The following is a 72,089-nucleotide window of genomic DNA, read 5'->3' as shown; positions in this document are numbered from 1 at the left end:
CAAGGGTTGTGAGTGCAACGCTTGAATCAATATGCTATTGATCCCCAGACGATACCAGTGAGCCAATTTCAGATGACAAGATTAGCATTCTTGTAGTCTCTGAAATTTTAAAAGGGCTGAATGTGTTTGTATTGAATTCTGCTCTGCTCTGTCAGCAGAAAGAGTTTGGTAATTCTTGCATGGGAATCATTTTTTGTGCCTGAAGCTTGAAAGACGGCAGATGGATGGATGGATGGATGGATGGATGGATGGATGGATGGATGGATGGATGGATGGATGGATGGATGGATGGATGGATGGATGGATGGATGGATGGATGGAAGGATAGATGGATGACTAGCCTTGTATACATAAGTGTACGTTGTGTCCTTTCTGCTGACCAGCCGTTGTCTCTTCCTGCCCAGATTCCTCTAGCGGAGATGGAAGCTTTGTCTCTGGCCTCTGAGACATCCTGGTCTCTAGCTCTGACAGAAGATTCGGGCCCTGACGATTTTAACTCCCTCTTTCTATCCAGTCTGGAATGCAATGTATTGGCAGTTTCTCTATTTCTTCATGCCGACGCCCCGTTTTCCTTGCTGCAGTTTTTCGTCGTGTTTACTTCTCATGGTCTTTCCAAGCCACTTGCCCTTCCTCTAGTCGCTACTTCTTTGTGACAGTAAATTGACAATGAGTTCAGTGTCATGTGAATGACAGCATCTAACTAAAACTGTCTCAGACGATCACGTTGGTCATCTGAATAATCCAGGATGATCAATGTCCTTATTGTTAGTCTCATGTTGCGTTAAAGCTCCAGACCGTACGTGTCACCGGATCAATTGGTGACAAGAGACGTGCGGTGAGGATGCGGAGGAAGACAAGTGGAACTTAAAGACCCTGTGAATCTAACCGTGTGTCTTTTTTCTCATTCCACCTTTCCAGTCTGGTAGAGTAGTACGACTCCTCGCCTGCCAGTCGAAGTCGTCTTTCCTTTGACTTTATTTTCCGACGTATTTCTCCACAACTTTCCTTCTCTTAATGTCCTGTCCTAATACAATGTGCTTTAACCGCCTTTAGGACGTGTCCTCGACCTGTGTTTGTGAGTTCCTCTGTCTCCTAACGTTGTGGATCACTCCCGTCTGCCATTTGATTTTGACACAATCACGGAACATGTTGACCCAAACTAACCAGGGACACCAACAAAAAAAAAGAAACTTGTTTCAGTGATCTGTGACTGCCGTGTGCTCGTCTGTCCCCTGTGTAGATTGAAGACACCTGCCTCTGTGTCCATTGTCAGTGTTAAGGATAAGGGGTTTTGAGTGCTTGATGTAGCTGAAGTTGAAGTTCTCACTGTGCTAGACGGTCGCTAACTTCCTTCTCTCTCCACAGCCAGAGCAGCTCGGCTCACGGGAGCCGCTGGAGGAAAACCTGCTGACCGTCAGGAAGCCTGCAGTGGGACGCACGCACTCCCTTCCCAATGACAGCTACATGTTCTTACCTGTAGAGCCTCGTGGACTACCAGCATCTGGCTCAGCACAGCTCCAAGCACAGACACAGGGATCCCACGGTATGCATGGGTCCAACAGAGTCCCATCAGGTAAAGCTATTGTACGGAAGATTGATTCCTGTAATTACACTGTCACCTCCTTTGGAGCAATGACAGTGAAGTTGCCTGCCTACGGGTTTTCTTTGGGCGATACATCATCATGCCTGACAAGTCAGCACACACGAACCCCATCCACATTCACTCGTGGACATGTGATTAAAACAACAACCATAAATAAACGGGAAAATTAGCATTGATTTCTTCAAGTATCTCCCACTGAACAAGTCAGTTTGGTGGCGCGACTTACTCCATACAGTAACAGGGGCCAGGAACCTTTTTGACTGAGAGGGACGAAAGAAACTACTTTTAAAATGTGAATCCATGAGAGCCATATCCTTTTTTTTAATATTGAATACAACTACAGTGGAACCTCGGTTCTCGACCACAATCCGTATCAGAAGGCCGTTCAGGAAGCGATTTGTTCGAAATCGGAATCGATTTTTCCCATTACAATGAATGGAAAAAGAAATAATGCGTTCCAAGCCTTAAAATAGTCTTTTGTAGGAGTGAATGTAGAGTGTCTGCTGCAGGTGCGCTGTTCCTCTATGTGTGTGGCCGCTGCATGTGGGAGGGGTTGCCGAGTGAGTGACGTCTCTCCAGAAGTGAAGAGGTGCCCGGTGCGTGTCCAGCTCTGAATGTGCGCTTCTGTGCAGTTTGGCTGTGACAAAGTCGTAAACCAAGTAACGCTCTGTCCCAGACTCCAGTGCGGAGACAGGAAAGGTTTTACACCACAATATGAAGAAAAAACAGTCAGTAGATGTAGGGACACCTCTGCATACAGAGGCTGCGTTATACACATTAACAAAGCACGTGGTGGGTCAGCTGATTGGTCTGCGTAAGTTATGTTTTTTCCAGCTTTTTTCGGGGGCGTTCGAGTTCTGGATTTTCGTTCGAAATCAGAAGCAAAAAAATCTCAAAAAAAAACAAAAAACTCTGATTTGTTCGAAGTCTGGGACATTCAAAAACCGAGGTTCCGCTGTAAATGGGAAAGGAAGGCCATCCATTTTAGGGTATGATAACACTAATTTATTTTTAATAATTATTCGATTTTAGAACACAGGGGTGGAACACGATCTCCAAGCACCATCTAATGATTACTGTGGACAATAGTACAACTTGTACAAACCGACGATCAACCCAATTATGATGACCTAAACAGTTCCCATGATGCTTTTCTAGTCCAGCTGCCAACCAATCACAGTGGCTAATAGCTAACTGCTTAAATGCCACCAGTTACGTGTTTGGTTTTGAAACCCTGCCTTCACGCTCTTTGCGAAACATGATCAATAATAAGTTTGATTTCTCCAGTACGTGTGTGTCCATGGACTCCTGACCATAGTTGTGTGACTGTGCCAGGTTGTCCATCTGTATGTCCTCTGCTTCTCACCTTGCTTCTCATCTTCTGTCAGCAAGTTGACAGTTGTAAACAGGGATGCCTTTTGTTTCAATACTAGTAACCACAATGAACCCTGCAAAGAGGCAACTTTATGTTCCCTGTAAAATCGACCATTACAAGGTTGTCCTCAGGACGCAGCCTTGATGTCATGAGCACAGGTGATGAAAAAGGCTTTTAAAACAAAAGTCACAAAGACAGACACTCTCTGGAATACTAAGCCATTTGGAATTGCTGTACGGAACAGACAGCCGTAAAAACCCTTTATACCATGACCGCCTCTCGATGGCCCTCCTTCATCATTACTGAGGGAGAATTGTATTTCTGCACAAGATCACCATCTCTCCAACTGTAAGTCGAAACTGAAAGACAAAACTAAAGACGTTTCTCCGTGGCTTGGTATTTCAAGGTGTTCGGTCTGGGGCTAGAGTGAATCATTTTAGCAAGTAACGCTAGCCACGTTTCTCCAGATGACTTAAGTCTTTTTGGTCTGTAGGCTCCAGTGGCTCGGTGCGATCACAGCCAGAGGATATGTCTCACCAGCTGATGGTCCCCTCAGACCTCTTCCGTCCCATCAGCCCGCACAGTCATTCGGACTCAGAGTGTATCCCCCGACTCCCCCCTCCGAGGCGCATCCATAATCTGAGTCGCACGCTACGCAGACAGGTAACCACCCTTTCAGCTCAAAAGTTTAAATGTATTTATTTTTTTATATATAAAGCTACTTCATATCTCATTTTGTATGTGCCTTGATATTAATGCCCAAGAATATATATTTCCATGTATCCTTATTTTCTTTAACAACTACCATTACCTGCTTTCATCCTGCAATATATTAATTTTGATAGTTCTTTATTCAGTCATTATATACATCATGGTTTTCTACTGTTGTTAGATCAGATCAGATGTCCTTTATTAGTCCCACTGTGGATTCAATGTATTCAAGGTCATTCAGTTTCTATTGAATTGTGATTTGTTGTATTACATATTCAATTTCATGACTGAACTTTTACAGATTGACAGAGACATATCAAGAAAATAATTCAGCAAATGCATTGATAAAGTTCATCTATGCATGGGGTTTTCCTGTTGAATCCACATCATATGAAAGAATTCTTCAACACAAGTCACATAACTTATGAGTCCGTCACAGTATTCCACATTTTACTGCGTTCCTCACGCTCGGACTGGCTGCATGCTTTAATATTTTCCTTTCTTCTCTTTTCTCCTTTTTCTCACTCAAACTAATCTTCTCATATATCACTTTGTTCCTTGCCCTTTCTCCACCAATCCCAGCGAAGCGGGCCTCAAATGCCGCCTCAGTCACAACTGCTGCTCAGACACAGACACTCCTGTTTCTGAGATGACTTTACAAGTTCAGCCTCGTGGACTTACTGTGCTTCATAGTTAAGCCTCAGAGTTTAAGGCGGCATACCTGTACACGTCACTCTTCATGCTCCAATTATTTATTATTGCATCTTTTTTTTCTGCTTTTTTTTTCTATTTTTTTTTCCCTTTTTCACTCCAAGAGAATATAGCTCTTTTGACTCAGGGAATGTGTATTTATACAAATACATCTCTAGTGATCAAACCATTTTATATTGCCCCGACATATACGATGAACGATGAATATTTTGCACTTGTGACTGTAGTACTGCTCTACGCCGCATGGGATCACTGTTATCCCACAAAAAAAAAAAAAAAAAAAAAAAGCAGAAACGAAGCCCCCTTTGTATTTATCAAGCTATATTTTATAGGGCTAGTTGAGGGTTGGTTTATCATCTTTTGAGTTATGGATTTAACATATTCTTTCCGTCCACCCTCTGACTCTTGGCTGATAGTCTGATGTTAATATGTACGAAAAGCTGCCAGTACATTTGGGGCCAAAAGTCAGAGGGTTTGGTGTGGATCAAAGTTCACAGTGGTTTTTAATCTTGATGATAAGAAAAAAGCAAAAAGTTCACCAGCACAGCATTTGAGTTATACGGTTGTTATACTCTGCTAATACTTAAACCATCTTGTCACAATTGAACAATTAAGAATAATCCACAGAATGTGCCTTCTTTGAAACGTTTGAACGTGTCTTTATGATTTTATATATATATTTATTTATTTTATTTTTTTCCAAAATGCAGATTTAGTTCTCATATTTTCTAAACCCCCAACATTCAATTTTATTCAATTAACGCGATAAGTCTATGTAGATATTCTAACATTTTTTGTTGAGTTTTTGTTTTTAGTAATGGTGATAAACAAAATGTAAAACAGTAAATCATTTTTTACACACATGAGTACACTGCTTCTTTCACTAGGGAAGGGAGGGAAACTCAGTTCATCATTTCTTCAGGATTTAAGTGATTTGCCAAATAAAAGAAAGACAGACTGGAAGTGAAAGCTTAAGTAATCATCTAAAAACTAACTAAATTCGGAAAATCTATTGTTTTAAAGAATGACCTTCACTTCTATGTCTCCCTCAAGATTCCATCTCATATATTTCTCAACTCAGAAACAACACAAAACAAATCTCTCAAACAGATGCCTGCTGCATAAATGTCTTTATGAACACACTCCAGGTCTGCTTTATGCCGCGCAAGTTTTGCTCCTTGATGTAAACAAATACAATTTTGCTGCACAAGAAAATAAATCTCGACTTTACTATGAAAATAAAGCTACATCCCAAGGCATGTGGTGTAAATGCTTAGCATCCTACCAGATGTCACTGGGACCTCAGCGGCTCTGTGGACTCTCACAATGGTTGTAAATACTTCAGTAAGAGGCATCAAACGCATTGGTGCGTTGTGGGCTACTAACTAGACCTGGGCAATGTGGTGAGTCAAGCAGATGTGGAAGAAGACAGTATCATTATAAAAATATATAGATAAGTTTAATATATATATTGATACGTTCTTAAAACTGTATTTTCACATCTCCAATGCTCCACTGCTTCAAGTAAATTGGCATCCACAACCATAACAACCATTTCTCCCTCCTTATGTTTATTGAACGTATTCAAACGACAAACCTCAGTCATAGCTGAAAGTTTGCTGAATAAAAACGATGACAAAATATACTGCCAAAAGTTTCTCCAGTGATGCTCCAGACTCATCCAGCTCTGTCATCAGGCCAGGAATTGTGAATTCTGCTGACCAGACTGTGAACTCTGACCCAAACGTCTCGTCTTCATTGCCTCACACTAACAATTGTTCCGCTCTCATTTTTTCCCCCTTCCCTATCCATCCAACCGTTCCCTCCACTCTCATTGCACATTTACCTCCTTCCCTTCCTGAATATTTTATCACTTCCCTCCATGACCTCATCTTGCAGGTTGCAGTGTCTACTGACTCTCAGGAGGCCCTGTGTTCAGATGGAGGAGAGGGCAGTGAAGGACTTGTGAATGTGGCCTCTCTGGGACCCTCACTCCCCTCCTCATCTTCGTCCTCCTCTACCTCCACCCCTTCCCCCTCCTCCCATCATCATCTACATCAGCCTGTTCTCGGCGTGATCCCCACCATGCCGGGTGTCTCTCCGAAACCTTCACCTGTCAGCAGCGTGCACTCTCAGCATCAGGGCCAGCCACCCCACTGCCCCCCGTCGCCTGTCCCGCTCCCACCAGCTCGACCACAACAGGATGAGGCCTTGGTGGATCAGGAGGTGTCCCTCATTACTTGTGCGGCTTTGGCAGGCAGTGACGCCGAAAGCTCTGAGGTGGACAGCTGCGACATTGTCAACGAGGATTACAGTTTCACAGACACTCAGCAGAGCCGGAGTCCGTGTCTGAGGCAGCTGAAGCGGTACCACAGCGCTGACACGCAGGGGCGCAGCAGCCTCCTGCCCCGCCCTCGCCCTCACTCGTGGTTGGACGACCCACGGCGACATTCTGTGGAGTTGTGCTCCTCAGTGGAGTCCAGTCCGCAACGCAGCACGGCTTCCACCTCCTCAGGCTTTGTGTCACAAGCTGACAGTTTACAAATCCACACCTCCCTTCTTTCACCACGTCGCAAGAAGAAAATGAGCCCTCCATGCATCTCTGTGGACCCCCCTGAAGGACTGGAGGCCCAGGCTGGCCTTTATCCCAACCTGGGGTTCGGTGGGTTGGCGGCCTTAGTGATGCCGTCTCCTCTGCCGACACAGGAGACTTGCTTAAGAAGGAGGGTGCCGTCGAGTGACTCCAAGGACTCTTTTGACATGGGTGTTGGAGAGGGGTCAGGACAGGACAGCGGCTCCCCGAACCCTAACACCAAACTACTGACTCTCCCCAGTTTCTCATTCGAGAAGTCCACGTCTGACCACTGATCACACACAGTGTTGACACACACACACACGATGCACCAGCGTATCGTGATATCCTAGTAATGCTGTAGAGCGTAAAAACGCCAACAAACAGTTTAAAAAATGTCCTCGGTTTTAATTAAGGAGTGCAGTACTGTAGTCATGTGACCATCCCTTGTCTTTGTATCGTTACTGCCAATACAAACAGAGGAGGTAACACCACCGCAGCCACCTGACTGTCTCTCCTTTGTGATGCCTGCATGCCTCTGGCAGCAGCTGGAACCCCCTGACCTCTGGAGTGACACCCGTGAGTCCTGGTGTTGGCGCCAGCTCGCTCTGTGGCCGGTCAGCGGAAGTACAAAGCAATATGAACGTTTTAGAGACACTATTTTCTTAAATTATTGGGCCATAGTGTTTGTACAGGATGATGGTTTCTTTGTCGTTCTGTTCTTTTCATGTGGTTCTGTTTTATTGTCAAAAAAAAATGGTTTGTCTTTGTCTTTTTTTCACTGTAGGATATTTCTAGCTTTCTTGGATAACAAAGGAAAGTGTTTTCAAAGTGCTGAAAATCATGTATTTGTAGGACTAATATATATATATATATACATATATATATATATATTGAACAAAAAAGAAGTCAAGTCATTAAACTGAGCTTGGATTTTTAAGCACACAAATTCAACTTGTGGTTTGATTGTTGCGGCTGTGGCAGGCGGCGCCCCCCGCTGTTCTGTTTTCTGTTTGAATTCTCAGGAGTGCCAGCACTTTGTTTTCAAGCAATTTTTGATTATAGTTTCCTCGTGGCTTTCTTTGTGACTTTGTGCGTCTGTGTACGCTGCGCTCAGAGTGGAGTCACATTATCATCAAGTGCTCAGTGTGCATATCATGATGGATGGAAATAAGGGGTCACCGGGGCTTAAACCGAGTTAGCGGAACAACAAGACACCCTCGACGTCTCAACAGGCAGCTCAAACTGAAACACTGTCATTTGATTTATTTTGCTTTACTTATGACTAATTATTGTTTATGAGTTACGTCGCTTTCATTCCAGTGGAATTCCTAAAATCCTGTCATCACGCTCCTTTTTGACAATCGTCAATAATAATCTCTGCTTTTCTTAGTCGGCAAAATGAGGATGTTTTTCATTTGTCACGTCCACCGTCAAAAGGTCACAAACAGCACTGAAGATGAGTTGTGAATATAAAATGGATGAAAACACAGTGTATTTTTATATTTTGGAATCTGGTCTGTCTCCCAAGCCAAGCACTAGTGGGACACACCGATATGTCTTCAGGATTTCACCATCGATCTTGCAATGATATAATAGATCAGGGGTGTCGAGCTCAATCTCACACGGGGCCGAAATGTCTCACGTCGTCCAAGTCATGGGCCAAACCCAATTGACTGAAGTGTCCACAGTTGGCTTTTAGCAGAAAATAACATTCTTTAAGATTTCTTTTTGAGCCTCTCTCATCTGCTTGCATCCTGTCGAGTTGAAGAATTTGCATCACCGCGGCTCATGTCATCGACATCCATCGAAAATGCCTTATGTTTTGATGTATTTATTCAATCTGAATTAGAGCCCATTATACATATTTAGACTTCTTCAGATGTGGCCCCTGGACCAATGTTATGATACACGCCATTATGCTCCCTTTTACCAATGAAATTGTACCTGTAAGCTTCAAACAATGTTCCAGTCACTTATCACATGCTGCCATGCGTTCTTTGCCTTGGTATTGCTGTTCACCAAAATATCCACCAGGGGGAGCAGCCCAGAGTTAAACGTTTATGACTATGACAAACTCCAAAACAAACATGGCAACTGTGGAAGAAGTATTGACAATGTACCTCTTGCACAAAAGACGTAACAGAGGCAGCATTGTAGGACGTGGTGGTTGGTGAGCTTGTTAAATATATCGCGACTGGAGGACAGAGAATTTCCACCATTGTTATGTCTTCTTTGTGTACCATTAGAGCTACGTATCGGGTACCAACAGCAACCTCTGGATCCGTACGTGACATTGAGCATATGGAACTTGCTTGGGTTTCCCTACTTGCATGCATTTGTCTGTGAGATGGACTGCTATCATGTCAGGCTGTAGCCCACCCGTCATGAGTTAGTGCTCGTACCCAACAATGTCGCCTGGAAAGGCGTCGATGTGCTTTCACCCTTAATATTAAATCCATCTCTTGATGTAGGTTATTGCACTCACATAAAATATGTATCTCCACAAGAAGACTCCAATTGTGGGAAATTTCCCGATTAAAACTTTATAGACTGAAATGAAGATGTCAACGTTGAGAATCCTTCTGCAGCTGATGAAAGCCAAAGTGCCCAGAGGAAACCCACATAGCCAGAGGCAAACACAAGTACACACTCCCTTAATTTTGCTGGTAGGCTGCATATTGATGCCGGCGGGTTTCAATAGTGCCAAAAACATTATATTTGCCTCATGCCTTTTTATTTCAATATACATCGCCTCGAATTCAGACTGACTTTGTGTACTTCACAAGGAAGCGGCCAAACATTTGAAGGAAAGCTGCCTGAAAAGAAGCTATCAAATCATCAACATCCTCAACAACATAGAGACAAACTATTGTATAAAATCCCACCAAGAAGCAGAGAAGAGAAGCTCAAACCGTCCTGCAGCCGAGGGTGAGGCATGATGCTGCGACACTCCCAAGAGAAGTGTTGCCAGCTGCAGATGAGAAATTCATATGAGTGACTGATGTGCATGTCTGGGTTTTGGCTGCACACAGAGGACAAGGAACACATTTTAAACACATTAAGAAAGATGTGGCACGTCTACTGTCTGCACCCACCCGTGTTAATGACTGCCAAGCACACTGCCATCTTATTGTGGAGTTTGCAATAATCTGATCTGCAATTGTTTCTTCAGTTCCACAGTTATAGTGTTCAATTGTCCTACAGAATTACACAGTAGTTATGGCTTCATAATGGAAAAAATAAAGAAACCACAAAGGTATGTAATTGCTCAGGGGAAAAAAAGCCTCAACTAAAAAAAAAAAGAGTATGAAAAGAAAAACAAACAAGAATACAAAGTTTGAATATAGAGATGTTATTTTAATTTTAATAAAAAGTTTATATCTAAGTTAATATACAGTATATAATGGACTATGTTAGTAAATCAACCTATAGAAAAAGTCTGTGGAATCATGTAGATGAAGTTACAGAATTGCCATTGAGCTGCATCCTACTGTGTATGCGCTGTATGAGCCCACAGTGGATTCTGGATGTACAATAACAACGGCAGCAGAGTATCATTTTAATGTAGACATCTGCAACTGTACCTGGTCTATGTTAACAAGTGTTGAGCTGTGTTACATTACGAGGCCATGTTAAGCATCAGTCTTTCTTCTATTAAAAGGGCATTTGCGTCAGTTCATTGTTCTATGATGGATGACATCACACACCTGCTCTGTCTTATTGCAGCAGCAGTGTTATTGTCTGGAGAGAAACATGGAGACCATGGTAACAGCGGACATCCATGTTAGGCTTTCTCAGGTCATCCAGCAACTTGGAACAAAGTCAAGCCATATGCTTTGTTTCACTTTCCATTGAGTGGCCGTAAAATATATGAGGCTTCCAAAGTGCAATATAAATATCAAATAAAATGTGGTTCATTATCAAAAAAAAAAAGTCTATAAATGTAGAAAAAATACATTAAACATAATAGTCAGATAGCAGTTGTATGTCTTTGATTAAGTTTTTTTTTTACTTTAATTCTCCATCCCAGCTAAAATAAGAAATATTATCAGGATGTTAATTATGATGTACATTTGAATTAGCTTTAATTGTATTCATCTATTTAATGATTTATTTACCGGGCTATTTGATCATACAAGAGGAAAATTAAGTATATTTATTAAGACAAATAGTTCACACCAAGTTTCTAAGGTTGACAAATACATTTAAAGTATTGCATATATTCTGTTAATAAATGCAATTTACTTTTTTGTGTGTAACATTTTTCAGTGTTTAAGATGTTTAGAGGTCCAAACTTCTCTCTCCCCAGAAATGTCCTTCTGGTCTTCTGTGTAATATCGAGGCCTTCCCAGACCAGACGGGAGACATAGACCTCAGTTACATGGCAGCCCAGCAAACCAAATTATTCTGTTAGTATGGCATGGACCAGACTTTTAAATTGCATAGAAACCTAGTCATCTGACTGTGGTGGAGAAATTAAAATTTCTCTTAGGTGAACTACAGTACCTGTATAATGCGGTAATAGCTTGACTACCTCATGAACTTGTTCAGCGTGACTAGAATGGGACTGGGTTATCTTTACCTGCCTGAGCTTCTGCAGCACAACAGCAGTGAACGACTACAGTACTCCGGAAACTGTTTTATTTTATTTTTGCATGATGTACCAAAGCACTTTCCTAGTTGGTGGGATCTTCACTGACATTGGCGATAAAGCTTTTTTCTGTTAAAGCGTTTTGCTAAAGCCCGACTCTAGGATGTGAACGCTAAATGGTGGTTTTAAAACCAACAACCGGACTGTGGGTGTGACTTTGTCCCAGAAGTCCTGTTTGAGGGTCTCACTCAGTCTAAGTACATCATGCACTTTTCTACCTAACACAGACAGCACAAGTTCTGCGGCCAGGTGATATTTATATATTCTACACAAAACAGCTATCATTCTTACAATACAAAGACAACTAAGAGTGATCTGATCATCTATTTTTTTGATCAGAAATTTGTGAGTTTAGTCCAGAAATGATATGATAATGGTATGATGATGGCTCCAGGAGGGTGTCAGTCCTGTGCACTGACTCTGGACCTCTGGAGTTACGCGAGTCGATCGGCCTGGCACGATCACTGCCTGAAAATGACTCCTTACTACCAGTCAACTCCGTCTTCTTCCTCTACTAACAGTTGAACTGGAAGGACTAAAGCGCTCACAGCTCCAGCCCTTGCCACAGAGTTGACAGCAGGACAGAGCTGTAAATGACAGATAATATGTTTGTTTGTTTTTTTTCCATTGCAAACATAGTCTTAGAAATATCTGCATGTTGATGTAACTCCCTGACAAATCAAAGAAAGTGTTGTGGTTGGATCGCCTGTCATGCGTTTGCTCCCGGTACTGGGACGGCAACATGTTCTGGAACTCTGCATCACCACACTGAAGGAACATTGGCATCATTTCAGCGCTAGCACTTATGTTTACGCAAACCTTTTGAAGCCATAATAAGAAATTACAGCAGCACCTTTCACTTATTTTTAAGGACAAAATGCAGGGCTGTGTTTTTACACTTGGAGCGAAATGAAAATAGTTGTGCTGACATGTAGTGCTTTTGTTCCGACAGCACCACAGGGAATTGGACCTCTCGCCTCTGGATATGCTTTTTCTACAGCATGTTAATGTCTAAGCCAAACCCCTAAGAATGAAGGGAGGAGCTCCATGGCAACACGCTCTCACCTGCTGGCCTGCTGTACTTACAGTATGTAGCTGTGTGCTGTGGTTTGAGTGTCAATTTCCAAGCTCTGCAGGTCTCATTACCACACAGTGTGTGTTCCTCTGATTCCCTGTGGATTTTCTCCCAAATGGGGTTGACATCAACACGCAGATTCAGACGAACAAAGCTCAGTTTCAGTCAATCGTGATGCTAAATGAAGCCAGTTTAGTACAAGAATTGTGTTCTAATGGGTGATTTGCTCGCTAGTCATATAAACGCACTGAATGTACGATTTATGTTCTTCCTCATTTGAATATGATTACATAACAGGAGGATTGCATAATGTCATGAAATATAGGTTAGTGTGTATTTGTTTACCTGCCGATAATAATCTTCCCCCATTATCCATGTGGAGTTGCGAATGCTTTCCTGTAAATCCCACGTCATTGGTGTCTTTACATTTAGAAGTTCTTGCTGAATTGATGAGCAAACCATGTTCAGGAGCGGGAAGATCAAACATCTGTGCTGTAGCACCCAGTTTAAGAGGAGCAGTCCAGAGCCTGGCTTGTTGTTGAGCTACATATGAAGCCTCCGACCCTCTGGAACATATACATATATATATATATTTTTTTATTTTTTTTTTTATTTTTTTGGTTTTCTGTCTCACCGGAATATTTTCCTAAGAAGGAAAATAGATCTTTTTCGTACATAAGCCGCACCAGTCTGTAAGCCGCGGGTGCACTGTTGCTGTCCGTGCCACAGAAAATGCATCAGGATCACTTTGAGCGATCCTCTAGTTCTACTTTTGAAAACGGGGCCCAGCATCGAGACTGACTCCTGAAACAATCTCAGCAATGTTCTGAACTTGAATCATGAACTCCTCACATCTTATTTACATTTAAAGTGTTCAAAATGAGTTGTTTTCACCCTCCAGTAGATCGTCTCTGTTGGCAGAGCTGCAGACACACGGGCGAAAACAGTGCAATTTGAGCGCTTTAAAGGTAATTAAAATGCCCGTGATGTCATCAGTTGGATGGGACGAGGCTCAATATTGTTGCCAGCATGACACTCTCTAGACTGTAAAAACTAGTGATGCTCTGAGAGACAGTGAGAGAGAAGGAGCTGTCTTCAACCTCTTTTATGATAGTTCCCACTCCGGACATTTGCAGAAGTTTCAGATTCTGGTGGCCAAAGAACGCTGCATCTGACTCACACAAAACAGCAGCGGATTCGGTCAATTCCGTCCCGAGAAAGGCTGGTCATCTGACTCTGTGACATGATATTTCTATATCATATTTCTTTAGCATTCCGAATGTCATGCTCAGACTGCTAATGACAGGCAGTGACTGGAATTCACTGATCACACCGAGATCAGCCTTTCATAATCAGTTGCAGATCCATTGGAGCATCACAAGTAAAAAATAAAAAATATATTAGCCGCCTCGTTCTATAAGCCGCTGGGTTCAGACCACAGGAAAAAAAGTAGCGGGTTATAGTCCAGAAAAAAAAAAAAAAAAATAATAATAATAAAAAAAAAATATATATATATATATATATATATATATATATATATATATATATATATATATATATATATATATATATATATATATATATATATATCCTTTCACCTACTCTACGCCATACATCCTGCGTGATGAACCGAAGATTTCAAATTTGGATTCATCAGTCCATAATACCTTTTTCCAGTCTTCAGTAGTCCAATAGCAGTGTTTCTTGGCCCAGGCAAGCCTCTTTGTCTTATTCTGACGTCTTAGCTATGGTTTTCTTGCTGCAACTCGTCCAGTCAAATCTTCCGTTCATCACAATCAAACATGGAGAAGGAAGTGTGATGGTCTGGGGTTGTTTTGCTGGATCCAGGGTTGGTGACTTGTTCAGAGTGAGAGGCACCCTGAACCAAAACGGCTACCTCAGCATCCTGCAGCACCATGCAATACCCTCTGGTATGCGTCCAGTTGGTCAGGGGTTCTTCTTACAGCAAGATCATGACCTAAAACATAAGTTCAAGCTATGCCAGAACTATCTTGCGAAAAAAGAGCAAGCCGGTCAACTTGAAAACATGGAGTGGCCAGCACAGTCTCCAGACCCATTGAGCTGGTTTGGGATGAAATGGACATTAGAGTGAAAGCAAAGCAACCCACAAGTGCCACACATTTATGGGAACTTCTGCAACAGACATGGGAAGAACTTTCTGGAGAATATGTGATTTCTATTGTAGAAAGAATGCCTTGTGTGCGTCCAGCTGTTATATCTGCCAAAGCTGGCTACTTTGATGAGTCAACAGTTTGGTCTATAAATTGATTCCATCATTTCTTTTTTGACTCCAATTGCTTATTTGTACTATGCTTTCACGTCTGAGTGCAATGAGACATTAAACAGCATAATTTTTAATTAAAAACACTGGAAAATTTGGGGTGTTTTAAAACTTTTGACCGGTGATGCCAATGTTCCTTCAGTGTGGTGATGCAGAGTTCCAGAACATGTTGCCATCCCATGTGACACATGTCACATGTTTGCTCCCGGTACGACTAACGTGTGTTTGTAGGCTCCAAAATGGCGTCGGATCCAGTCGCTTCCATCTCCATATAAACAACACCTGAGAAATGCCTGTCATCTATGCTGCTCCTAGGGCTTCGCAATGCACAAACCACAACCCCACCTGGAGTGCTATGCAGAAGTAAAATGCTCTTTCTTTTCCTCTCCTTGCACATTCAGTCAGTATAGGCTGCAAAAGTCCACTTTTCCAAAGTCAATGTATTACACCATGGGAGTGAGGATGCATTAAAAAATAACCTGAAAAACACTAAACAGTAACGAAACAGTCTCTGGGAGGATTTTCATTTCATACATTCTGATATCCAACTTCAATAGGAGCAAAGCAAGAAGAAAAATCAGCTCAGTAACCAGAGTGTTGGATACAAGCAGCATCTATAAATTCATCTCATATGGAACCAGATGCGCGGCATGTCATTCACCACTGAAACAAAAAGGCCCGGGAATCAAAGCCAATGACCTGAAATCACAGATGAGACAGTTCCAGACATTTGACTCGCTTCCAGTTTACATTGCATACGAGGGGCTGCAAAATCTCATGGAAGTCAGTGCAGTCAGACAGTTTGGGCGGGTGAGTGTGAAGGCCATTTGCATTGCAAATAGACCTTCTTTTGCCTGTAGCGCCAGTGCTTGCATGAGTTCACTTGCGATAAATCGGTAGCAGGTCACAGAAGGAAGTTGAGTCTTCATCAGGGTTGAAAAGGGAGTCCAAAGGTTTCCTTCACTTCTATAAATCCTCTCTCTGCTTCAGATGTTTTCCAGATAGACGGTTTAAACGCCATGTTCTCACTTTTCTTATTTTGATGGTTGGAGAACTGAACCATCACAAGGAGAAGGGATGACCTTGTTCTTTGCTAGTCCAAATGATGCCATACTATCCGCAGCATGTTTCGAATACGCTTGCATGCATTTTCCTTGAGTATATATAGGCTGTTCACTGAGTACAGCATAATCTAAACTGAATACTTGCATTCATAGCGAGCCAACTCAATAATGGATTCAGTGTCACTGAGATTTCGCATCTTTCATTTTATTGTCAAATGTTTTATGGAAATTAGAAGAAGATATCAAGCCTTCAAGTCTTTTGAGTTATATATTTCAGAAAATCTCGCCAGTTAGTAAAATATAAAGTAGTTTGGATGGAGTATTTTTTCCTTAATATATTGAATGTGAAATGAAATGTACTTCCACATGCAAACCATCCTCACCTCCACACCACAACCCACTATTATACTATTATAACCCACTGTTCAGCACATACTGTGTGTGAGACTCTTGTTGGGAACATTTCTTACTGCATTTCCAGCTAGTGCAATAACATCTCTCAGTTTAGGGCTGCGAGGCGTCTGAAAAGTTCTCACCTCCTGCATTATGTCTGCTGTCTATTCAACTGATTGTTATTCAATGCGTGCTGACAGCAGCCCATCTCGCTGATCAGCTCTCCCTGCAGCAGCACTTAACTTAAATATGTTGGCTGATCCCACCCGAATAAAACATAAAACCTGTCGCAAGTTAGCAGGAAAGGAGTTGGTGAAACAATCATGTGAAGGTTTTATGGAATCTAACTGTTAAGAGACGCATTAACATGCTTCACCCACGTAATTGTGGCAGTTATTTTGTATTCTGTTCAAGAGACAAGGACACAGACAATTCACTGACTTTCCTATCATCAGCCTGTTCAGAGAGACTTTGTCTCACGCCGGAGTGGAGCTACAGTACATTCTGTTTAAGTAGTTGTGATGCCCTCTAACAAGATCCTCACTCATTCTGACCTAAAAAGATCATTCTCTTCACGTTGCTATTTACTGCCACCGCCATACAGAAAGACATCCTATCACTCCATTATAAAGTGTGATGACTAGTTTTTTACACATTTTCTGGTATGTTTTGTGAAACAACTGGTATTTTCCAATGGTATACAGTATGTAATAATTACAAACATGGCTGAATATAAATGTTATTATTATGACGCATGAAGAGAAGCCCTGCCAGTTCTGTGTTGACCAGTTTAGTTGACAAAGAACCCAGTAGCTTTGTACCAACAGGTTCAATGTTTTGTCTTTTAGTTTCACAGCTTGAGCCGAGCTTTGCGTTGGAAGCTTTTGTACAAACATTTGCAAGAACAGGGATTTATTTCTTTTTTATTTTTTTAGTATTTAGGTTTCCCTACCTGTGTCATGTTAGAAGTGGTTAAAGTTTTTCGCTATTGCTGGAGGTTTAGCAGTTCAAATCCTGCTCTGTAATTGTCATTGTGTCCTTCGGCAAGTAATGTTCTCTTTCTCCCTCATATAGCACTCATTTTTATGTCCTCATTCTAGTTGAGGACAACATAAAGTTGATGGTTTTATTCATTCTGTGAAATGTGCGTATTGGTGGACTTCAGTAACAGTGTTAGGCAAGTAACTTTAAGTTAGTAACTTTGTTACAGTTACTAGTTACCTCATCCAAAAGTAACTTTGTTACTTCAAGTTACTCATTACTTTCAAAGTAACCAGTTACTACCAAAACTGAAACTTGAAACTTTTGATGGGCATATTTATTGTTATCATTCAGATGAGAAACTATACTTTTAGCAGTGCAAAAGAATGAACTCTACACTACACAACACTACAGAACAGATAGTAGTAGGAAGTGGGATGCTGATGATCATCTCAACACAACAACACAACTATAGCAGCTGGAAACATGAACTGCAGTGACAACTCCACAGCTGCGATAGGCAGCATGTCTTCCACAACATACCTCACGCTTCTGAGATAAAGGCTGTGCAACAGGTGCTCCCAAGTCAAGCTTCTGTAGTGTTTGGCTGCAGTGGCTTCTCCTGTGGCGTCAGACCTGCGAACCTTAGCAACGTCTGCTTCGGGCTTTTTCCCACCAGTTTGGTCGACGCGTGCACTTTCAGAAGATGTTTCGCCAGATTGGAATTGCTGGTTTTTGACGTGCATACTGTTTCCACACACCACTACAATATTTCTCTGGTGTTTTACAGCTAAAAAGTAAAAATAATGAGAAAATATCCACAATGGGAATCCAACACCTCGACTGTATTTTTTTTCCCACATGTGCAGCGCTGCGTCACGTGACAAATGGACACTGCTTTTTAAGCTTTTTAAAGAGTTGTGAATGTAATGAGTAACAAGCATGTTTAAATCACAGTAATGATAAACATGTTTATCATTGGCGATGAGCTGATTTTGGCAAAGGAACGCGTGATGGCACTCGTTATTACGAAAGATAACATAGTTCCTGTAACGCTTTACTTAATAATGCGTTAGTCCCAACACTGGTAATAAACCAGTGCCACCAATTCTAAAAAAATAAATAAATCTAGCGGCGAAACAAGACGCGATAAAGGAAGCAGAGAAACAATTAAGCAGAGGGGGGAGTTTCATCATTTCCTCAATTATCTACAATAAAACACAATACAAAATAAAATACAATAAAAACGACTTTTAATCACGAGAAGTAAGTTGCTCTCCAACCAGCAGCCATCCTCACGTGGTCCGCCTCTTCATGTGTCCCCCCGGATGCACGACTTGAGTTCCGTGAGCAACAGACCTGTTCATGTCATTTAGTTCTTGTTGTTTCTTTTAGGATTTTTCCATTAAAACATGTCAAAAACCACCATAATCATGCCCATCTCCACGATGAGAGGTGTGTTCTCCGCTTGTCACCATGTTTCCACTTTGTTATAATACGTATGATTATGTGATTTTCATTATTTTGAGGGCATGGCAACTTTCATTTAAGCCACAATTGAGTTTTTTTTTTGTTTTTTTTTAGGGACCTCGTGCACCCTCACATAGATTGCACACCTGTGTCCTTGCCCATAGGAAAAACATCATGGATTCAAAGATTCTAACGGGGACATACCACATCCAGATCCAGGACCAATCATTGGAAAGGCTCCATGACTGGAGTGGTTTTCATCGAAACCTGCAATAGAGGGGGTCTTGTCAGCTGGCTGCAGCTGCAGTCTTGAAAAACACACTATCCACTGAAACTTTGCAGGGTCTTTAGGGGAGTCTGAACTGGAATGTGTAGGTAGGTTTTTCTTGTATCATTGGGAGCAATCTATGGGACCTGCCTGTGGTCACATTCAACTGTTTCGAGGACTGCTGGAATGAATTTGTAAATTAACATGACTAGAATTGACTCTGAATGCACACAAAGTTTGAGATTATATCTTTCATTTCAAATCAAACAGTGTGTATGAGTGCCAGGTGGACTGGCTGTGTGTAGCCTGATGTGAGAGAAAGCTTGGATCCATCAACCTTGCTCTGATTTCATGCCACGAAAAGCTCTGAGAGGTAAAATCAGTTTTCTCTGCAGGAGTTTTGCACCCAGTGATTGAATTGAAAGTTACTTGCTGGTGAAACACCTCTGGTCACTCGTGTTTCACAGCCAGTCACTTCTAGAAATCAATTGCACTTTTAGCGAAGAATCCCCAGATCCCCAGATAAAAAAAAAAAAAAAACTAAATGTAGCGGTTTGGCACTCATTCTGACATCTGGCATTTGGTTTTTACATGATCAGATTCTGCAGTGTGGCATCTCTACACAAACGCCTCACAGGTCAGCGACTGTTGATACGATTTAACCTTCTTGAGCCAACCCACTCTAAAACTCTCTCTTAGTGTGGAATGGAACCCCATGCGATCCGAAAATGTTTCATCAGAGCTTGAGGGTAAAAATGAATAAGTGGAGGTTGGAAGCAAACCACATAACAATTGAAAAAAAAAAATCATGCTCCTAGCAAAAGTTTTACTGCAATGATAGCAGTGTAGATTTTAACTGTATTTGTGAAATGAAAGACCACATTACTCCACATCACCACATCTGTTTTGTTTCTGTGTGTGTGTCTTATATCATCCGGTGCATTGATTTGTTTCTTGGCAACAAAAGGGCTTTGTGCAACAGCGCTACGTCTCCAGTCTCATATAGCTGTTGGTTTGGATCTCTGTAAGGGATTACAGGATGAGATGATGATAAGAACAACCACAGCAAACATTGACAATCACAGGAGGTACAATGTTATTGTTAGATTATTGCCTCTCAGTGCTGCAAAGTGAGGTGCTTTGCCCTGCAGTTCACAAACACTTAAGCTGGCTGACAACAATGCCTCAATTGAATTTGTTCTTTTCATTCCCACAGGTGAAAGCCAGAGAGATTGTTTTCAACAGCCACTGCTTGTATAAATATTTAAGGTGAAAGTGGCCGCAAAAACTATGGAATCAGGTTTGTGCATCAATAGATTCGTAATGAACGCAAAGCATTTTGGGAATCTGCGGACAAACAGAAGGGACGAGGAGGGAAGACCACTGTGCTCAAGAATCAGAATCAGAAAATCTTTATTAATCCCAAGGGAAATTGTGTTCGTAACATGCTCTGTACAGACCATATTACAAGAAATTAAAAATAAATAATATTACAAAGTGCAAAAAAACAATACAAAAGAGCTTAGAAAACAATGTGCAAGAACATGCAGGTCAAGAACAGAAAAAAGAGCCAAAGAATCCTTCATTGTAATTTTTTCAGGGATCAATTGTACAGTTTTATTGCCACAGGAAGAGAGGATCTCCTGTGGCGCTCGGTCTTTGAGTTGGGTAGTCTCAGTCTATTGGTCCATGTACTTTTGTACTGGACCAGGAGCTGATGGAGGGGGTGGGTGATGTTGTCCAGGAGGCTCCTTAGTTTCAGGAGCATCCTTCTCTCCATAACCATCTACAAGGAGTCCAGTTTCACCCCCACCACATCACCAACTTTGCGGATGAGTCTGTTGAGTCTGTCAGTGTCCGCCACCATTAATTTGCTGCCCCAGCAAACCACAGCCAAGAGAATTGCACTGGACATCACTGAATCATAAAACATCCTCAGCATTGTCCCACAGATGTTGAAGGACCTCAAGAAGAAGAGACGACTCTGACCTTTTTTGTAAAGGGAAGATGCCGTCAACCTGCTGTGTCATCAAGTGTAATAGATGTTCTCATTATACACATTGCATAAAGCCTTCAAACGGAATTTCCAAGAGCACCATCCAAGAATTTAGTAAGAACATTAAACATGAGAGAGTTTGGGAGTGTGGCGCTATAAACATTAGCATACATTAGAATGGACGGCAGTTGTCTGACGAACTTTTACGAGCTCAGGATCCCAGACCCATCCAGTCTCTAAACACATCCTGGGCCTGCTGTGGCGACTTGAAGTTGCTCAGAATTTCGTGCATATGTTTTCAAACGGAGCAGTACCACCGGAGACCGTGGGGGGAGTGTTGCTGTTCCTACCCGATACATAGCTCTAAATCAGACACGATGAAGACATAACGATGGAAGAAATTCCCCGTCCTCCAGTTGCGATATATTTAGTGGCTTCACCGACAAGGCTCTCTCCTGCAATGTTGTCTCCTTTTCTTCTTTTGTGCAAGAGGTACATTCCACACTTCTTCCACAGTTGCCATGTTGGTTTTGGAGTGTGTTGTTGTCATTAACCTTCGACTCTGGTCTGCTCCGCCTGGTGGATATATTGTTGAACAGAGCAAGGCAAAGAACGCATGGAACTTGTTACTTACAGCTTTACTTGGAAATGTCTGAACACACACACTGCTTTCAGTATTTCCTATCCACAGCAACGGCCTTTTACACTTTTACACTAATCACACCCATCATCTTACTCACGTGTCCAAAACCGAGGTCTGAGTCTGCCCAACTTCAGACTCCAAACTTCTTCACAAGACATGAAATATTGGCGTAGCTACTCACCAAAGAGGTGGTGTCTTGAATCGTAAAAAATTCAATAGACACTCATGTATGTCTGAAAAGAACCAGAGGTCCATAGAGTGATTCATAAACAAGTGAGGTTTTGAAGGTTGCAAGAACTGCTGCTCATGTTGCTGACAATAATTCACCAGCAGAAGTATAATGCTACACTGTGTATTTCTAACATATACCTTGTGCAACTACAGATACCAGTTTTGTTGGTTAAACTGACCAGGTGCCTGAAAATATGTGTCTAACCTGCACACTCAACTTGGCAGATGAAATCACTGCTTTAACCTCTCTGACTACAGCTGATGAACCTGACAATGTACGCAGAGTTCTGCCGCACTGTGAGTCTGCTGAGGGTACCAACCCTTATTGAGCACATGAAGGTACAAGAGCGATTCCTCACAGCTGTGGAGACAAGGTAGTGGAGAAAAGGCAAGAACTCCGGTGGGAGTGAAGACGGCTAACAATTCCAGGAGAGTGAAGCTGATGTCACAGACTTGACCCCACTGTCAAGCAGAAGGGTCCACTTCTCCCACTGGACTACTAAATCTAGATTGTGACGTTAGTTATGCTTTGAACTGTGAACCTCTTTCCCTTGTTTTCTGTCTGATGAAAAACATGACGCTGGATGTGACGTAAGTATCAGGTGAGTCCAGATGAAGGAGGAGACGCTGCGCTCACTTGCATGCTATTTTCACTTCTTTGATATACAGGTGATATTCTGTGGTGTGTCACATCACACAGGTTTGACTGACAGCTGTGGTTAGCTGCAACCCGGACTTCCCTTTCTTTCTTGGCTCCCATCGCTGTCTGTGTCTCTTTCCTTTGTCCTTTCTTCACATTTATGTATTTATTTATCTTGCTTTCTGTACAGTAGGTCTACCTGTCCCTTCACCTTCATTTCTATGCCTTTCCTTCTTTCTTCCATTATACCTTCCTGACTGACAGCAACGCCCCAGACTTCTTTGTCTGTCCCAATATTCTCCTTTCTTCGTTTCTCCTTCCTTTGCTTTCTTTCTCCATGTCTGAGTGCTCTTTCTGAGCGAATCATTGAGAGCTGGTTCAGCTATTACAGGTTCTGTCTCACCTATCAGTCCTGATGTGTGTTATTTAAAGTGACTATGTTTCCATTGCATGCTTTAAAATTGAATTTGGGTATTCAAGCAATTTGCTGTTTTCCTTGTTGCCAGCGTGTTTGTAATGTAACTCGATGAATGATGAGCAAATCGCTACAAAACTGAAGTTGGTGTTTACAAAGTGGACTGAGGTTTCTGTCAATTGTTGCTTGTGTTCCTCAATGCGTCACGTAATTGAGGAGGATTCAGACAGGACCCAAGTCGATCTGTATCGAGCTTAAGATTCCATTATTTGTCAGTGATTAATCTGTCATCATCCAGCTACCATTACATGCTGCATTTTTCTTTTTCCCCACCATGAGACCCAGTGGATACCCGAAGTACTTCACGCACTGCTAGTGCCATGGGGATTTTGCACACTAAGTGCCTCAGTGTGAAGAGCACCAAAATGCCTGGTATGACTTTTTTTGTTTTTTAGCATCACAACATTCATTTATTCATCTCCTTATTCCCATGTTAAGCCCGTGGCGGATGGAGCTTGTCCCAGCTACTTGGGACAAGAGTCGAAGGACACCCAGAACTGGTCACCAGTCTATAACAGGGCACACAGAGACAATCAGCCATTCACACACACTCACTCATTCAGAGTACTCAAATAAAATCTGTATATTTTTGGACTGGGAGATGCCTGGAATACACCCGTGTAAGCACAGGAATAAAAGCAAGCAAATTCCACCCAGAAAGGGAAGAGGTTGCCCCGGGCTGTGAGGTGGAAGAGCTAACCTTTTGCTCCAATCTACAACACGATAGGGGGGGAAAAAAAATAAAGCAGCTACTTGAACAACTGGATTTGGCGAAAATGTGTTTCATTATTTACATTGCTTGTGACTCTATTCAGGAAAAGCAGAGATGCTATGCATCCTCAATGAAAGACTAAGCTGGAAACCTTGGCTGAGTTGACTCACCAAAAGTTGGTGCAGACACGACACACCCGCACATCCTTGGCGTATTATATTGAAGGTGGGAAATTTGCCTTTTGCATCCTGTACTGGCGACAAAAGCAGCCTTAAGCGCTGCATGTTGATGCATTGGTGGTGCAACATGTAAAAAAAATGACGGAGGTTCCGGTTAGGTAAGACATGGGATGACGTTCCATTTATTCTTTGTGTAACATGTCAATTGCTATTCAAAGTCTGTTAAATGGCTTTAGTGACAGCAACTGTCAGCATCACCAAAAAGGGAGCTTTTGTAAATCTCCCCATCTACACACCCACCCCCACAATCCACCGCCATGTTGTGGGCTTCTTGCACGTGTGGCTTCTTGCACTTTTCGACACGCAATCCACACCCCTGCCTGAAACGCTATACTGTCTTTTTGTCTCTCGCAGTGCTTCCCCCAACTGTGATGTTCCATGCACCCCCACACAACAGGGATGGATACAAGAGGATGAGCAGCAGAGCCGTCTGGTGAAGATCTCCACCCTTGCCGGGACTTTTGGTCATTTCCAAGTCAAAATCATGACTGCATACAGCTATAATGGATCTTATTGTGCTCATCACTGGATTGTCCTGATGATTGGAATATTCAGGTATTCTGCATCCGTCATGTTTGATCCTCTTCTACTGCTGGGAAGTCATGCTTGCTGGAATAGTGCAGACCAGGAACTTATAAGGTGCCTCCTCTGGCATGGGAGCATTTCATTCCTCTGTCTATTGTTCTAGAAGTAGGGACAAGGTATCTTTATAGCAAAGCACTTGCCAAGGTTGCTACCATGTATTAATGTGGGTAGAATGAAACAAAATCATTTAAAAATCATCAATATTAAGAGAAGACGACAGCACAGGGGCCCACTCAGGACATTACAACGCCCTGAGTGAGAGAAGAGTGTCTCCCTTTCTACATAAGTCGTAGGAAATGCCAGGATTTGCCAGAGCGGATGCCAACACCAGTAGTCGATCCTCCTGAGATTTCGACAGATTTGAAAGCAGATGAACTCTCTCATGGTCCTCTCTCTGAGTTTTGCCCCTTCCTGCAGCAACGTTTTCTCAACCTGACTCCAACTATGTGTGTTCCCTCTGTGGCAAGCCGTACTGCATAAGAGGAACAAAACTAAATGCATTCTCTATGAAGTACTGCCCAGCAGTTTGGGGAAATGTTGTAATTATCCTTGGGCTGCTTGAGAAGCCTGCCTTCATCCAACATCAATTCTCTCATGACTTTCATTACATTCTCTCAATTCTTCCAACAGCTTCAAATTAATTTGCGGCAAATCCAGGGGGTAGGATTTGTGCTGAGGTGATAGGTAAAGCGAGAGTTAAAAAATAAAGTCAGCCGAGGCTGCGAGCAGTAGCTCTGACTGACACATCCATTGTTCATCTATTTTATTTACTATATCATTTAGATAGATATAAAAAATCTCAATGGTGTCCATAATCCAGCGTGAGCTATTGTAGAATAGACAGATATCTGTGTATTTTCAGTCCAAATATACACACCAACAATTAACCATGTTTTAACAATATCATTATGATTATTATTATGATTTCATTCAACATTATAGTTTAACACAATTAATTTTTACTTTTTTACCATTTGGAATATATTGGTTTATTCTTTATTTTCCTCTAATGTTGCATTATATTTACCGTACAATAGTGACGTATTTACGCAGAATTTATGTCCATCCATCCATCCATTAAGTCATAGCAAAGAGGCCTTCCTACAGAAACCTGCAGCAGCTCTTGTGGCGTAATGTAGCTCATGTCCCGTGTGAATTGTGACACAATTTTTTCAGCATGCCCTGGCCTGCCCCTCCTCAGGACCAGCTTAAACATAAGATGAACATCATACCACGGCAGCGCTCTCGACTCATCCTGACAAGATAGCCAACCCTCCCTCAATGGTCATCTCTACAGAGGAACTGCCAAGATAAGGCTCCAATAAAACTCACCGCTTGACTCGTTTGCAAAGTCTGTCGTGCATCACCAAATCAGGAAAAGGTCAAAACAAGGTGAATGAACAAGAATTTTACAGACCAAATTAATGCCACAGCAATTTGAAGACTTTTTTTTTCCATCTAGGATTATCCCTAATATTTCATAACAATTTATAAATGACATTAATATATAGGTCTGGAAGTTCTGCATTCCTTTACAAATCAACATTGAATCCTTGTGAGTCTGTTTGGAAGTTTTGAAACTGAAATAAATCAAGAATGATACTAAGAGAGCGATTTTTTACAATGAGTTCCCACATTGTTTTTATCATAAAGATGTTCCAGTGTGCTCCAAATGATCAGCTTATCAGTAACATTCATGAAATCTCCAGTTGTTGTTGTTTGTCGTTTTCAGGCGTCTTTTTACAGTATGCTTATGAGTACTACAGACACTGTAGACAAGACAATCTAAAGAAAACAAAACAATGTAATATTACATCTTTTGAACCGTATAATTATTTTAAAGACATTACTCAAATGTTTCTTACAAATTTCATGCCTTTCAACCTTCAGGACTGTAATGAAATAACTTCTGTTGACCTCAGTGATTTATGATCATCAGCAAGATAAACCTCACCTCAGAAATCTCATTCACCTGGGGTCATTTGTTTAGCTCGCGTGGCCTCTGAGTCAGGTTCGATAATTGCAGTTTGAAGGATGTTGTGAGAGTGGACGCTAACCTTGCATGGGGGAGTGAGACTCCCAGATACCAGATTGTGAAATCCTCACGGATTGAAAGATAAATAAGATGATTTCTAATGGTTCAATAAGTTGAGTTCTTAAACTGCTCCTAACTTTCACATTTCTCCTCGGTGTCAGCTTTTACTTTTTTATTTATTGTATTTGTCTGGGTGCGGTATTGCTTCCATGCCAGAACAGACAACATTGGCCCAGAAGTGCAAAGCACAAATGTCCAGTCAATTGTCATCGTATTTTACATGTCTGACCCATTGTGAAGGCCATTTGTGATAAAGTGTGCCAAAAAAAGCGGATCATACTTTGACTTCTATACAGTGCGCCTTTTTTTTTTTATTTCTAAGCGTAACCAAATCTGTCAGAGAGAATGTGCTATTAAATATATTGAGATATCTTGAGATATATTGAAATATTGTGTTTGATTTTGTTTGTTAATTCATTTTCCGTTCAGGTGCCAGACTTTAAAATATCTGCAGACCGTGCCTCAGTTAAGATGAGAATTCATGATTCATTCGCAGCTTAAACCACCAGGCAGCAGAGAGGAATAACTGAAAACTTCTCCAGATTTATTCGAGCAGTAAATTATTTCCTCATCGTTCAGCTGTTTTCACTAAAAGTCGCAATCCTCACGTCTTCTTGATTCATGAGATAATAGCTCAACTGGGCCTTGTTCGGTCAAGTCAGCCAAGAAGTGAGTTCTTTCAAGGCCGTCTTTGTTGAGTGATGAGACATTAAAGTTATTATTTTTATTGTTGTTGTTATTATTATTATTATTATTATTATTATTGGACATAGAGGCCAGCAGACTCCAAAATAAGTCCAAACGACATATAATTTATTGTATTCTTCCTCATATTGACTGTGCTATTCTTTAGCTATTTTTTTTATTTTTAAATATATATGGTTTCTACAGGTGCAACTATTGCCTCTCAATAATCTGCTCAACCATGTCAACAAAAAAAAAATGTTGATAATGATGTGCTGTACAGGATCCACAGAGGCAGTCAAAAGTTGTTGGGAAATACCGGCCAAGTATTTCCTCTTACTGTATGTTATAATGTATGTTGGAGCTGACTGTCCCATGGGAAGACCGGCTACAGGAGGCCTTCGAGAGGAAAAGGGCCAAGTATGAGGAGCTGGTAGACAAATGCCGGAATGCGGGATGGATGACCCGGCTCAACCCGATCGAGGTTTTGTCGGCCCGTCTCTTATCAGGGCACTTAAGATGTTAGAACTGAAATCAGAAACATATCTGACGCAGCAGAGAAGGCGTCAAGATGGCTGTGGATAAAGCGGGGGGATCCGTGGACAGCGCAGGCTACTTAGGCACAAGTTGGGGACTGATCAACCCCGACTGGGTCGCCTGGGGGAGAACGTCTGTTGTAAGACCCGAAACTCCCGATGATGCCAGGATACAACACTGATCATGTGCCCAAGTTGCACCTAGAGTGCTTGCAGGAACTATGTATTAGAGTAACATATAGGTATGCCATATATATATTGCTCTCTTGTGCAGTCCATGAGTGTGAACCTTAATGTAACAATGAATCATTTGAGCCAGGGAATCAAGAAGAATGGCAGTCTCTTCAAGGTGACCATGTTCTGTCTTTGGATGCACACCAACAGCTTTAGTTGGTTTCTAACTAAATTGAAGTGCTTTTCCTTTTTCTGCTGTCAATTATTCCTCCTGGTCCAAGTTAAAAGAATCACAACTATCAAAACTTGGGCAACACATCTAGTGACATGAAAGACGCTGTTTTGCCAAGTAATTACTTCTTCTGTTTTGTGCCTCCACTGATTCAGCAGGCCAATGAAAAGAAATCGAAATAAATGGGCGCCTCACTCTTTCCATTCAGTATCTGCACATATAGCCGGTTTCTTTTTAGCAAACCATGTTTTACTGTCTATTTGACTGCGATGCAGAATCAGTGTTTCATCAATCATGAATCATGTGTTTTTTGTTATGTTTAGGTGGCTTGTGCTCCTCCAATTCAAGTCCAAAACTAAACCAACAATACGTGGGGAAATAGAAAAAGACATGTTGCTTTTATTTGGAGATTTCAGACAGTGTTTTAAATTGTGCTAAAACTTTTACTCGGGGGTTGTACAAGACAAAATGTGATCTTCACTTGCAAAAGTAGCTTCATTCCAAATATATATATATATATATATATATATATATATATATATATATATATATATATATATATATATATATATATATATAAAACCAACGTTCCTGAATGGTGCGGGTGATGGGAAAAAACCATCTGCATTGTTGGTAGAGATAAGTTTGTGATGAAAAAAATCGGATCCTGCAAATATACATTTATAAACTTATTCTGAATCAGAATCAGAATCAAATTTATTGCCATGGTCAGTGGGAATCCCACCAACTAGGAAAGAGAGAATGGGACACATTCTTCATACATTCCACACTGAAAAAGGAACAGTTCCATATTTCCATGGACAGAGAAACTCTTGGACCATCTCTGTGTTACTACACATCATACCTGGTTGCCTCCTCATCTGTTAAAACTGTCTCGACCAGTTTACTGATTCCTGTTTGTGTCAAGTCGAAATATGTCATGAGGTTATTTTGATGAGCAACAACTGTTGGAGGAGAAGGGAACACAGTCTGATGCAAAATGATATAATGGTTTGACAGAAGAGAATTCTCCAGAATCTACTTTTCAAAAATTGTTGATTCATTTTCTTTCTTGTGCAGAAGGATCTTCCATACCTAATGTGCACAAGGTTGCTGGTTCAGCATATTCTTTACACATTTTTAATTGAAATGAGTGCATTTACTGTGAGCCAGTTGGAAATATCAAAGTAAATAACAATCAACTATGTAAAAAGATCCATCCAAATAAAACCCAGCTCTGGGCTCCATCAGCTCAGGTGGAGCTGCAAGATACCACATTTCAAGGTATGGAGGGGGGATATGGGTGTAAGGAAAGATAATACACATAGAAATTGATTGTGTTGTTATGATATATATATATATATATATATATATATATATATATATATATATATATATATATATATATATATATATATATATATATATATATATATATATATATATATATATATATATATATATATTATGAATGAACTTGTAGTCAATTTGGAAGTATTGAAAAATAGAATCATCAAAACAAAGTGATACCGAGTCCAATGAACATTTGCATTTTCCCCTGGAGCCACGATGTGGTGACTGCCATACCCAAGCGACACCCCTGGTGTGGACCAACATTTAGGCAATTGTGACAGCAGTGACTGTTAGTGGTTTAACATTGTTTGTGTGGCTGCACACTCATTTAACACGCTCTCTTGCTCACATCGACACACACACAGCCAGTTACATCAGCATGTAATCTTGGAGAAAGTTAAGGCTCATAAAAATCAATAGCACTGCTTTCCCAGACACAAACATATAGACACCCTGAGCACGAGTTTAACTCAGTGGCTGGGCTCCACGTTGATATTCTCCCCATTAGCTGTGGAAGCCAGTTTTCAGCAATGGATCCGTGCCAGGCCAGCAAATAAATCTGCTTACTGTTTCTCAGTGACCTCAAACCACCTGGAAAAGTTTTATCTCCAAGATTAAACTCATCAGGGCTGATTCACTGTGGTGCTCACATGTGTGTAGTAAATGGTGCGCGCAGCTCTCTTCAGCCCCGAGTGTTGGTTGAGTTTTGCTTTTTGCAATGTGGGATAGGAGCCACCTACAAGGAGAGAAAACTAAACTTTCATTTGTTAGAAAAGTTTACAAACCAGTGTCCTTTTTTTTCTTTTTTTTAAATTAACATATCTCAGATGGTCGAGCCTGTGACTGAGAGATGGCCGGTTTTATCCCCACTCCTGTCGTGTTTGTGTCATGTCCGTGAGCAACTGAACCACGGTTTGCTCCGGACGGTTCAGATGGCGCACTGCGTTGCAGCTGTCAATGTGTGTATAAATGGGTGACTTAGTGTAAAGCGCTTTTGGTTGCTGGATAAGCATGGAAAGTACCATTTAACAATTCTGATATTGCAACTATAAGAAAACTATCTCAGATTCCACGTCGTCTGAAGCTGGAGACTTACTGGAGACTATACATGTTGTATGTACACTGGGTTCATTCTCAGGATCTGAATAGACTGGTCCACACTGTTGTTACTTTCAAGAGTTGTTGCATAAGTCTGGTGTGTTTGTAGGGCCTTGCATTTCCTCCATCTATTTTCTCACTGAAGTGGCTGTAATGTGGTTGTGTCACTACAAAATGATGCGAGCAAATGTACTCACAGGAGGAAGGGGGTGGCGAGGAGGTTAAAACGGAGCCGAGCCTTGCTGACGTGTCTATTTAAACCAGATCGATCAGGATAACTTTGCAAGCTCAAGTTATTTGATGAACCTCCCACCTAGCATGTTTAGGACCACGTGACTTTAAGAAAAGAACAATCCTCACTATAAATTTGGAAATGAGGATGGAAAAACAAAAAAAGACAATGACTGTTATGACTGTTTTGCCCGTCACAGACATAATCAGCCCCAATAAACGGACGGTTTTTAGAGAACACATCACCCAAAAAACGTAAACGCAGTCCTCCATCACTATATAGCATTGGTGAGTCGTGTTTTTCAGCACTGTTAAGATTACCTTGTCTTCTCTCTCGGCATAGGTTGCAGTAAAGTCTGGTTATCCACTGCAACTTACACCGGGGTCCAATTTGATGTCACCAGAAACGCATTGTAGCTGATGTTGCCCCGAACGTCCTGCATCTCTCATAGACCCATACAGTCAGTGCTAGTGTGTTGCATTGATTGTGTTTGGTGTGAACATGCCTTAATAATAACTCGTACTCATGCAGTTTCCAGCTCTTGTCACAAGGCTTTTCTCTCACTCTAGTGGCGTTGGGCAGCACCTCAGCAGACTTCCTGGTAACACCCTGGTCAACTCTGACTGAACTCACTGTTCATTGTTGGGCATTTTTGGACATTTCTGCACATTATTGTTGAATAATATAATATAATATAATATAATGTGTTTAATCTTTTCATTTTGATGTTTTTTTTTTGTTTCTACAGTGTTGATTGTGTTGTTGCGTTTGTATGTCTGTAATGTTAATGTTTATCTCTGACATCTCTGATGTTTCTATGCTGCCGTGACAACCAAAATTGCCCCAGTGTGGAAAGAACAACGCAGACTAATGTAATCTATGGAACCCACTTTGATTCTTACACTTCGGTAGAGTACTCCTTGACCTCGACAGATCTCTACTGGGTCTCACAATTGACAGTCTTATTATCATTAGTCAGGGGTCATGACAAATTAGGGGTCATTGGCACAAATAAACAAGTAAACAGCCTTCTACCAAGAAGCCTTCTGTCCCTGTGTGTGGGTGCCTGTGAGAGGGGTTGGTACAGACTACACATCCACTATGTTGATACGGTCATATATATTATTCACCTTATCTGGTTCTATCAAATATAGACTGATATTATTTTCAGGGAGGATAATAACCAGTTGTAATGACCGAAATCCATTCAATGTACTGTAAGCTTTGAAGAAAAAAAAAAAAACGATCCTGTTATCTGCTAGACTGAAATACATGTGCACTCACCCATCAGTGCAGCTGCTGCATTTTTGAATGTCATGTACGAATAAACATGTCAGGATACACACACACACAGACACGCGCTCACACACACTGGTCTCTGTTAATGAGGTGGAGGGTGGATTATCCTGTGTCGCTCTGCATCATTTACGGTGCAAGCAGCAGACACAGACTCTTATCTGGATGAAATACATGGCTATCAATGTCCCTCACTCTTTTTATGGTTAGTGTTACATTTTATGAGTGTAACCTTAGAACCAATGTGTACAGAAGAAATATGACCCGGCAGTGATAAGAACCCACCGATGGTATGCCTGCTACGATGGCTGCGTAGTGGAGTAAACTGGCCAGCCACAATGTTATAGGAAACACATATTTCAGGGAAATTTAAAATCAAAAAGACACTTTGGGTGAAAGATGCTACGCTTGTCTAGTGCCTCTGTAAATCTTGAGCACCACTACTTATACATCAAATAGGTGGTGCAAACCTGAATCATTGTCCTGCTCCACAGACAGACTGAGGAGATCGTTCCTCCCTCACGCCATTCGGCTCTTCAACATCTCTTGGGGAGGACGATAAAATGGACAAATACACTCTGGACTCACTACACACTCACACCATAGACACACATGCACTTTAGTTCGCGACACCCACACGCACACACATTCACATGCTGGACTGTTGTTGTTTATTTATTTTTTCCTTATCTTATTTGTACTATTGTTTGTTTTTTTGTTTCCACCTGTCAGGCTGCTGGAAATGGGAATTTCTCTTCGGAGATTAATAAGGTATTTATCTATCTGTTTGCATATACAGGGATCCCTTGTTTAGCGAGGGGGTTTCGTTCCAGGACCACTATCCGTGGAAGTAGCAGCCCTTGAGTGTAACATGAAGTTAGCGCTGGGTAGCGCAAATCTTCAAATAAAGTAATAATAAAAAAAATAACTAAAGTAAAATTAAATCAGACTCTCTGTAACTACTACTTATTCTTGAATTAAACTATGATCTTGAAGCAAAATCCTCCAGTATCTGGAGGATTTGGAGCGTGGCTGGGCCGGGTCATGAACCAGCTGATCGAAGATGGTGCTTCTCAGTGCTGCTCAGAGCTCCCTAAAAAAAAATCAAACTGTCGCCGCTTTGAGGCAGAGTGGAGGTCCGCCACCACGAGAACCATCGCATTCATTTGCGAGACAGTTGACAGCCCTCTTAAAAATCTGCAATGCTCTGAAATCGGACGGTGCGGTCAGTGGAAAAAAATGTTTATCCTTTGAACTGAGGCATGTTTTTAATGACTTTCTTTATTTTTTAAATTGATGCATCCATTTCTACTGTTGTCGTAAAAAAGATTTGTGTTTCCATCAGAGCTGTGTGTTCCAGTGACCATCTTTCACTTCAACAGCGCGCCTGTTTCAGTTGCCAGTAATAAATGACACGGCGAGAGCTGAGTGTCTGCAGACGGCGATTTTGAGTAGAGTGGCTGTCTGTATTGACCAGAGGGGGAGAGAGGTTGATGATGTTTTGACCCGGGGTCAAAAGGTCATCTCTGTAAATACATGAGCACAAAAGGCTTGTTGCAGTAGCTCTGGTGACGAGATAAGTGGCATTAATACCGGAGGGGTGTTCTGGCATATACTGACAATAATTCTTCCATTTCTGTGCATCCATTGAAGCATGCTCAGAGACCAAATCGATCACTGTAAAATCCATATTTCTCAGGATTCTAATAGCTGCTTGACAAAGGTCTGACTGAGGTTAGTTTCAAGCTGAATGTGGGGGTTACTAAAATGAACTGCTGATATTAAAAACAAAAATTGGATTTGTAAAAACAGTAAACACTAGCAAAATACTTTCATATTTAGATTTTACGTCCATAGAATGGAAAGTAATATTGACTATTTCTGTATCTGAATACATTGTGACAATGTTATTGGGTCACTTCTCCATTTGCCCGTCTGGTCTTTTTTGTTTGCCACATCAGCACTTGTATCTGCACATGTATGTGCAGAACATTCAGCACATTTCTATTTCGCTCTTGTTTTAACCTCCATCATGTGCACCATTACGAGTGTTACATGAGTCCATAGATATTGCAATATAGCAATACATCTTTATACATACACACACAGGGTTAAATTCCAGTCTGGCTCCACTGTGTTTTATGTGATATTAGGGATCCAATTTTTCTAAATTTTTTAACCCATAAATATTAAATACTGAAACATACAGGGGTTAAATGTAGACATACAGGGGTTGGACAAAATAATGGAAACACCTTAAAGCTTTTTTTTAGCTTTAAGGTGTTTTCATTATTTTCTCCAACCCCTGTAAGTAAAACACAACTTTTATTAATATTACAAAAAAATAATGGTACAGTCGCTGGGAACAACACTTAACACTGACATGACTGAAGTAACTCATGTGAAATAATGTCTTAAGACAAACACTTTCTATTTTTGCTCGAAAGAAAACGTTTTCTTTCTAAGTTAGTGATAAAAAAGAACAAAAGTAAAACATTATACTTAAAATGCATGTACTTTAATAAAAAAGAACAGAAAAGCTTTTGTTATAATGAGAAAAAGAGGATTCGCCCCTTTTCAGTCTTATTTTGGTCTACAAAACACCTGTGCTGTCACCTTATAGTTCGCTGAGCTCAGAGCGTTTTCAAACTTCTGAATTTAAGAAAAGAAAGTGAATTTAATGACTGTGATGGTGGGAATCACCAGCTAGTTTTAAGTGCCATCATGCCTCCCTTAGCCTCTTTAAATTATGCATCCTGAAGTAGTCACTCCTGTGGAAGCGTTGGCTCTTCTGTCTTAGCACTTTGTTCACACCCTTGCAGTCTGAGGTTGTGTGTAAAGATCACAGTGTGCACCCAGCGTGCACGGAAATAAACTGCATGGGGGTTACAGAGGGAGAGCTGAACACATTTCCAGAATACCTCTCCGTTCTCCTACGTCTTCTCCCTCCCACTTTTGGCTTCCATGAGAGAGAGCGTCTCACTCTCCACTGTCGCTCTCACTCGCCCCTCTGCTGCTCCGGCTCACATGCTTTCTCCCTTTCGCTCCTGTCAGTGACGGGAATCTATGGGGCTGAATCCTCTCATCCAGTCATCGATTCATCGCTGCGCTCATTCATGAAATATCTGCAGTGTGTTGACTGATGTCACTGGAAGACAGGAGAAAGAAATTGGAACTTTTGAATCTTTTCTCAGCGGACACAATGGACCTCTGCATGAACAGCCAAGCAATGATTCAACAGTGATGGGGTTTTTGCTTCCTTGAGGTTAACTGGTCTTGCAGGACGCTTTCATCTTCTCGCTCGCCTGAACGCTCACATCTGCAGGGAGTGTCAAAGCTTTCAGCAAAGTTTTGAATTGACAGTTCAAGCAGAGGCATGGATAACAGAAGCTTTCACTGAGCATTGAATCCAGGTAAGACCATGCAGATATCATGGCATGACAACATCTGCTACTAAAATGATCTATATCTGTGACTTGGTCAATGAGCAAACTGCAACAATGCTTTCAGCAAATCAATGTTTGACTCTTGGATCTGTCTGCCACTTCCACAAACATCAGCTAATAAGCAGAAGCTGCCTAGTATGTATATGTATATGAGGCATTCATCATGGAGCGTGTGAGCTCATATTCATTCAGCCAGTCAGTCATCGTAATATGCTTGTCCCTGTTGTCATACAATTGCAAGTCAGTAAGTTTTCAGAAGTTATGTATGGGATTGCTATGGCGCTCATTTTAGTTTTCTAGGATGCAGATTTTAAGGAGCGACTCCTCAACTTGTCAACAAAACGACTTTCAATGCACGTCACAATTTAGGGTCATCTCATTCATGACCTGATGACACCACTGTCATTTTTGTTTATCGTTTCAGTTGTCTTTTCGCAATACCAAAAGCCACAGTTAGTCACCTGACACTAATAGCTGGCATTGCAAGGAAAATGATTTAAGGTGTGTTGTGACAGTGGATCTGGCCAAAATCCGCCAATAATCATTAGGAAACGTGACCGTTTTGTTTCTGTGATAATAATTCACTTATAAAAGCATGTTAAGAAGACATTAATAGATGGGCCAGCACCATTAATATTTGTCTCATTTCAGCACAGGTCATCGAATTGTCAAGCAAAATGTAATTGGTCATCTAAATAGGGTGCACTGCGACACTAAAAAGTTGAGAAGCCGTGTTGTGGCTCGCAAACTTCAGTGAGTTAAACAATAGAACTTCATTTTTCTAGCAGCAGTGAGTCACAAATCAGAAAAATCTCTTTGACAAAAAATGAATCAGACCAGAGTACTCATGAACTGATTACATCTTTAACACGTACAAGTTACTTGCAGTGAGGATTCCTGGTGAGAAGTTTCAAGGATGTGCAAACCTACCTTCTTCATAGATTCTGGCAACAGTGATCAGAGCATCACTGGATGAGTGCATTAGTCTGAAAGCCATGATTCAGACAGTCCCTCGATGCTTGTGTTCTTTTGACCTTGTCGCCATTGCCAAGACTTTCTCTGGATTATATCAAGACTTATCAGTTTTACATTCTAAATTTGTTCCTTGCATGTACTAGTGCTATTAAAAGTAGTAATACATCATTTCACTGCCTTTAGTAGTCCAGAATTTAGTAGTAATTCAAGTTACTCACTGTATGTCTTATTCGTACCCATTCAAATATGTCTTTACTAATTCACACTGTCTTTATTTACCGAGGTGCCGTTGCTCTGTTGCAGTTCCCCCACAGTGAAAAGATGACCACAGTGTCCATGGAGCCAGTGGCAGGACTGGGTGAAAGGGAGCCCAATGCCACCACCCCTCCTCTTAACTCCCATGAGGACACAGCAGCCACCTACACCATTGGCACCATCCTATCCATCATGTGCCTCGTGGGTGTGTCCGGAAACATCTACACCCTTGTGGTCATGTGCCACTCCATGAGGACTGCTGCGTCGATGTACATTTACATCATAAACTTGGCCCTCGCCGATTTACTATATTTACTCACCATCCCCTTCGTGGTGTGCACCCACTTTCTTCAGGGATGGTTCTTCGGAGACGCTGGCTGCCGGATTCTCATCAGCATGGACTTCCTGACCATGCATGCCAGCATCTTCACACTAACCATCATGAGCACAGAACGGTACTTTGCCGTTCTGAAGCCACTGGACACCGTCAAGAGGTCAAAAAGTTACAGGAAAGCCATTGCTTTGGTGGTCTGGGCGGCGTCGCTCGTATTGACTCTACCCATGATAGTGAGCATTCATTTAATGAAGGTGGGCAACAAGGCTATGTGTCAGCCCACCTTATCGCCACTGTCCTACAAGATATACATCTCCTGTCTGTTTTGCACAAGCATTGTTGCCCCAGGCCTGATCATCGGCTTCCTCTACAGCCAACTTGCTCGGACCTACTGGGTTTCACAGACGGAGACTTTCAAACAGACAAAGAAACTTCCAAATCAAAAGGTCAGTGTTTTTATGCGAATGAATTGATTGAATATCTATCCATAAGCATGGGTGAGGCACTGTCTCCAAGTGCTTCAACCCTTATCAGTCAGTAATGAATCCTGGAATCGAAGGTCATATGTCATGCTGTAACACAAAGTGACGGATTCAAATGCAAATCATTCTCAGGTCAACAAGAGACACGGACAACAACATTAAGTTAACAGTAAAAGTTTTAATACACAGATAATGCATACAAAATAGTCACAAACAAGGACGCAAACCCAGGACGTCGCAGCAAACACGGAGCGAGGAGACAATACTCAGGGACAGGGAAGAGTCTGAAACAGAAAACAGGCGAGAGTCAAACACAATGGGGAGAACACAAAGCACATACGCACTCAGAAGTAATCTACGCAAGGCCTAAACAACAAAAAGTGTTCAATAGCAAAAAAAAAAAAAACACGCAGTCTAAACGAAAAAAAAAAAAAAAAGAAGAGAGATAAAGTGTTACGTAGATTGTTGGATTTGCTCCATCTTCATTGGAAAAATGGGCGACAGGAAAAAGAAACAGAAAACACATGGAACTGAGTGACAAAATAAAAGCACGGACAGAAAGTACACTCAACTAATGGCCAGACTACTAAATATAAATGTTCAGTTTTAAACATGTTACCTGATGACTTTGAAGCCGACAATGTTGAGAACTGAAATATTAGAACTGTCAAGAATTTAGCTTTGTCAAAAAACGAATGTGTATTTGTTTGTATCTGTATAATGCAGCCACACCTTTTGAAACACATAAAAATATTTGTCAAGATTTTTCCATTTTTTTTTCTAATATCCTTGCACCAGTCAACCCTCCCCAAACAAGTTGTGCTCTATCGTGGTCTATCTATTGAATGACAATGTTGATTTGATAGACCATTATTTCAATTTTCAGAATTGGACAGGGGTAGTAATAAATAATAAGTAGCCTGATTAACTGTGTTCAAGAAAATGTTTTGGGGGATTAAATTGGGGATAAACTGTTGGCAATTTTTTGGGGGGGGACTATGGATATTGACCACCTTAGTTGACCACTGCCTTGGTCCAGCTCATCAGTTTTAGTGTTTTAAAATGGGTCAATATAATTTCCATCCAGAAAGGTCGTCCAAAAAAACTGGCCTGTGAAGGTTAGAGGCAACTTGACAAAGAATAATTCTGGTGGCCTGGCTGTGGATAAAACTTCAATAGAGGATAAATTCCCCAAGTTACTCTGCCTTACGAAAAGAACAGTTCCACATACATCACCGCCTTTGTAGGCAATTGTGATGCTTAAACTGTGGTTTGATGATTTTGAATTGAGAGTCATTCGCCACAAGAAACCAAACTTCAAAAAAACCCAGCAGAAATTGTTGGCTTCAAACTGGAATGGGACTTGGTCAACTCCAAAACATATTTCACTGACCAAGAGAGACATGTTTTGTGCATTCCTTTGACATTCCTTGACATTGATTGTCATCCAAGTTTGGGTCATAAGTGTTTTGTGTTAAGGGAAACAGTTGTTGTTAGAACAAGGGCTTGACACTGGCTATCAGGGTTGAAATACTCTCCTTTGGCCCAAGTTGGTCACCTTTGCACTAGATCTGTGTAAGAACGTCTTCATGAAACTGCAGCTTTCATGGAAAGCGTCACTTGTTGAAACCTATCTAGTAGTGGACTTCTGAGCCCCGCCATAAGTCTGGCCTTTCCGTGTTGTATATGGACGCACAATGATTTCAACTCATGTTAATGTGGATATATTTACCGTCAATGAAGTACTGAGTCACATTAGGTGCAATATTTGCTTAGTGACAACTAAATACAGTAGAAATACTGACTTGACATTGTATTTCATTTTACTTTATTGAAACATCAATGCATCCACATGCAGAAAAACAACCACGAAACACAGGGAACTGTGTGACAAAATTGCACATGCAATGTGGAAAGTTGACATCTGCATTGACATTTAACTTGTATGTGGCCGCACGCTTTTTTTTTTTTTTTTTGTTTTGAACACACGCCATGGTCATCTTGTGCGGGAGCATAGAAATACCTGAAATACCTAGAAAGGCCTGACGCTGTTGCTTTCAATGGCCGGCTCAGACATTTCTTTGACTTTTAAACTTTTCTAATTGTCTGCAATTTGCTAAAAGAGAGACATACATACATGGGTTTGATATAAAAGTGAATATCATAATCGAGGCAAGTATCACAGAAAAGTAAACCTTTGCTGAGGGGTGCATTGGTTAGTAATTAATTTGACATTTTTGAACATTTTGCTACAGTTGGTCTTTTTTGAATCACGTGTGCATTTGCTTTTCAGCAGGACTGACTTGGGGGTCGCAACAGCATTTAATATTATTATACCTTTTTATTACATTTTATTGACGTTTTATTTCTTTATTTTTTGACGGGGGTGGCATACAGGTCTTGTATAGATGGATATGTTGTTGTTGTTTTTTTGTCTCATTTTCACGCTTAATTTCTCTTGTCTTTTCCAAAGGTGCTGTACCTGATATTCACAATTGTGCTCCTGTTTTGGGCATGCTTCCTGCCCTTCTGGATCTGGCAATTGCTGGGCCAGTTCCATCCAAACCTACCGCTCTCCACCAAAGCCAAGCGCATTATAAACTACCTGACCACCTGTCTGACGTACTCCAACAGCTGCATAAACCCTTTCCTCTACACACTGCTCACCAAGAACTACAAGGAGTACCTGCGGAAGCACAAGCGGTCCTGGTCAGCTGGCAGCTACTTTAATAGAAGTCGTCGATTTCAGCGGTCTCCGCGAAGGTCGCCTTCAGCCAGCAGTCAGCAGTGCACTGAGAGTTTCATGCTGACGCACACAGCCTCACTACGAGCCCATAACAGCAGTTTGTGAGGTACGTGCCAATTCACTGCATCGAATTTCATTGACATTTTCATTGTGCAAATAAGGACAGATCTGACTCAAGTATGCAATGGGTCTGTCTTATCTAAATGAAGCCTTGCAGCAAATGTATTCTCTTATTGTTTGGTTTATTGAAGACACAGCAGACTGGAGGAGCCAGTTAATGCTACTGTACAGCTCATGTCTAATGACCAACAAATAAAATACATGATCCTACGCCCATGAACAACAAAGAATGTTTGTACTGAGGATGTTTCAGTACATCAACAAGGTAGTGGTTTTATAAGAAGCTCTGTTTTTATTTTCTATGCCCTGTGTTGTGCCTGAGATTTAAAAAAATAATAATAATAATGCAAAGTAACTTATTCATATTCAGAAACACAGTTAAGATCACAACCACATTAAGCACAATAAGTACCATATAGAGAATTTTAAAAAAGTAAAAATTCACTTTTAGTCTGAGAAACTTCTCTTTACGCTACTCATGCTCATTTATGAGTACATTACCTTGGTTCCAGAACAAAAGGGTCAATTAAAAATGAGTGTATATACCACCTGAAATCAAGGCACGAATGAAGGAAAGTGACAGAACGAAACGTCACGCTGGTCCTTTCCGTAGCTCAGGTCATTATGTATGTGCAGGTGCTTAAGCTATGGACTAAAACCAAAACAATAAAGAAAAAAAAAAACTCTTCAGTCCAGCCATGTTGACCGCCATTTCGCCATCGTTCCAAATGGTTGAACTTTTGTATGACAAATGTGTCCTGTGACTCCATATATCTGTCTGCACACCACTATGACAGTCATACATTATGTAAGTTGTGTCACTAATGGACCATGCAGAAGAAACTGGAGGAATACATTTCAGAAGGTGAGTGAAGGGTAAAGGGAGTCTCAGGAAAAAAAATGGTCATATATCACTCATGCTGGAGAAAAGAAGCTATTTTTTGGCAAGCACATATCCTTAGCTATGGCATAATGAATTCCCAGTGGATGTTCAAATATGATGGACGTTTTACTCAGCTTATACTGCAAAGATCCTTCTTTGATGACTCCTGTTATGCGTTCTAGACTCCTGCTGAGAAAGAATAGCTTTGAGTCATAAATAAATCCTCCGCCGCTGAGTGACACCGACTATAAATTCACACTAAGTGAGGAAACCACTCTATATTTGTCCCCGCTAAAATGCAAACACTGTGACAACCCAGTGTTGTCAAATACTCCATATACTACTCTACTTTTAGCAAGAGGAAATGTTATTGTAGTCAGAGAAAACTACCCCCCTCCTTCGTGTCCACGGGATGAACCCTTCTGGCTCTCTTAATCTGAACGCATTCATCCATATCCACTAGTAGATAATCCTGTTTGTGTGCTGTTAAAATGTCAAAGTCCAAATTGACAGTGCAGCCTACACTCAAGGGATCAGCATCAGTTTCAACTAAATGTTGTGCTATGGAGTGTAAATATTCATGGATGCAAATAATAACAGCAGATGCCGATTTGGAGAGATACTGTATCAGTCCCCTAAAGGCACATCAGTGTTAGTCAGAAGAAGGAGGAAAATGATCTCAACAAGCATCTCCATATGCAAGGTACACGATGGAGTCCTCCACATACAGTTAGCACCATTTCCTTTACTTGTCTTCTCTTCTTATTCCCCAGTGACTCCCTATTGAATCATGGTACTGGAGATGCTTACACCCGTCACATTAGAATACTGCAGAATCTCCTTTGCACGGCCAAAACACTTCAACCTGCCCAAAACTTGAAAACTTGTTGATGTTTCTGAAAAGATCGTAACTAAAGCCTGCCACCGTTGAGTTGATGAGATGGCGCCCTGGTCATCTGAATAACTCGGCGAGCAGGTAATATGGCCTGAACTCAAAAGCTGTAGTCCACACTCACCGTACTCACTTCACATAACATGAGATGGTTCCTCACTATTTGAAAACCCTTTCCTTCTCCTTTGATGCCATCAATAAAGGGGTTTCCTTCCACCTATTCTTACAAAATGAACAGTAATAGAAAAATACCAGAAAAAAAAATGCCCAAAACACCAAAAAAAAAAAAAAGAAAAAAAAAGTTTTCAAGCTTGGTTCAGGTGGATTTGTCTGTTGACGAAGTAAATTAAAAGAAGTAAATTAAAAAGAAATTTTGTTTAGTGGATAAATGCTGTCCCTGTCTGCCTCGCCTGTGTCGATGGAGCAGCTCACAACCTTCACATGCGCCAGGGTGCGTTCTTATTTGTTGCCAGAGCATTAAACAGCGCCTCTACAATTGTGACTTAGGATCTACATTTCCAGAGGATCCGTGTGGACGGCAGAAACAGCTTCCTTTTTGTGCTATACTTTGTTGAAATCAGCATGGAAAATGATCAATAGGAAAATGTGCAGCGCCGTCTGGGTGGAGCCTAATGCTATTGTGGATGGAAAACAGCCAAGAAATGTGTGCTGCTTGTTTAGTGCAAAAAATGGCAAAGTAACATGAAATATAAACAGCCAAAAATTCAAAAATGTAAGCAAATTTTGTAAAAAAAAAAAAAAAAAATCCAAAAACTCAGATGGAGACCTGACTAGTGACTTGTCTGGTCCCCCGTCATTTCTGCATTGTTCTGTCGAGCATCTTCAATGTCATTTGAGCAAAATAATGTATCAGAGAATACTTTATTTCTTAACTACTATCATTGTCATTACTATCTTGTTTTGCGTTTCTGTACACCTATGAGTATTTTTTTTTGATGCACTTAATTTATTGATTTGAGTTATCGTAAATAAAACATTTTTCATGAATTCTTCTCTGTGTGCTTGCCTCACTCTCCTCTTCTACTGAAATCCTCCCACTGCCAATGAACACAGATTTAATGGACTGTACTGTAAATTGTGCTCTGCGATCCAATGGCACCAGTCTCAGATGATGCCATTTAGAAAATGGAGAGGAAAAAATAAAATCATGCCTGAATATTTAACAACGTACTGTATGGAAGGACACCTCCTCTGGTATTCAAAATGATAAAGGCTGTAATTTCCTAAAGATAGGCAAAGTTCAAATGTCACTGCATGCACTAAAAAAATAGGAGAAGGGTGGATAATGAGACACAGTCGACTGGGTTCAGGCATTGACGAAAGACGGAGGAATAAGACCAGCAAATTGTGAAATCTAAATTACTGTATTTTTGAGTTAGTGGCTGCCATTTGAATGATTCTTTTGTTTTGGCCCAATATGATCAACAAATCCTCCACTGAAGACAACTCAGAGAGCACAGACCAAGCTGCTCAGGACCATATGTGCAGTGATTATCATTCAGCATTGTTGTTTTATCCAAATAATCACATGGTATTTTTGGCATTTGAAATGTCATTGATAACACTGTCAAACTCATGCGATGTCAGTGGGATTTAAGCAGTCAATTGACATGGGTTTACTTTGCAGCTTTAAACCTCCATTTAGAACAAGATTACATTGGTGACTGCCGCTAAAGAAACTAATGTAATGAAGTGTATTGTCATTGGAACCATTGAATGGTCTGCATTTTATTTAGATTCATAGAAAAAAAATCACTTCACAGAAACACCTGTCAGTTTTATTGAACAAGATGCAATTTTTCTTACTGCTTTATAATGCACGAGTGTGTACAGTTCGTTACATTGCATATACTGTTGCAGTTGTCCCTTTTCACATGAAGTGACACTTCCTGTCGGCCCAGCATTGGGCATTAGCAGCTCATAATGTGTTGAGCCATGCATCCCAGTCTGAGCATCTCATGTACTGGATGGGTGGAGTCATTTCCGAATCGAAATCATCGCCTCCAGGTGTGGAAGTGGGATTAACAATCCACTTAGCCGTCTTGACTATCCACAGCCGTGGTTACGTCTCGGATGCTGCTCAGCTGTCAACCCACTCTGCACATCCATAAGTCAGGACACTCCCGATTGTGCAAAGGCAGACGTTTCTCAGCAGAGGTGGTGGGAGTTTGTCATGCTGCAGAAGTGTCTGACAAAAAGGCGGTACTGAGTCTGTGTGATAACATGGGTGGTGCTTCACTGCTTCACTAAAAGAAAAAAAAGAAAGAGACTTGTGAATATCCAAACAGCTGTTAAGGAGTGTACATCGAAATGAGAGGACAGCTGTTGCTCAGAAGGCTTTAGTCATTGTTTCCAGGCACCCTTTCCTTTGAAGTGCAAAACAGGACTTTAGTCTTTCTCATCACACGTTGTTTAAAGCAGTGCTTTTCAACATTGCCCAAAGGAACCTCGGCCAAAACGCACCTGTGCTTAAAGTCCGATAGAAAATCCCCATTCGTTTGTGAAAAAAGTGTAGCTACTGATACTCGGTTGTCATTTTGCCATGCTATTTGCACAAACTAACTACAGAAAATGCATTTGTTTCAAATGTGTCCAGAAATGAGTGGGCTATATGGCAAAATATATCATGATTTATTTATTTGCTTTAAATAACTGTTTCGATTTTATCACTTCTCTTCGTCATGATTTTATTGTAGTTGTGAGTTTCGAAACGAATCCTTAGCATTCTTCGCCTGATCCTGCTTCATAAAAACAATTTTTTTTGCATTGATTTTGTTGTGCATTTAGTTTTAACTATTAACTTTTAAACGACAAAGCAACAGTCCATGAGTATCAACTCTCTTTGGTGCGGGCAGTCTTTGGCTTCGCGGGTCCGACAAGCATCACTTCCTCCATCGTTCTGTTGTGAAGGTGTGTGGTCAAGTTAGAGGCTCATCAGGTTTAACAAACAGCTGGAAGTTGTGCATTTGACCGGCTTCTTCGCTGTGAGTATGTGGGAAGTGTGGGAAGAGGAGCGCCGCACACCACAGCAGCGCTGCTTTGACTGCTCTACAGTATAGTGTATAGAAAGAATGTCAGCAAATGCATGTGATCTCCTCACGTTGGTTGCTCTTCAACACGTTCTAATTGTCACGATTTAATGTCACCATATCGCCCACCTCTGTCACCAGACAAATGAGGTGAAATTGGATCATTTTTCCCACTCTCTCAGTGTGCCGCGGCACCCCGATTGAAAAACTTTAAAGAACTATGTATAGCCAAGTTATATTTTAAATGCTTTGATACTGTGTGTTGAGGGAATTGCAAAAACATCAACGATAAACCTTCATTTATTTATACTATATAGATTAATAGGAAAATCCTATATAATCCATAATAATAATAATAATACAGTCATTTATTTCAGAAAATGTGTTCCCAATTGGTGGTATTGATGGTAGCCCTTCGAGTCAGACAGTGCCTTGGAGTAGCTTGCAATTGCAAAAGGTAGCCCCTTGGTTATGACACGACATTGCACATGGCATTGGTGCACAGAGAATTGTTCTCTGCAACAGAAGGGTTCATACAAAAGTAATCTGTTGTTTGGATCAATTCTTATTTTGTCTGTATTTAATTGATCAAAGGGCATCTGTAAGTCCCTACAATTCATATATTATGAATATTTGTAACCTTACACATTGTGTGGTCCTGTAATGTCTACTTATTCCTCAACTGTATTGCCTGCAGTTACACATCGCTTGTCTCAATGTGGCCCACAAATGAGAATAAATTGCCGAAAGCTCAGGCTGCAGCAAAAATAATCCATTTTAGTTTCCTTTCTTTTCACTTATTGGCAACCTGTATGCTTGTAATGAAGCTATGTATGACATGATCTGCATTTTAATGAAGCAGCAGTAAACAATTGGAAGCAAAAAATGAAAATGGACAATCCCCAACACACACCTCACAAGACATCACATCTTGCTTCTACAATTGAAAGTGGTCATTTAGCAATAAATATATATATATATATATATATATATACACACACAAGTATACAGGTATATATATATGAGAATGACACATGAAGAAGAGGGAAAGAGTGACAATGTCCAACCATCCAGCAGCTCTTCTAAATATAATATATATATATAATTTCCTCCATTCCCGTTTAAAGCCATGCTGAAAGCTCCCGAACGGACGTGGGCATGTCAAAGACATATTGATAAGGGACTCATTACCGCACTTATCTTCTTTCCAGACAAAGCTTCCATCGGAGCTGCCAAATGAATGGCCGTTGGATGGATTGAATGGTACCAGAGGTCACCTCCACTAAGGTTAACCAACACGCACTTTCCCTTCACTGTTAAGGCCCTATTGATCCCTCAGCTATATAACTGAATGCTGATAACATTGACTGAGTCCATTTTGTGAAATGGAAATGGGAATTGCTGTTCACTTATAATTGGCGAAGAAGCTTTGACACTAAGACCTGCAGTCTGGACTTCAGCGAGATCAGTTGACACCATGACATACTGTAGCTGCGGCTGCTTTTCTAGGGGATTATTTGCGAGCTGGAGTTAAGTGATCGCCCTTATATTCACAAAGGTCATGTTAATGCAGCAACCCTCATTCAGAAACATCTTACACATCATAGCCTTCCGCGAAGACTTGACGTGTGTGAATTACGACACTGGTGACTGTCAACATGAATCAGATCATAGTATGTCGATTCCGGAGTTTAACACTGGCAAAGGTCATGTTTTTATGTCCCTGCTGCATGGCTTCCAGTCCTATATTTCAATCAATCTGAGAATGAGTGACAGTTTAAATAGCGAAGCATCAGGTAGAGGTGATAAGAGCTTATGAGAGGAGAAAGTCATTGACGGATGTCTGCTTTCTGAAATAGAAATTTAGCCATTGTTTCAAGTTTATTCAAATAAAAGAATATACTTCAAAAAGTCTGGTAATTCCTGCTACTTTTTAAATACATGGACTTGTACGTGGAACCAACCAGACAAAGATATTGAGCCTCATCACACACTTATAACATTGAACAAAACATTTTGCAATATACTCAAGACGACAGGAGGATCTGGGTATCAGCCACAGCCGCTGAATTTAAGAAGAAAATAGGTTTTGTACGATAAGCCGCACTGGTTTACAAGTGCAGGGACGTCAATGAGTTGCGTTATTTACATGCCTTGGTGAATAATATTACCTTTAAATTGTTGTTAGAATGAACTCTTCTGACGCAGAGGCTGAAGTTTACTTTCCTTCCAACTGTTTGTATTTTCTGGGTGACTGAATATTGTGATTTGAGGACAGTGGAGTTTGAGATCCAGCCTTGTTACGCTCCTCTGGTGCCAGAAAAGTTACATGCATAGTGGTTTCTTGAGATAAGGATGAGTGGCACATGGGGTGGCATCAAAAGTGAAGTTTCGCTCACAGTTGGAAATGAGATAGGTGCGCCACATTTTCTGAGTGGCAACTGTACTAGCATCATGTTATATCACTGAATGGTAATTGCGTGAAAAATAAATAAGAATAATCATTGTATTTCATTAGATTGAAATGATTTAGGTTGACATTTCCTTTTATTCTTTCATTTAAGCTGCATTCCCAACTGCTTCCATCTCTGCCTGTTCAACAGAGTGAGGAGAATGTGGACATCCTATTGCTTGCAATTTGTTTGGAAATTTCAGACGTGATCATTATTGCCACTGACAGTCACCTGGCTACAAGAAAACGTTTTCTACGGCTGACATCGAGTGCAGGAACAAGTCAGTGAACCAAAACAAAGGGGCAACAACTTAGTTTAGAGTGTCTTGAACAAAATTGTTTGTAGCGTCTTGAATAAAAGTTGTTTTAAGATGTCGGACCGTTTTGTCTGAGGACCACTAACATTGTGCACCTTGTAGGATTGAGGTTTGGGAGGAGAGTTCATGGTGTTGCCTGGCCGCAGCAAATGACTCTTCTGAAAAAGAGTCTCCTGGGTACACACACCATCCTGGGCATCCAGGGTAATGGAAAAACTTGATGTGGTGTGACGACACTGCTACAGTATGTCACACCTATGCAGCATCCAAATAGAAGGTCCATGCCGACATTTCTCATGGAAATTAAACAAGGAGCAACCGAAAGGACACATGGCTCTGGTGATAGGAAAGTATTACTGTAGCAGCCCGAGCGCTGCTTCTGGAAGTGATTATAGAATGCTAACTGCCTTTAAGCACTTCAGGAGGTGTTGGAGGCGGCTGTAGATTTTATGCTTCAGGGTTTTGGCTGACGCTTCGTAAAGGTTTCATGAGGGGGAGGAAGGAAGACGAGGAGGGAGGACAGAAGGCAAGATAAGAATGAGGACATGTTTTTTGCCAAAACACCTGTGTCATTAAACAAGTAGGAGGCAAAATAAAGAATGAGTCTCGTAAAATGGCGCTGGAGCATGTAAATGCAGGGATGCTGCATTGAGTTGTGTTTATGAACGAAAGAAAATTACAAGAGCAAATTTGAACAGTGTGGACAGACGGTGGCAGATAAATATTTTTGTTGTGGGTCATTCAAACAATCTCTTTATTTACTCTTTAATCTCATTATGTACTTGTGTTTACATGACCTCACATGAAGCAGCACCTTTTTTTAAATTTTTTTTATTCAAAATATCCTACAGTTTTGACAGTTTTTCTACAGATTATAGCTTCCTAGGTCAGCATTACTAAATTGTGAAGGAGTGGATACATACATTGCTCAGGTTATCCAAATGAAGTGCATTGCGAAAGCAGTTGTGGGTCCTTAGCAAAAATGTTCATTGAAAATAATTCATTAATAATAATATTTTCCCGTACATTGAGGGTGTGTGGTTAAGTAACTTTCACACTTGTTGTGTAAATGTGTGTGTGCTGAGTGCCTTGACTGACCCAGGACAGCTGTATGTGTTTATAGTCGGCTGGTCCTTCACTGGAAACATGCTTGTAAATACTGATCCAATGACCCAAGACAAAAGTGTCTGGCATCTGCGCACAATGCGGACGCGTGTATGTGTGAGTTAGTGTCATTAAAGTCATTAAAAGCTTACATAAACAAGTCTGAGTCATTAAATATCAGTTCTGTTCCCTGTTTAATGTGAGTGCATGTCTACTGTGTCCAGCAGCTCTGCGCTCTGCTGCTGGTTTGGCTTTGTTTTGTACAAAATACGACTTTTGAGGTGCAGTTTGTGGTGGCTGTTCATCTCAACTACTACTCTTCACAATTAGACAGAATAATATTGTTGAGAACAATTGTAATTCTAGGGGACGTTGAATTTAATGCACCGCCTTTGTGTGCAAAAATTGTGCTTGAAAGTAGACTGACAGATCCACCTGCAAACCAAAGCTCATTCTTGATCAGTACGCATTAATGTACAATTATTGATCATCATCTGTGCGACAATGAGTCTCGGGGGTCATGAGATTCACTGGTTTATTGTCTTTACCATACAGTGCTGCAGAACACAGATGCCATGATGGTTTTAGGAGATGACATGACAAGCAAGTGCTAGCTAGCATGGTTGCTAATCTAGTCAGGGCTCACGCCGATGATACAAAGACAACAGAGTCTCCTAAATATTTCATTTAACTCTGAAACTTGCATAAAATATCAGCAGAACAACTCTATAAAGAGAGATGAAGTCATTCATGGATCAGCGCAGAGTCTAATAGTGGTGTGAAAAACTGTAGAAATGTATTCTGCAAGGTCATCAATCACGCGGAATTGTTATTGCTCCCATAACCGTTGATGCCGGCAGTTAAGTTTGTCATGTTCATGGCAGTCGGCCTTGTAAATGAGTGATATATATGCTATGATATGTATCTACAAAACAAACAACTTGCATTGTTAGTGATGTGTTTTCCTATGATGGTATTAATATATCTTGTTTATTCTGACCGACTGCGAAGGAGATAGTTATTTCTCATACATTGGTACAGAAAAGCCAGTGTTTCCATAATGTACTTTCCGTAAACTCTGATGGCGCACCACAAGATGAGGAAACTCCCTGTGTGCTTGTGTACAAACACTTTAGAAGGTCATGAATGAAAGTCAGAAGCCTGCTTGAGTGTAGTACAAATACAAGTTAAAATAGATATCAGGCAAAAAATGTGTTACAGAAGTCACGTATTTCAATGAGATCTATACAATGTTGATGACTTCTGGATGACTGAACGTGTCATTACTGAGATATGCCACATGACACCCTTTGCCTCCCAGCCAGCCACCAAAATTTCAAAAGAGAAATTCCACAAACAGAAACATTCACAATTTGAAGACTATGCATTTTAAGTGAATAGTGTGTGGGGGTTAAGGGAGAGTAGCTTGTAACTTATAACTGCTTTAATAACAGTTATAAGTTACAGAATCTGGCTGTTTGTGAGCTCTGTGGAGCTGGAAGTGTGCACTCATCTTCTGGTCAATTGTCAAATGTGTTCCACACTGACAAAGTACAAGACTTGAGATCATATATTTTCTCTAATTTTGGATATTCGGTACTTTCAATGATTGCTTTACCGCACTGCTGTATGTCTTAAAAAAGCATAATGTCTATTACTATCCATTTGGTTTGCATTTAAATATGTTTTTCCACAAGTGAAGTGCCATCTTTATTTCAGCCCCATAAAGTGCAACTTCTCCACACACAGAAAGAACTGAATTTGGAGTCAAGTACAGAGTACAATTTCACATTGGAATGGGAGGGTAAATGTTCTCACATTCCAGTGTCAATTGAAGTGGATTCTCTTATAAATACTTGGTTGTAATAGACAAAATAACAAGCCTGTTGACACTTTGTACCGTCTAAAAAAACTCCATTAGCGTCCCTGCTCGGCGAAACATATTCCCCTGGTCTGTCGGTTATGGAAGGCACTGTCAGTGAGGAAGGGAAACCCATCACCAAGACAAATAAAGCACGGCGTGAAGAGCCTCGATCTTGTCGACGCATCCAGATGTTCAGAAAAGAGGCGGTTTGCTGTGGAAGTCTGAGAGTGTTAATGTAAACTGTCATGATACAAATGTCCACTTTGAGAGCTGAATGTAAACATTTTATCCTGCTGGAAATCATTACTTGTTTTAACATGGCAGATGATATGCAGCTGCTATTTTACTGACCTGTCGATCTGGATCCTCATCATAGAGTGTCTTTATCTTTTGACTTTTCCCAGAAGAGTTTCCAATGAAAATTTGGCTGCCTGTAACTTTATCTATCTTATGCATACATCCTACGCCCTGTTCTCTCCATGTCCTCCTCCATCTCATCCATGAATCTCATTGATTGTCTTCTTCTTCTGTTCCCCTCAGTATTTCCATTTCTTAACATTCTTCTTCCAGCGTCTTCCCTCTCTCTCCTCTCTCCGTGCCCAAACCACTTTGTTTCCAAACCTTTCTACATGAAATGTTCATCTAATAAACTTTTCTCTAAAAGATGCTAAACTTGTCATTCCAAGTCACTTCCATTGAGGACCTGAGCATCATCAATTTTCAGGTGATGTGACCCCATGAGTGAATGAATTACCTGCGAAGATATAATAAAAAAAAATAAAATAAAATAAATGCTATCACAAGCACACAGCTGCAATATTCTGCAATCAAGAGAAAAAGAAAAAAAAAAAATCAGTACATGCATTTTATTTCAAGAGTAAACAGTGGACAGAGTCAGTGACGGGGTTATGATGAAGTTTTATACGTTCTTGCAGGATTCATATTTCCCAGGTCAGCAGCAGGGAGAGCAGATAAACGCTACGCAGGCACAAATGCTCACTGACTCATATCACACGTGGATGGGAATGACAAGTGGTTAATATTGAACGAGTCTTCTGCATCATTTTTTTATGATTTGGGATGAAAACGTCGCAAAATCAAAACAGGTCTGCCTCGCTGCATGATTATTTTCTGCAAGAATAGAATTAGGCATACTGCAGTTGGGTTCCACAGCAGCATAGGAGATGAGCATTTCTTGAAAAAAAAAAAAAAAAAAAGTTTCCCGTTGTGCATCATGCCAGCCTTTTTTTTTTTTTAACATATTGTCACCAGGCTGCATTGCAAACATTTGTGTGGTGTTCCTTCGCAGATGTTGATTCTAGTGGCAGTTTTGCTACATAGCAAACTTGGCAACTCCAAGCTTGAGACCTTCATGGTAAATATACTGTTGTGCCGCAGCTTGTGGTTGGTTGTGTCACTTAGCGTCGAGGTCGCTAGCTGCATAAGGTAAAATTAGAAGATCTAAGGTCTCGGTATATGACAGTAGAGCTGAGGTCTGTGCATGGCAGACCTAGTTGTTTGAAAGTGTTCCCCCAGCACCTGTGCAGGGCCTGAACAGGCCACTGTAGTCACAACAGATGCATTATTTAACAGTGGAAAGTACGTTTAGCGCAAAGCGCATTCAGCTGCAATGGCCTCCCAAAGGCCATGGGATCTAAGATTCAGTAGCACCATCATTCCTAAAGACTAAAGGGAGATTGTGCTTGATGGTGTAGAGGTGCATGAAAGAAGGCTGCATAATTTAAACTAGTTTTTCTACGCATCCAAAACTTTACAAGTGTCACCTTCGATTACAGTAAGTATCAGTTGTGAAGTTTTGTCTGCTATCACCCTTCGGTTTCACACACTGTGGTGGCCACAAGATCGTATTTGTTTATGAGAGGTTACATGTGGGAGATGCAGCCTGAGCAAATCTGAGACAATACATCATCATCAAGTATGTGTATGCCATCAGCTCATTCACATTTGTGATGTAATGTCAACACCTAGTCTGTCAATACATGACTGTGGCAGTGCGTCCTGGGAAAATTCACCTGAAAGAAAGATACAAAGTAGACTTAAACGCACTTGGTAGGATGGGAATGTTTTTAATATCAAAATATTTCAATGTATGGATGCTATATTAAGCGTTGTTGAGGATAAAATGTTTTCGTATGTGAAGCTGGATTCTACATACAAGAAAGTTAAAAAAGTGACAAATAAAAAAACTAAATTGCGCGTCACAAAGTGTGACTGCAGCACGTTTACACGTCACTGGTCATTGTGAAACACCAGTCAGTTGACCTCATCCTTGTCTCCCTGGCCTCTCACCTATATGTAGTGATGTGTTTTATCCTCCCAGACAGAAAGCAAATATGACTGTGACCGTAACCTTGAGTCAGCATGTACAGGAAATTGATTGAGTGATCGATCACATGGACAATAGAATGCTTGTCTGTGCTGAGGTGAACAAGTTTCCAAAACTTTTCGAACACGAGGGGTCCTCCTTAAAATGTTTGCTTGTCGTTCATATTGTTGAATAGGCTCTATTTCTGTCAACATTTGGCTCATGTCATCCCATGCAAGGTTAGACTTCAAGGTCATTTGACGTTCAAATCGCCATTTGATTTTGAAGAGGGCATATAGGTTAATGAGGTTCTGGAAAATCCTTCCAACCCCCACTCCTCTGGTGACGTCAGCATCAGAAGGATGTCCTGCTCCGTGTGACCTTACACATCAACCTGTTCACTTATGTTGAAAGTGAGTGCCAAGTGATGCATGTGTCGTGTGCAAAGACATCCGTTGCGCCACGCTGGAATTTAACCCTTGTGGACTTCTTCCATCCGTGAAAAGCATAAAATCAATTACAAGTGTTGTCAGATGCTGCACAATGAACGAGTTGTGTTTTTGACAAACAGGAAATGTTGCTTGCTTTTATCATGTAGCGATGACACTATTCATGTGCTCTGACAGGTTGGGAAGAAAGGGATTACAGCTTCATATTTATTTAACCGATTGACAGAACCGAGCCACCAGGGAAACAGCCTGGTATAGACCTGTCACAGGAAAGAACAAACATGTTTACATTTACAGCGTCCTCTTCCAATTTGTGAGGAAGATGAGACAGGTGACATCGAGCATGGCACAGTGAATCCTTGTGAGGATCACATATATGATCGTGAAAGAAGGTCAGCAAAGGTTCAAGTGGCAGAATGAGGCGCAGATGGAGCACAGTAGGGTAAAGGGAGGAAAAGAGTATATGTGGGAGGATGCAATTTCTCAGGTCCTCCATGTGTTATGTTTGGCCGCGTCTAACTGTCAAACCAGTTTACCAGAGAAACTGCATGCTGAGAGGAAGTTGAGTCATCTTGTGTGAGTAAAACCTGCAGGTGAAGAGACTGATCTGATCTTCCTCGTAAATGGAACTCTTAAGGTGCCTGGTCAAAAAAAAGCAGTCTGTTTGCTTTTGTTCAGAGATGTTTTTCGCCAGGGTTTCCACTACTCTGAATGTACTTGAAATTCTTATACAAATATTTTCAAGACATTAAAAGAGCTTTAGTTTAAATACGGTGATATAAAAACTTGAATATAATGATGATGCAACAATATTTTGTTGTTTAAATGTATGTATGGCTCCATCATCTGATACAGTAATATACCACATTTATTCAAATTGAAAAATGTGGCTTCTTGTGACAGATATTCTTATACCATCATGGCTCATTGAGCTCATGGCTCCACAAGCTTCCACTCTCCAAGCCACATTTTCCATCTGAATCGTGTGAATATGGCACTGTTTCATCTTTCATCCTTTCATCCCGCGTTTCTCTCTTCTCCGCATGAGCTCATCCACGTGCAGAATCAGTCCATAAACAGCGCAAATCATCACTTCATTTTAGAAGACTAAACAGCACGTTTTCTCTTTCTGAAATTTCATGCTTCCTTTATGCATAAATTAGTGTCTGTGGTGAATAAACAAGCAGTTTCATTTCATTTACTGAGAGTTTCTTTACTGCTTACAAATCATCTTTCCACAAATCCTTAAAATACAGCTGAACATGTTCTGCAGACCAAACCGCCGCCACGAGTTGACTGTCTTGTAAAAATCTACTATCCATTGAATCTGCAGAACATGGTGAGCGAACACTGTAGCAGGTGTTGGATGCTGTCTTGAGGTGTTGGTATCGGCACATCCCGCATCGCTTATGGCACTGTATTTACCATGGAAACGTTAGATTCCATAATAGAAAGGACACTGAACATCACCTTCAATTGCTTCCAGTTACTGTCGGCAACCCTTCAGAGAAGCTACACAGCAGGTTTCATCTCAGCCAGGAACCTACAGATGATACAGTACATCACCACCAAATAGCCTTTTAAAACCAATGAAATGCCTATCATGATGCAGAAGTAAATAGATTAGCGTTTGAAATTAGATTCTTAGGGATGCAACACGTTGCGAGGCCGCATGGTAAAGGGAGAGATTAAAAACCTCCCAGCAGGAGTGGATGAGGTGGATGGAGGCGTGTGGAGGAGAATGGGCGCTTCTTGAAGACAGATGCTGGGCCTCTTTAATTCATGCCACATCAGATGAACGTGCCTTGGACATCAGAAATGGTCAAAGTCATGGTCCTGATTATTTTAACACATACTGGAAACAATCTAATGAAATCACATGTCCTGCTCTTCTTGTGACACTTCTCTTCTGAGCGCAAACCTTTGACTTTGGCTTTTGAATGTAATTTTAATGATTCCGTAACTAAATCGTTTTTTCTTTCAGTTTGCACAAAACACTTGTTTTGGGAGAACAAATTTCTTATCGATCTTAGGGAGAAAACTAAATTGCTTCTGTCAAGCTGTGCAGATCAGAGCAGGGGCAGGTGCCAGATTTCAGCACTTAATCGTAGATCAGATGCTTCATGGTCATGGGGCGAAGACAGGCCGTCCAATCAGAAACATAGTGACTGCAGAGCGACAGTGTCATTGCTCAAATGCATTCTCTCTTCAAGCATTTGATTGTACGTTTTGAAGTTCTCATGAGGCTGACTTCTGCTCCACCCTGTGACAACAAAGTCCACTTGACAACCATCGACATGAGATGCCTTCAGAGTGAGAACATGTGGTCATGGAACCCACAAAGGATCGGAAGATCGATAGCACACAACACTGTACAAATACCCTCCACCACTGTGTCGACGGAATGTACCTTCAGATGCAGCTGGTGACGCAGGACCTACTGAGTGTCGAGCACATCATATTGTCTTCATACAATACATATATTGACAGGTTCTCTATCCGTGTGAGCTTAACACATGTGTATGGGCCCCGGTATTGATTGAGACACCAGCATTGCTGGTGACCAGGTACGGGTGACGATGATGGGATTTTTGCGATCTATGCATCAACGCCACATATCTACAGTGGTAGGCAACAAAGCAAGTCTTCCAGTTATAAGCTTAGATCCGGTATTCAAAAGCTTTGGATACCATATTTCATACATGGATATTACTTGGAATGACTGATACCTTACATTTTAGTGTATTTTAAAGGAGGAAAGGAGGAGGAAGGATTATTATCAGTTCAGTTCGATCTCTAACTGGTCTGGCTTTCAATCAAAAGACAGACAGGTCTTTGGTTTGTCACCTAGATGCCCAGCACACAGCTCCTTATCCAGCGCCACTGACCTGAGAACGCTCAGTGGAAGGGGTGGAAGTTAGCCACAGCATTCGAAGAATTTAAATATGAATTTGTGAGTTCAACAAATGCTGTCTTGCTACTTTAATACTGCAGAAAAAAGTTCAGACGCCAGTTAAGATTCTGTTTAATTGTAAAATGACAGTTTGTCTGGGTTTTTTTTCACAGCTGAAGAATCCCTCAACAATGACCAAAAGCCGTCAGCAAATGCCTTTTTTTCTCTCTGCTACCCTAACAAACCTGTTTTTTTTTTTGTATTCCATGAATTCTTAACAGCAAAGGATTGGTCGCTGGTCACTTTTGACCCTCGTGGAGTTATGGGAAATACATTTCCAAGGACAGGCTGGAAGAAAACAAATCTGTAAATCTTTCAATAGGCTTTGACTTTTCTTTGACGTTAGACATTTTTCTACTGTTCTGAGTGACAATGTTTGGAATGTTGTTTTCTCCGTCTCCTATGTGAATACGCAGCTCTTTCCTTTGCACACTCTACAGGAGTCATGTTTAGTCGATGTCATGTTTAGTGAATATGAGTCTCCAAATGCAAAATGAATCTGACCGAGCTCTTCTGAAGCTTGAATCTTCATACTGTTTGCAAAATGAGCATGGAAACCTCACAGTTATCTGATTACTGCAGTCGGTGAATTCAGTTGACTCTCTAAATCTACAATTGATGCCACTAGCGCATATATTAGCATCTAAATGAACATGACTCCTAATGCAGAACTGTGCCACATAAACAGCATTTTAACTTCTCTGTTGATGTTCAGAAAAATGACTCACAAATCTCTAAAGCCTGGGCTGCTTCAGACCGACAGAAAACCCAGCTATCGTGACAACAAAGCATGAAACTCCGGTCCTCTGCATACAGAACTCAGATTCAGACCACTACATCGTGTGCTGATTCAAGCCCTGCACCACATACTCAACACTTGATCAGTGGCCTGCAGCCAAGGCCTTCAAAGCCTTCTCTGACCTACATTAACAATTGAAAATTCAGATATTGTTATCATGACATTGTATGCATTTTCCCTCAGCCGTTTCTCGTCTAAGTCTTGTCATTCAGCAGCATGTTTCTCCACTGTGCATGTACCATTTGTGGAAATTAGATTTTTGTATAGATTAGGCGTCACTTTCGTTTGAAGAGCAACTAATAATATAAAATCTAGAAGGTTGGGTGTCTTTTAAAATTATATTGGACCCTTATTGAACACATCATGGTCAGTGTCTGAAGTATTTACAGTAGAAAATGTGCATAATCCTCACTGCCACGTCCACTCCACGTAGCGCTGACAAACTGCAGCGTCTCACTGCACTCTTAAACGGCATATTCAGCAACTCCACACTTTTCTGTTAAAATCTCTCAGAAACAAAGTCCTACTTCCTCATCAGTCCAAATGAGATGATGTGCAACATATTGTCCACACGCTTGGTTGTTTAGCTTCTAAAGGCCGGAGGATGGTGGCGTCACCGGAGCCTCTGATAAACTCATAATCATGAGTGTTGAGAAGCGTTGATGATAGAGTCCGTCTCTAAAGTCCATCTAGACCACTATTGAGAGTAATACTGGTTAAATGACTGAGACATGACTTGGTTCTATCTCACTTCCAAATCTACCAGTGATGACAGACACGTTGGAGTGTCAGAAATCGCTTCTCCTACAGTGCGTTCTTCAGGCTCGCACGCACAACAGGCATTAATTAAGATCTCAACAATGTGGTACACCAAACTAACTCACTTCACACACACTGCACTGCTTGCTTGAGTCACTGGCCTTCAATATCAGACCAATGATGTATGCACTGTACCACTGTAATGGCAATCAAACTGCTTTGGAATCAGAGTTCAGACTGGCTCCTCACGTTCATTGTGAGGACCTCTCCATTGCACCAGTGTAGACATGCTGCACTCATCTTTGGTGAGGCAAACACACCAGCTGCAGATGCACATCTGCTGACCTTTTCTTGAAACATCAAATCTCCAACTGTCAAGCCAGTCAACCAATGTTGTGCAATAGCATTTTGCCATATACATTTGATAACTGCATTTTAGCCAATAAGTATTGCGTATGTTATTGTGAATCATGGTCCTATGTGAACTGGTGTCTCTCAGCACTTTCTTAAAAGTTGTGAAAATTTGTCCTGTCGAATAACTCTTTCATTTTGCACGCGTTATGGGAAAGATTGCTGTTTGCTGGAGCACCAGTGGTTGTGACCCAGAGAGAGTATCATCTCCGGATTCTGGAGGCCTATTCACTGATAGAATTTACTAGAGGTATTCATATTTTTCTATATATTTCTAATATATAGTTTAAATTTAGTTGATAAGTACAACACATTCTCACTCCCAAAAGCAACCATTTGCAAGTGGACCTTTGCATCTAATTCTGCGTTGCACGTTGACACATGGTGGTTTCTAAGTGTTTCCCTTCCAGTGAGACGTGCGCATGTGGGCTCAGAGCATGGTGGCAATGGACTGAACTGCATTGCTCTGCATAAGAAGTCACATGGTGTGTATAGGAGCACATGTGCCTCTGCGCTTTACTGACCAGGTGCAATACGTATTGTAAGCAAAGGTCAATGTGACCCCACAACGTATTTTCTGCAAAATGAAAATAAAAAAACAAAACTGTTAGATTACACATATGATGATGACACTGAGACAAGAACTGAGACAGATTCCCTTGGCAACATTGTCTAAATAACATCTCTTTAACAAGAGTTGTATCTGGCATGAACGGAGCGGTGCTTGCTCACAGCTGGACTGTCACCATGGATACCAGTTTCGCTAGCAGATAAGTTACGTCGCCTGCTCACTACAAACATCAGCAGGGGTGGACCATGTTAATTGGAAGTGTCATCTGTTCATGAAGACAAATGTCATTGATTCATATTCATGAGCTTTCAAGTGGTCGCAGGAACTTATTTTATCAGTCATCCTTTTTAACCTTTAATTCTGACGCATCACCCATCTAAATAGCGATGGAAAACCCAGAGTATGCAAAAAATGTGAAGGAGAATAGTCAGTACACATCTACACGGAGAGAAGTGGATGTCACCCAGAAACATTTTGTCCCCACAAAAAAACATCACAATTCCAGGCTATCACCATCCAAGTCAAAGTTTTACTCACAAAAACTTAATTGTGTGAAATTGAATGTCCACTTTAATTTGCTCTTGGTTGTACCATCGTGACGCAGAGACCCAGTGTCATGATGGCGGAGGTATGAACCCAAGTGCAGTCAGCGTTAGTCGACAGATGACACGGGACACATGACTAAATTACATAAATATACTTAAAATAAGTAGACTGACAAGTAACTATAAACTAAAGGCAACAGGAACCAATACGCGGACCGGGATGAACACACAGGGACTTGGGAAGAATCTGGAAAACAAGAGAGGCAGATTAGAATCTCTAGCCTGAAAACTGGGAGAACAGAAAACACACCCGGAGTTACGCTCGACGAGGCGGCGATAAACTGAAAGCGCTCGGTGGTGATGGCTAATCACACACACGAGGGATAAACTCGACGGATATATAACAAAAAAGTGAGACTAAATAAACAGCTCACACACAATGAATGGAAGTTGGGAGGTTAACTTTAGTGGAATGAGGAAGAACAAGGAAACAAAAGTTGCAGCAGAATTGGAATTCAAGCACGGAAGGAATTTAGAAAATGTCAAGGACGAGCGCGAGAACATGGAAGTCTGGGAAGGGAATTTTACCTGAGTGGGAGTTGAAACTACCATCTGGCAAACGTAGCTGGCGTCAGAGGGAATATATCCATGGGACCATGGGAGGATTGATGAGGCGATGAGCGCCAGCTGCATATGCCTGGACAGAGGAAACGGAAACAACTGGGAGTAACAAAATAAAAGCATAGGAAAGAACGTGGAAGGAAAACAACAGTAAAAACAGAACGGGTTGAAGTGCAGACATGACACCCAGGTGTCAAACCAAATGTTTTCTCCTCCGACAGCGGTTCCCGCCACACCACGTCAACAAACTGTTTGACGTGAAAAAAATGGTTGGTGTGGAGGTTATGCAATGGGGTGTGACACTCCTTAAGGTTCTGCTCATAGAATTCAATTGGGCTCCAAAGGCCACTCGCGACATGTTAACAATCAATAGACTTTGTTTATGTTCACTGCCCAGTGCAGTGCAAGAGGAGACTATATCAGTGCAACAACAAAAAAAGAAAAAAGATTGATACTGCTTAGGAAACCAACCCAGCCTCACTTGTCATATATTGAAGTTGTGAAAATTGCCTTTTGCGTACTATTATTTTTGATCACGAGGAAATGTCACAGGAAACATTTGATTAAGTTCAAACAAGAAAATGCAACAAAAGGTATGTATGCAGCCCAGAGGACTTCTGTGTCAACAACTGACGCAAAAGTCCATTGTTACACCTTAGGAGTGACAATCTTTTGATTTGGATGGTTACGTCATCCTACTACTCAATACTGTAGCAGTAATGGACAGAGGCAGAGTCAATGGACTTTTATCACTCAATTCTCTTTCTGTTTCCTAAACTGAATTTTTAAAACACCATGTTGGCTAGGTTAACAGTGAGCTAGACAATTCCTTCAATTAATCTCCATATTATTGTTTTCCTAAAATCTGCCACACCAACGAGGCTGTCAGTCGTATTTAGTCAAAAAGCAACATTTGGTTGGAAACTGGAGGCTCCATTCACTTCCCAGATGCTCGATCAGCTCATTAATCACCATTTGCCACCAGGACTTGGCGGCAAATGAGGAAAGCAGGAGTTGCAGTTTCCAAGACATTTATGATCATAATGCTTCAAAACCAATGTGTGTCGCTTTGAAAACAATTATCCCACAAAAGAGCAAACATGATCTAAGAGTCAAGTGCAGGCTATGTTTCAGATCTGTGCAACAGGATGATGGTGTTTTTAGAAAAAGTCTTCTTCCGCGTGGCAAAGTGCAATGAAGAAGCATTATTATAATTCATCTTGGAGAAAATTACTTCACTGGAGACAATGTGGATAAGCCTCAACATTTTGGATCTTGAAGGAGTGGAGGTCACAGCATCGGCAATGTGGAAAATACTGTGCAAAATACTACTACATCGAAACGACATGCAATATCATGATCAGCGCAAAGATATTTGTCATGAAAAAGTCCATCCAGCAGCAGTGCAAGTCATGTTCATCAGATTTACTAAAGAGAAAAAGGGGAAAAAAATACCCTTGATGCAACCAGTTGAGAAAAAAACTTTATGTCATGAATACAATTCTATAAAATATATATAATAAAACAATGTCCTTCACCTTCACCTTCTTCTGCCGCTTATCCGGGGTCGGGTCACGGAGGCAGCATCCGGAGCAGGGAAGCCCAAACTTCCCGGTCCGCACAAACCTCCTCCAGCTCCACCCGGGGGATCCCGAGGCGTTCCCAGGCCAGACCGGAGACATAATCTCTCCAGCGAGTCCTGGGTCTTCCCCGGGGTCTCCTCCCGGTAGGACATGCCCGGAACACCTCCCCAGGGAGGCGTCCATGGGGCATCCGGATCAGATGCCCGAGCCACCTCAGCTGGTTCCTCTCGATGTGGAGGAGCAGCGGCTCCACCCCGAGCTCCTCCCGGATGACCGAACTCCTCACCCTATCTCTAAGGGTGCGCCCAGCCACCCTGCGAAGGAAACTCATCTCAGCCGCTTGTATCCGCGATCTCATCCTTTCGGTCACTACCCAAAGCTCGTGACCATAGGTGAGGGTGGGAACGTAGATCGATCGGTAAATCGAGAGCTTCGTCTTGTGACTCAGCTCTCTCTTCACCACGACGGTCCGATACAGCGACCGCATCACTGCTGCCGCTGCACCAACCCGTCTATCAATCTCACGCTCCCTTTTTCCCTCACTCGAGAACAAGACCCCGAGATACTTAAACTCCGCCACTTGAGGCAAGAACTCTCCACCAACCTGGAGAGAGCAAACCACCGTGTTCCGGTCGAGAACCATGGCCTCAGACTTGGAGGTGCTGATCCTCATCCTGGCCGCTTCACACTCGGCTGCAAACCGACCCAGCGCATGCTGAAGGTCCCGGTCCGATGAGGCCAGCAGAACAACATCGTCCGCAAATAGCAGAGATGAAATTCTGTGGTTCCCGAACCGGATCCCCTCCGACCCCTGGCTACGCCTAGAAATTCTGTCCATAAAAGTGATCAACAGAACCGGTGACAAAGGGCAGCCCTGGCGGAGACCAACATGCACCGGGAACAGGTCTGATTTACTGCCGGCAATGCGAACCATGCTCCTGCTCCGGTCATACAAGGAGCGGACAGCCCCTAGCAGAGGGTCCCGCACCCCATATTCCCGGAGCACCCCCCACAGGACATCGCGAGGGACACGGTCGAACGCCTTCTCCAAATCCACAAAGCACATGTGGACTGGTTGGGCGAACTCCCATGAACCCTCGAGCACCCGGTGGAGGGTATAGAGCTGGTCCAGTGTTCCACGACCGGGACGAAAACCACACTGTTCCTCCTGGATCTGAGGTTCGACTATTGGCCGAAGTCTCCTCTCTAGTACCCTGGAATAGACCTTTCCAGGGAGGCTGAGGAGTGTGATCCCCCTATAGTTGGAACACACCCTCCGGTCCCCCTTCTTAAACAGGGGGACCACCACCCCGGTCTGCCAATCCAGAGGCACTGTCCTCAACTGCCATGCGATGTTGCAGAGACGTGTCAGCCACGACAGCCCTACAACATCCAGGGACTTCAGATACTAAAACAATGTCTAATTATCATAAAATATTTTCTTTTTCAAAAATTTTAAATTCTGCTCAGGTGAACAGTCCATACTTTTGGGGGCATCATCACTTTATCATTTTTCCTTTATTAGAACTTCTTCATACAGTAGTTGGTAACTATCACAAATTTGCAGCTGTCAAGTCAATTCAGTCACAAACTACTGACACCATATGTGGCAAGTGTATTAAAACATCTCATGGCTCTCACGGCCCGGAGGTGTAAAACACAAAGCATCTCAGCCCTATTTAAGAATCACTGCTGTAGGTGATCCTGTGGCATAATCTTAAGTATTTGCAGTATTTTTTTTATTTTTATTTTTTTACTTTATGTGGTCCTAGTTCTCCATCGTAAAAAAGGGGGACTCTGAAATGACTGAGGAAAAAAGAAGGGACCAGATCTTAAAATATCAAAATTCTTTAGTTGGATATGGAGAGAGAGCAAATTTCCGCATTACATGGAATTCTAAATTATTTGGGTCGAACAAGCAGCAGTGCCCCAAAAAATAGAGCACCATATAACAATATTTTAACCAGCTTCACTTTGACGTGATGAATATTACACACCATATTACATACTATTCAAAATGCAGAAACCAAATGGCACCTGAGGAGAATGAATATCACTGCTGTGGTGTAAAAAGAAGTTTGGTGATGAAATCTATGTCAGTTGTGATAGTAAATTATTCTAAATATCATGGCCTTTGCTCCATATCTCCTCACTACATCTTCATATGATAACTGTTTCTCTTTCTCGTGTCAGAAATGACTGTGGAGACTAAGAAGACCAGAATTTCACTGTGAAACTTGCTGAGCGTGCACGTTGAGTTTAGCTTGCTTTAGGTCAAGTGAAATGTGACACTCAAATATATCCACGCTGTATTCCAGCACCTTGGACACAAATAGCCAAGGAGAATCTGAAATACACACGACTCAAGCAGGCGTCATGACAGGACTAAAAGAGAAAGGGGGTCTCAGTCTGGCCAGTGATTGAACAATAGATATAAAGTGAGCATGACGTTCGCCATGCACTTATTTACTATTCCCTATCTTACAACCCACTTTCTCACTCGTTCCTCCTGCTAACCTCACCAATGCCATTTTGAATTGAAGAAAAAATGAAATGATGAATATCAAATGCATTCGTGTGAAATCACAGCTACGCATCAATGTCCGAGTCATGGCCATTTGAAAAATCAGCTTCAACCAAAGTATTCTCAAGTCAGAGTGAGAAGCATCAGCACAAGTTAACTTTCAGTCCTCACTGAAAGTGACACTGAAGATTTTTTTTTTTCCGCCAAGGACAAGTATCCCACAGTAGCATGGATTCATTTGAATGACTTGAAATTTTTATGACATGTTACACTAAAAACCAAAGCTATTAAGTGGGTTTGGGGTATCCTCATGGTCTGGTGTAAAGGGGTGTCCATCCGCTTTAGCCAACGTTAAGTGCTGCTTCTATCTGCAGTGGCTCCAGTTTCACTCCTCTACTCCATTTCTGACGGCATTCAGGAGTCTTGCAGTAGTAGTTACTTGGTGTACCAGTCCTGTTCTTCAGCTTCACACGCTTGCATGCTGTAGCTTAAAGTTTTCCTTTCTATCACTTCATCACTGACACGGGATTGGACCAGAGCTCCAGGTCGGTGGCTGAAATTTCAGGTCAGAAGGCGAGGTTCTGACTGGGTTTACTGGGTGTGAGTCAGGAGATATTGGTTTGGCCATCTTCTTCGGTCCCTCTTGGGCGAGCGATGTTGGTTTCCACTGAGCAATCCGAGTGTATTTACCTTTGGTAAGGATGGTCTTGCAGCTCACCAGGATGGTAGGCACTAGATGGTTTGGGGGTTTCTGGGGCGCCATGCTGAAGACATCTTCTCACGGCCAGAGATAGAAGCGTAGGCGCGTAGGCAGCTTGTTCCAGTTGATATTCATTCCTCTCCACTCCCACTTCATCCAGCACCCTTCCTTGATTTTGCACCACAGCCCTAGCACAAATTATTTTGCGGGCGCAGGCGCTCTGCTTTAGTAGCCTTCTGCATTGTGAGTGTTGTTGGTTCTGAACCCAGTCTCCCGTTGCCATTTTGTACTATGCCCACAATGTCCTGAAGCAAAGATGGGAGCAGCATGGACCGTGGGACCAGGGAATCCTCTGAGGGTATTTTCAATACTTGCTTTGGTACATTTGTACTTCCACAGTAAGTTTAAGATTTGGGCTCCAGCCCAATGCAACTGAGTCACTTGGGTAGGCCGAGGCACTTCCTCATTCGTGTATACACCAAAACAGGACCAAAGAGGTGAGGAATCAGTCTGAACTGAACTACTGTTAAAAATAAAATAAGACTTTGAAATAAGCTTGTTGTTAAAAAAAAAGTTCCTGTTGACGTTGTTCCAATAGGACCTTCATTTTTTTTTCCTCTTGATGGAAGAAAAAAAACTCTCATCTTTTTTATTTATTTTGAAACAATGTTTCCGCTACAATGAAATACTTTAAGTCACTGCAAAGATGACCCAAAATAAACTCCACAAGGCTCCCTTCTTGTCAAGCACGACTCCTTCTCTCTATCACCAGCAAGTATCGGGAAGTTGCAATTGCTTAAAGACAGTGTTGGCAGGATTTCAAAAGGGTAAGCAGGAGACACACAGGAGTCAAACTGTCCATTTTCTAAAAGTGCACATTCAGTAAAGGCAGATGGGAGCTGCCTTTACTGAGTTCCTGTATATTATTATTATTGTTACTATTTGTAGTTGTGGGCCCAACTGAGCCTAAATGTATTACCATCTGTCAATGTCTGTTACCAGTGTGCTAAGACTACTTCATACCACGCTTTATCTTAATAATAATGCGTCTTTTCTCATTCAAAAAATAAACTAGGAATGTGTTTATTTAAATGAGGTGTCATTTAAATACCTATTATTGTGAATATTACTCTATAGATAATACATAGATATAGATACATGGAAAAAAATAGCATTTTTGTTGAGTTCATCAGCCCTTTTTGCATGAAAAAGTCAACCAAAATCTATATTATGTTTCAGCGCTAAATTGAAAATGTATGCTCAAATTGCAATGCACAAAACTAATAAGATACAAAGGGGTAATCATTATAACTCTGAAAAACATGCGTGTTGTTATATGTAGTTATACAACTTATCTGAAAAAGGTACTTAAGACTTTACCAGGACGATATTGTAATGCAGCCCAGTCATTCGCATCATGTTCAAAATTTCACCGAGAGCTAACCATGTGTTCCCCTTTGGCAGAAGATCGAAGATATGAATTTGATAACACAATGGACATGGAGGGACCTTTTGAAACATGGACAAACAATGGAGCAGATTTTGAGCCAAGAGATTTTATCACCTTCTTCTCTCCAGCTCAGTGACCATCTGTCACTTTGCTGAGCTGAACCCAGAGGAGACATCTGGCTCTTCCTGACAGTCGGCAAATGATCAGCAGAAAATAATGAAGTATATGCCAAAACATCATCACATTATTTGCATGGACTGGTATATTGCACAGGCAGCATTAACTAGGGACCCTATTAGCACCCTGTGCGTTACTGATATGGACACAACTGTTGGATGCCATACGGACGGATGGATTTTTATGGTAAGAAATAATTGAAACATTCATTTACCTCCAGCATGAAGCCAAAATGACACCCTCGTGTGATTCAGGCCTGTCCTGAACTCTATTTCACATTATAAACAGGCAGCCCGGGTTAAACCAGGGCTGTGTGAAAAACACAACAGCAGCAATCCAGATAACAGCTGCAATTTCTTTTTCATCACGCTGCTGTGGAGCTGATGGAACTGGTCTGACTATTCAGTGTGTCATGGATTCCTTGTCTGAACAGGTACCATAGATCCAGTCAGGGTTGGTGCGTCGGTGAGTCCCTGATGACAACTCGCGTCCATGCCAGTGAGTCAGACTCAGAGCCAGACATTAGTTGGTCCGGAACCGTGAATTTGGATGGCAGAGTGGAAAAGTGTTGGAAAGAACAAAAAAAAAGATGATGAGGGAAAAGCCACGGCTGTTAATAGATGGAGCCAGCAGCAGAAGATTCAAGTTATAACAGGTGCTCAGAGAACAGCCGGTGGGAAGAGATCTATTTTCTGCCACTTGTAATCATACATGACTCAGTGGCTGAGAGCATTTGGCAAGTGGAAGAGACTTTGCATAATAAATAGCAGATACTAATCAGTTCAAAATAGAGGTTTGTGAAGGGCATTGTCAAGTCTTTCCTTGCCAAAATTGACAGTAAATTGAGTTTTTTGTTTTTCACATTTCACTCAACACATTTGGCGCAGTGATTGAATTCTTGTCTGTTTTTTTTAAAGGGGATGAATTGTGGATTTCTTTGACTATTCTCTCATAGTAATTGCTTCACATTAATATCAGATGGAAAATGTTCAATGTTATATGTAGTTAAAGATTGTGAAATGACTGCTTTGCTTGAAACACGCCATTTGCATGGAATGACTGATAAGGATTGCAAAGAACTAGTAAACTGAACAAATATCAATGACCAGAGCATTCGAAGCAGCTTACATGAACCTGTTTGTTGTAAGAAAAAAAAAAAGGAAAATTGAGTCAACTTGGTAAGATGCATCTCTTTAACACATACGTTAGTGTAGCATCAAAATCCCATGACATGGGAGTCCCGACAGGGACACTGATTTGAGGACATCGACATCTTCCAGAGGACAAATTCACAGATTCTGACAGACAAAAATTTAGACGAGTGCTTATCCTGAAAACCTGCAACACAGCCTGTTATGTCTGTGAAACATCTGCAGATGTTTCCCTGCTGCCACCAAAAACAAACTTAATGCTTCGTGGCACGGTTTTTACGTAAGGGAGATGCAGGGAGCAATGATCTTACAAAGCGAATGAATCGGTAGAAGTGAGTGCCTAGATTTAAAACTAAATAACTCAGAAATGGATTGGCAAGGCTTTTTCACACTTCAGTATATGTTACGGTAACCTTTCAGCGTGCTGGCGCTCTGGACTACTCTTAAGACATGGAAGAGAATAGTGGGCCCCATTTAGCCATAAACAATTCATCAGAAGCCGGTCTACTTTTTTGTGCGGTGTGGAGGGAACGCACTTGGAGACATTCACCTCTTGTCAAGAAACACCACATTTATTGCTGGAACATATATGACAGAACTATTACTCAAATTATAGTTAGTCTACGGAGATCTGACTTTGTAGCTCCATCCAACAACTGGTCTGTGGTGCCAGTTTCCATTCATTTTGTCCGCTCACAGATCTCTTGGCAGCACAACTGAATGAAAGGAAATGACCTACTTTTAAAACAGACATTCTCTTCTCAGATTATGTCTAGAGTCGGTTGAGTTCTAGGGAGTGCTCACTTTCAGAATCCCGTCTGTGCTACTCAGAGTGTTGCAAATGAAACTTTATGACATTCAATGAATAATCTGTGAAGGGGAAACAGTTGTCAATCTAGATCAAGGGTGTCCAAGCTTCTGTTAGCAACTTTTTAACAACTAGCGTGGGGAGCTATACTCACTTTCACTAAACTGACTTGCATTTATAGCATGAAGAGACATGTTTTCCAACGTTACATTCATTTTACTTTGCTGTCAGCAAATGTTGGAGTGTGGAGAACCGCTAGTTTTGATTGGATGTAAATATATCCCAGTTTAGTCCAGTCAGCTGCCAGGTACTGGATATGGTTTTTCATGCTTCGCTCAGTGAAAATGAAAATGCAAAAAAATGGAGTCATGTTTCCTCAGAGCATGCACTCAGCACAATTTCACATCTACAATGTTTGTGCATATGTTTAAAATGTGCAGAATTACGCAATAAAATATATATATACATTTCAATGTGCATACAGTAGACTTAATGACAAGGTAGAAGAAGAGCATTTTAATAATATAGCACCCATAAAAGATACTTTGCTTTGACGGATAGATGTGCCACGAAGCCTGCGACGGCTAAGTGTTTTATCTGTGCAGTGTCGCTGCTGAAGTGCATGACCATGCCTGCCACTGGACCTTACAAAGGCAAGACATGGGAAGACAGACGGGCTCCTCTCGCCATAAATGACATTATGAGCTGCAGGTTCATCTTGAACAGTGTTCGCGTGAGCTTATCTCACTTCTCAGTTGCTGCTAAACTAGCCAGCTCCCTATCGGTCGCACACCATATGCATTCTTAGACCTTTCTGTTGCGAGCGTGGAGATTTCATTGAGCACTTTAGCTGCACACATAAGCCTCTGGTTGGTTGTGTTTGTCCGTCTGAAACGGGTTTCTCTTCAATTTCCTTTTTGCTTTGTTTTTTTGTGTGTGTTTGTGTGTGTGTGTGTGGTTGTTGTTGGGTCATCTGTTATGATTTCCAATTCTCTTCACTATTGACAATGCACACCAACCAACCAAAATATTTGAATTCGGAATGCAATCTGTGAGCTTCTCACATGGTTTAGCATGAATCTAGCATTCGGATTTGGTCAAAATTGCAACAGCGCTGTTGAGGAAATCAAGTTTTCGAATTAGGTCGAACAGACTTTCAGCTCATAAACAATGGCACACACTGAAGAGAGATTCCGTACTGTATGCTGCCCAGTGATTCTCAGCGTAAAGCATCCCCCCTATCTGTGGACCCTGAGTGATTTCTGAAGTTCCGCTGCTGAGCATTGGCATTAGAACCAAGTGAATGATGACAACCCATCATCCTGCTTGTGGTTCACCTCTTCTCCTTTCACTTGCACAAAAGAGAAATCTATGCTGTGATAGCAGGTGGTCACAATTATACGGCTGAACGGTGCACATTGTTGAGACATCTGAGCCCCTCATGAGTCATGACACACAAATGCAAATGCCCTCTATTATACCCTTCACTAAACCGACATGTAGAAAATATTTATCATATGGACACTGCCTGTCCCATTATGTCAGCCCATGAAAGCCACAACCTTGAGCATGAGACAAAATCACAACATTACAGCAAACACAATAGAACGGATCAATTCTTGAGTCGCGCCGCGGTCCAGGAGCCATTTATCTCAGGCCCTCGGTGTGTATCCTGCAGCTGGGTTGCACGAAGGTCACATCATCTACTTAGCGAACAATCGACTCCAAGTGATGCTCTGGGAATGAAGCCATTCTTTAAAATAAATGTTCTTTTTACCAAGAAGAAAATCTGCTAATATCCAAACTGTCTTTTTTTCTTGTAGCTATCACTGAATTCCAATGTTGAAGTAACATATTTACAGCTGCCATTTTCCACACAAAAACCAATGGGATTTATATGTGGCTGGTGCTGCATACATTCCCAACTAAAAGGTGATTCCACTTTGTCAGTCTGGCTAGTTTGACTGAACCATCAGTGACTTTAAATTCAAGAGTTGTTTTACTGGTGGTGACAAGCGTATAAACCCTGAAATAACAAAATACCATAACCATACGACATTACCATATGACAAAAGCACATTTAAATAACTGTAATAAACTGTAATAGAGATGATAACTTCTGTGTTAATTCACTCTTAAACACGAGAGCAGTCAGCAATTGGTTTCCAATTTTCAACACATTTTTTTTCCTCTTACACTATAATACATAATCTTGCCATACAGATGTGGTTTTCTAATGTTTATATCCAATTTGAACATCAAAATAAAATCCTAATCAAATAAACAGCCTTTATTGTTGTAGCTTTGAACATTATTTTTACATTGCACAAATGGCCAAGCATAACCACGTTTTGAATCAATAATCCCTGCTATATGGAGCTATTATGCACAATGTTAGGAGATGTGTGGTGCCCAAAAATGTGAGGAATAAGACAACCTTTGGGGGTAATGGCAATATACGAGACACTTCTTACGCATGGTGAAAGATAGAGTCTTAATCTGATTAAGGCTTCAGCGGTGTGGATTATGAGTGAGATCAAATGTATTCTTGTTGTGTTATTGAATCACAGTGATTTATTTTCATTTCACTGAAATTGTATCAGTGAGATGTAGTGATTTACGAGAACTTGTCTCTCTTGTCTCTCACAGATATAAATGGGTGTTGCTGGTCGACAGAGAAGAGGACTGGATTGTAGAGGATTCATGTCAGACCATGGGGACCCAGGGACAATGGAAAGACTCTCAACGTTGGATCAAGTGCGAGGGCAGGGACTGCCGTCTCAACAAGTGTCAGTTGTTACTTTTTTTCAAGTTTCAAAATAGCTTTATATAAAATTATTGGTCATGGAATTCACAGTAGCTTCAACTGAAGACTCTTTTCATTGAGTGTAAATGTTTTAGTTCCAGACGGGGTGTCAGCCTGCATGTAAATAGTACTATCA

General features: G+C 41.3%; 2 protein-coding genes across 16 annotated transcripts in view; both read left to right on the top strand.

The window, feature by feature from the left end:
• cacna1g (calcium channel, voltage-dependent, T type, alpha 1G subunit) overlaps positions 1-8,019 on the top strand; it is a 183,307-nt gene extending 175,288 nt beyond the window's left edge. For 7 of the 13 annotated variants that reach the window (XM_053854164.1, XM_053854157.1, XM_053854163.1 and 4 more), the window contains 4 exons: positions 405-527; positions 1,366-1,573; positions 3,472-3,641; positions 6,300-8,019. In XM_053854164.1, the coding sequence (XP_053710139.1) occupies positions 405-527; positions 1,366-1,573; positions 3,472-3,641; positions 6,300-7,268 (1,470 nt within the window). In that variant the 3' untranslated portion in view covers positions 7,269-8,019. Of the gene's footprint in view, positions 1-404; positions 528-1,365; positions 1,574-3,471; positions 3,642-4,271; positions 6,020-6,299 lie in introns of those variants that run through there. The other 6 variants (XM_053854155.1, XM_053854159.1, XM_053854158.1 and 3 more) reach the window with 4 other exon arrangements.
• Positions 8,020-35,493: 27,474 nt separating this feature from the next.
• On the top strand, positions 35,494-71,876 carry LOC128768746 (urotensin-2 receptor). 3 transcript variants are annotated; one of them, XM_053881844.1, is made up of 4 exons: positions 35,494-35,813; positions 37,125-37,856; positions 40,366-40,744; positions 71,797-71,876. In XM_053881844.1, exons 2-3 carry the CDS (start codon positions 37,143-37,145, stop codon positions 40,741-40,743), a joined length of 1,092 nt encoding a protein of 363 aa, XP_053737819.1. In that variant the 5' UTR covers positions 35,494-35,813; positions 37,125-37,142; the 3' UTR covers position 40,744; positions 71,797-71,876. The 3 variants fall into 3 exon arrangements, with proteins under 3 accessions (XP_053737819.1, XP_053737808.1, XP_053737829.1); XM_053881833.1 differs by lacking the exon at positions 71,797-71,876 and having other exon boundaries at positions 40,366-43,402; XM_053881854.1 differs by lacking the exon at positions 71,797-71,876 and having other exon boundaries at positions 37,105-37,856; positions 40,366-43,402.
• Positions 71,877-72,089: the final 213 nt, after the last annotated feature.

This window comes from Synchiropus splendidus, chromosome 1 (genome assembly GCF_027744825.2).
Source record: "Synchiropus splendidus isolate RoL2022-P1 chromosome 1, RoL_Sspl_1.0, whole genome shotgun sequence".
NCBI lineage: Eukaryota > Metazoa > Chordata > Actinopteri > Syngnathiformes > Callionymidae > Synchiropus > Synchiropus splendidus.
This window is presented reverse-complemented; position numbering and strand designations above follow the sequence as displayed.

Excerpts from the sequence above, each read along its gene's own strand:
- LOC128768746 (XM_053881844.1), top strand. The coding sequence starts at position 37,143 with ATGACCACAGTGTCCATGGAGCCAGTGGCAGGACTGGGTGAAAGGGAG. Across the intron at positions 37,857-40,365 it reads AGAAACTTCCAAATCAAAAG|GTGCTGTACCTGATATTCAC; the intron begins GTCAGTGTTTTT and ends TCTTTTCCAAAG.